The sequence below is a fragment of the Electrona antarctica genome, assembly GCF_951216825.1.
Source record: "Electrona antarctica genome assembly, chromosome: 2".
Classification (NCBI taxonomy): Eukaryota; Metazoa; Chordata; class Actinopteri; order Myctophiformes; family Myctophidae; genus Electrona; species Electrona antarctica.
Window position 1 is genome coordinate 51,028,521 of NC_136807.1, and position 60,948 is coordinate 51,089,468.

The 60,948-nt window shown below is 44.4% G+C and overlaps 3 protein-coding genes and 1 long non-coding RNA gene across 5 annotated transcripts in view; 3 read left to right on the forward strand and 1 right to left on the reverse strand.

Annotated features, from left to right (window-relative positions):
• LOC306933998 (uncharacterized protein) overlaps positions 1–721 on the forward strand; it is a gene marked incomplete at both ends in the record, with an annotated part of 38,983 nt that extends 38,262 nt beyond the window's left edge. The window contains 2 exons of the mRNA XM_079516389.1: positions 17–91; positions 161–721. Of these exons, the coding sequence (XP_079372515.1) occupies positions 17–91; positions 161–721 (636 nt within the window). The remainder of the gene's footprint in view (positions 1–16; positions 92–160) is intronic.
• Positions 722–17,360: 16,639 nt separating this feature from the next.
• Positions 17,361–18,306, forward strand: LOC306940745. Its single transcript, XR_013792046.1, has 3 exons — positions 17,361–17,659; positions 18,029–18,095; positions 18,195–18,306. It is a non-coding gene; the product is annotated as an uncharacterized lncRNA (long non-coding RNA).
• Positions 18,307–19,440: 1,134 nt separating this feature from the next.
• On the reverse strand, positions 19,441–60,272 carry uckl1a (uridine-cytidine kinase 1-like 1a). Of its 2 annotated transcripts, XM_079525607.1 has the most exons (15): positions 60,203–60,272; positions 54,048–54,244; positions 52,829–52,935; positions 50,331–50,501; positions 39,328–39,399; positions 36,686–36,875; positions 35,718–35,779; positions 33,830–33,846; positions 33,267–33,365; positions 25,628–25,721; positions 25,093–25,155; positions 24,238–24,360; positions 23,029–23,136; positions 21,200–21,356; positions 19,441–19,576 (listed from the first exon to the last, which is right to left on the reverse strand). In XM_079525607.1, the coding sequence occupies exons 1-15, from the start codon at positions 60,220–60,222 to the stop codon at positions 19,500–19,502; spliced, it is 1,557 nt and encodes a 518-aa protein (XP_079381733.1). In that variant the 5' UTR covers positions 60,223–60,272; the 3' UTR covers positions 19,441–19,499. The 2 variants fall into 2 exon arrangements, with proteins under 2 accessions (XP_079381733.1, XP_079381734.1); XM_079525608.1 differs by lacking the exon at positions 33,830–33,846 and having other exon boundaries at positions 25,628–25,714.
• On the forward strand, positions 26,552–32,846 carry LOC306940429 (E3 ubiquitin-protein ligase TRIM21-like). The gene is made up of 2 exons (XM_079525494.1): positions 26,552–26,685; positions 30,341–32,846. Exon 2 carries the CDS (start codon positions 30,350–30,352, stop codon positions 32,012–32,014), a length of 1,665 nt encoding a protein of 554 aa, XP_079381620.1. The 5' UTR covers positions 26,552–26,685; positions 30,341–30,349; the 3' UTR covers positions 32,015–32,846.
• Positions 60,273–60,948: the final 676 nt, after the last annotated feature.

A 60,948-nucleotide genomic window follows, 5' to 3' on the forward strand; every position in this document is an offset into this window, starting at 1 on the left:
TGTCCGCGCCCTACAGGTGGCAGAGATGTACTCCAAGGTCTGCAAAGCAGGGAAGAAGAAGCAGCGTGCCTCCGCCGGAGGAGGAGGGGGGGTAGGGGGGCCGCCGCCGCCGCCGCTGCTGCCGCCGGGGCCGGGCTCCCCGCCGGGCGCCAACCTGCAGGGCTTCCGGACGCTGGGCCGGCCCGACCACCGCGGGGACCACCGCGGCGACCGCGACGCGGGGGGCTTCAGCGTGGTGGTCAAGCCCCAGACCTGGGCCAACCCCCAGGAGGGCGGCGGTGGTCGCCCCCTGGACGAGCACTGCTACGAGTCCATCGGGACCAGCGTGGGAGTGGGAGTGGGCGTGGGAGGCGATGAGTTCGGAGGCTTCGGCCTCGGCCTCTGCGACCCGGCCTACGAGAACGTGGACGCCGGGCCATGGAAGCGGGAGCGGCCGCCCAACTCCTGCGCCACGCTGCGGCCGCGCCGCAAGAAGTCCCAGCAGCCCTTGCAGCAGCAGCAGCCCCCTCCGCCGCCCCCCTGCGTCGCCGCCGCCGCCGCCGCCACCGGGCAGCAGCAGCAGCACCTACAGCTGCTGCCCAAGGCGCTGCAGCTGCTGCCCGGGGACAACCTGTACGAGAGCATCGGAGACCTGAAGGCGGGCCAGCACAGCTCCACCTCCAGCACCACCACTATCTTTACGTTCAACGACGGCATGGAGATGTACGTGACGGGACTCTGAGCGATAAAGGGACGAATAACGCTTACGCCGCACTGTGACCCCGCCCCCTCTCTCTCCCCCCGTCTCTCCTCCCCGACCGCCCAGCAGCGCTAAAGGAGCTAAGCTAACGCCTATGTTTTACTTAAAAGAGCACTTTGCCCCGTTTTCAACGTTAGCTTCATATGATTGGTCCTTAATTAATGCTCGTTAGAGGATGGCATCATTTCTGTCTACTCGCTCTGTCTCAGAGGAGGGCTGTGGACAGTTCAGAAATGTCTACTCTCTCTGTCTCAGAGGAGGGCTGTGGACAGTCCAGAAACCTGTCTACTCGCTCTGTCTCAGAGGAGGGCTGTGGACAGTCCAGAAACCAGTCTACTCGCTCTGTGTCTCAGAGGAGGGCTGTGGACAGTCCAGAAACCTGTCTACTCGCTCTCTGTCTCAGAGGAGGGTCGTGGACAGTTCAGAAACCTGTCTACTCGCTCTCTGTCTCAGAGGAGGGTCGTGGACAGTTCAGAAACCTGTCTATTCACTCTGTGTCTCAGAGGAGGGCCGTGGACAGTTCAGAAACCTGTCTACTTCAGAAACCTGTCTATTCACTCTGTGTCTCAGAGGAGGGGATGTGGACAGAATGCTACCAGTGACATCCAGGGTAGGGCAGGTTTGGCCATTTAAAACGGGATTTCTAAACGATTTATTTTTTATTAAAGGCTAATCTATTTCAGCATGGCTAACCTTCCAGGAAATGAAAGGCTGTAGTTGTCTCTATTAGCTTGGGGGATCCCCATCGACGATGTCACTGGTTAGGCGGGCTTCGGAACTGTCCACAGCCCACCAATGAGACACGAGATGGGTAGACAGAAATGGCGGCATCTTATGACGAGCATTAACCTGGACCAATCATACGAAGATCAGGTTGAAAATGGGCGAAGCGCTATACTTAAACTGCGCGCGTGACATCCGCGCACGCAAACTACGTATAAAATCAGGCGTAACGCCACAAGGGACGCCGACTGAGCCCCGCACCCTCCCCCCCCCCCCCCCCCATGCTCACTCACACATACTGTTTACATTCAAATCACGACATGGCGCCTCTCCTCTCCCGAGGCCACGAGAGGCCTTTTTGGGGGGAGGGGGAGGCGCCACTAACGTTGATGGTCAACGAAAGGGGCTATAACAACCGCCGGGTCCGACATGAAAAGGAAGTTCCAATCTCTATATATACCTTCTAAGGAAATCCAAAGGTAGTGAATGACAAAATGAGCACAAAGAAACCGTCGCAGAGCGATTCTTCTGCGGGCGACATATATAGTAGCACTTGTATTTTATTGATAAACTAAAAAAATGCGTCAAAGCACAAGTCAAGTTGAAAAGCCTAAATTCTTCCTCAAATTTTTGTGCGGGTAAAAACAATAGAACAGTTCTACTGTTGAGGGGGGGGGTCCGAGCAGGACCCCTTGGAGGGGAACCGGCCAGTGGTGGAACAAGTACTCAAGAGCTTTTACTTAAGTAAAAGTAGCACTCTATGCCTATACCACAATGACAGAGATACTCTGAAACAAGGAAAACGTACTGCACTCAACCTCCTTACTTAGTAACTTAAGAGAGGATATTTTAGTACTTGTACTTGTAATGTACCAAAATAGTGGCATCAAATGCACCGAAGTAAAAGTTATCCTATAGTTATGAACGGCCCATTTCGCAGTTTGCCATACATTTTTCTTTTAAAAAAACCTTTTAGAAAAGGTCGGCGCGTGTTGAGCTTGTAGATCGGCTGTTTTTTTTTAATAGTTAAAAATATGGGGTGACGATGGCCTAGCGGTTAAGGCATATAAACCACATAAAGGCTCTACTGCAGCTTGACACCCAGCCCGACGGCCTTCACTCCAAAATTAACGTTTTTTTTTGCAGTCGAAGCTTAGCTTAGATGTTGATTAGCTGTTTTTTTTAAACGTCTATATATAGACTGTCTATATATATATCTGTTGAAACGATGTTGTTTCAACGTCTAATCTAAGCCAAAAGCTACAAAAACGAAAAAATCTTTTTTAGACCATTCATAACAATTTTTAGACGTATTTTAGACTAATTTAGCCTAATAGTCTGAAGAATGCTCGTCGTTGAACGTAAAGATTGTGGTGGTGCTGGAGGTGGAGCTGCATTCTTGCAGAAAAAGACCCCAAAATATCAAAATAATAATAATAAACATAAAATAGGGCTTAATTGGTTAATGTATGTTTTGTTGTAATAATCACAAATTGGCAAAGTAACTTGTAACTGATGTTTTCAAACAATCGTAGAACGTAGTCGCCTCTGAGATGTAGTGGAATAGAAGTATGAAATATCGAGAATCCTTTAAAATGAAGTAAATGAAAGAAAATACCTCAAAATTGCACTTAAGTACAACTACTTGAGTAAATGTACTTAGTTACTTCCTCACCACTGGCTATAAATCCTTTAGTAGCACTTCTATAGGTCTGCGGTGGACAGACAGGCCTCCTCTGATTGGTCAGGATGAGGTGGACAGGCCTCCTCTGATAGGTCAGGATGAGGTGGACAGGCCTCCTCTGATTGGCCAGGATGAGGTGGACAGGAGATCCAGGAGGGAATTGAAACGATATAAAAAGGAATGAATTAATAATCAAAAAAAATACTTGAAAGCTCAGGGACCAAGAGTAAAAGAATACAAAAATTATGAGAGTATTATAATGAAAGTTGCACACATTTTTCATTCCTCCTCCTCCACTGAAAAAGAAAAAAAAAACGACTTCAAATTAATTTTGACCATAATCACGTTTTAAAAACGAGCCAGATTATATATATATATATATGTTTTCACTCCCTCCTTCACGTTTTGTTCCATATCCCCACGGACTTGAAAACTGTCTCCACTGCCGTCTGTGTAAAATTCAATGTTTTACTTTGTCGATCCTGTTTCTGCACTTTGCCTGCTACGAGTTGCATGCTTATAAAAGAAAAAAAAACAACAAGAAAAAAAAAAAAAAAAATCAAAGCACTGTCATGTGGTACCTATACCTATATGAATGGTTTATTTTTTAGATTTGTTTCGTTTCGTTTGTTTTTCTATACTGTTGTTGGTTGTTGAGTTATTATTATTATCATTATTTTATTTTTTTGGTGCGTTGCTTTATTTTCCCTCTGGAGCACAGTGTCAGTGTTTAGATCGAGGAGGGGGACTGTTTCGTATCGAGGAGGGCAGGGACGTGCACACATAGACATCAAAGGGGGCTTCAGCCCCTGCCCTTTTACCCGTCTGTAAAAAAACTAAAAACAAAAGCCTTTTCCAGACCGCAAAAGAAATGCACTCCTTTCCTTTCCATGTCATACTGGAATGGCAGCATTCAGGAGAATTGCTTTTTTTTTCTCCACAAAGTCTCCTGAACTTGGAAACGCAGCATTTTGCGTTGAACAAATTTGTTTAGGAATCCAATGTCGTTACACCGCATCTCCAGTAGATAAAGAGTGGGTTTGCGCCCCTGAAAATAGCTGATCTACAAGCTCACAACGCGTCACAACACGTGGCAGCGCGACGCTTTGTGAACTTGTATATCTGCTATTTTCGCTATTTCTTTTGTCCAAAAGTGACCTCTTACGGGATTTCAGCCCCTGCCTCTCTAACACTCTCTGCAGGTCCCAGGAGGAGGGGGACTGTGTGGTATTGAGGAGGGGGACTGTGTGGTATTGAGGAGGGGGACTGTGTCGTATTGAGGAGGGGGACTGTGTCGTATTGAGGAGGGGGACTGTGTCGTATTGAGGAGGGGGACTGTGTCGTATTGAGGAGGGGGACTGTGTCGTATTGAGGAGGGGGACTGTTTGGTATTGAGGAGGGGGACTGTGTCGTATTGAGGAGGGGGACTGTGTCGTATTGAGGAGGGGGACTGTGTCGTATTGAGGAGGGGGACTGTGTCGTATTGAGGAGGGGGACTGTGTCGTATTGAGGAGGGGGACTGTGTCGTATTGAGGAGGGGGACTGTGTCGTATAAGGAGGGGGACTGTGTCGTATAAGGAGGGGGACTGATTGGTATTGAGGAGGGGGACTGTGTCGTATTGAGGAGGGGGACTGTGTCGTATTGAGGAGGGGGACTGTGTCGTATTGAGGAGGGGGACTGTGTCGTATTGAGGAGGGGGACTGTGTCGTATTGAGGAGGGGGACTGTGTCGTATTGAGGAGGGGGACTGTGTCGTATTGAGGAGGGGGACTGTGTCGTATTGAGGAGGGGGACTGTGTCGTATAAGGAGGGGGACTGTGTCGTATAAGGAGGGGGACTGATTGGTATTGAGGAGGGGGACTGTGTCGTATAAGGAGGGGGACTGTGTCGTATTGAGGAGGGGGACTGTGTCGTATTGAGGAGGGGGACTGTGTCGTATTGAGGAGGGGGACTGTGTCGTATTGAGGAGGGGGACTGTGTCGTATTGAGGAGGGGGACTGTGTCGTATAAGGAGGGGGACTGTGTCGTATAAGGAGGGGGACTGATTGGTATTGAGGAGGGGGACTGTGTCGTATAAGGAGGGGGACTGTGTCGTATTGAGGAGGGGGACTGTGTCGTATTGAGGAGGGGGACTGTGTCGTATTGAGGAGGGGGACTGTGTCGTATTGAGGAGGGGGACTGTGTCGTATTGAGGAGGGGGACTGTGTCGTATTGAGGAGGGGGACTGTGTCGTATTGAGGAGGGGGACTGTGTCGTATTGAGGAGGGGGACTGTGTCGTATTGAGGAGGGGGACTGTGTCGTATAAGGAGGGGGACTGTGTCGTATTGAGGAGGGGGACTGTGTCGTATTGAGGAGGGGGACTGTGTCGTATTGAGGAGGGGGACTGTCGTATTGAGGAGGGGGACTGTGTCGTATTGAGGAGGGGGACTGTGTCGTATTGAGGAGGGGGACTGTGTCGTATTGAGGAGGGGGACTGTGTCGTATAAGGAGGGGGACTGATTGGTATTGAGGAGGGGGACTGTGTCGTATTGAGGAGGGGGACTGTGTCGTATTGAGGAGGGGGACTGTGTCGTATTGAGGAGGGGGACTGATTGGTATTGAGGAGGGGGACTGTTTGGTATTGAGGAGGGGGACTGTGTCGTATTGAGGAGGGGGACTGTGTCGTATTGAGGAGGGGGACTGTGTCGTATTGAGGAGGGGGACTGTGTCGTATTGAGGAGGGGGACTGTGTCGTATTGAGGAGGGGGACTGTGTCGTATAAGGAGGGGGACTGATTGGTATTGAGGAGGGGGACTGTGTCGTATTGAGGAGGGGGACTGTGTCGTATTGAGGAGGGGGACTGTGTCGTATTGAGGAGGGGGACTGATTGGTATTGAGGAGGGGGACTGTTTGGTATTGAGGAGGGGGACTGTGTCGTATTGAGGAGGGGGACTGTGTCGTATTGAGGAGGGGGACTGTGTCGTATTGAGGAGGGGGACTGTGTCGTATAAGGAGGGGGACTGTTTGGTATTGAGGAGGGGGACTGTGTCGTATTGAGGAGGGGGACTGTGTCGTATTGAGGAGGGGGACTGTGTCGTATTGAGGAGGGGGACTGTGTCGTATTGAGGAGGGGGACTGTGTCGTATTGAGGAGGGGGACTGTGTCGTATTGAGGAGGGGGACTGTGTCGTATAAGGAGGGGGACTGTGTCGTATTGAGGAGGGGGACTGTGTCGTATTGAGGAGGGGGACTGTGTCGTATAAGGAGGGGGACTGATTGGTATTGAGGAGGGGGACTGTGTCGTATTGAGGAGGGGGACTGTGTCGTATTGAGGAGGGGGACTGTGTCGTATTGAGGAGGGGGACTGTGTCGTATTGAGGAGGGGGACGGTTTCGTAGAGGATGAGGGGAGATATAGTTGAATAGTCAGTCTATGTACGCCAGTGGTTTTCAACCATTTCCATATCAAGGTCCATTATATATTCTGTATATTTGAGCCACGTCGGACCACCATTTGATTTAGATTTAGCCTCTCAGAACCAAAACCTATACCGTAGAATTTGGATAAGATTTCATCCACAATTGACCTATAGCTAAGCCCCTCCCCAAACTGCTATGGTCCAATCACAGCTAAGCATAACATGGGTGAGACAAACCTCTCCACCGATAGTTTGATAAAACATTGTTTTAAAAAATAAATGCCACGCACATATTTTTCCAGTGCATATGGCAGGCCTCGTTGTTGGATTTGGAAGAGTTTTTGAAGGTCTGGTTCCAAAAAAAGAACCAGTATTTAATGTGTAAAATCCACGATATTTACATTGGAACGAATGAGCCCGGCTGGAAAGTGTCCAAGTGGGAGTGTCTAAGTGGGAGAGGGCGGGTCTTAAGCTAAAGGTGAATTCCATGCTGTATTGATGTTGGTATACAGGCTGACGTTGATCAAAATAACAATTCTTCTACATTCTCTATTTGTGTAGACTTCTTGTATAACTGAAGTAATGCAGATGTTTAACAATAATTCAACTCTTGAGAGACACGGACGGGTCCGTTTGATTTCATTTTAATCTCTCAAGAGTTAAAGATCTAGAAGGGTCCATTTGGTTAACCAGCTCTCCCATCATTTTAGCTGGGGGGGGGGGGGGAGACCACCTGGAACCCCCCCCCCCTCAAGGACCACTGATTGAGAACCACTGGTATAGACACAAGGCTGTTTTTAGCGGGTTGGGTTGAGAATATAGCTGGACCGTCTGGTTCAGGATATACACAATATGAAGACGACTGCTCGGGTCGTATAGACGGTTTCACACTGACCACAACAGCAACGGCAGAATCACAATAAAGCAAAGCAAGACTATAGTCTTTAGGACAGGGGTTTTCAACCCTTTTCATGTCAAGGCCCATTATTTGTTGGGTATTTGAGCCACGGAACCGACCGTTTGATGACATTTAGCCTCTCAGATCCAACACTAACAAATATGTTGTGGACAAAGATTTTGTCCACAATTCCATTCTGTATCGATGTTGGTACCATTTAGGAGAGATAACAGGCAAACGTTGAATTGTGTAGACTTCCTGTAAATTAAGCAATGCAGATGTGTAACAATAATTTTAAGTTAAAGATCTTTAAGGGCCCATTTGGTTAAGCAACTCACACTCATTTAGCATGGGGACCACCTGGAACCCCCTCAAGGCCCACTGGTGGTCCCCCCGGACCACTGGTTGAAAACCACTGCTATAGGAAAACAAGACAGGTCTATATGCAGAAAAGGCAGGTCTACAGGTCCCCGGTCCCCCCCCCCCCCCCCCCCCCCCCCCTGCTTGCAAAACGGTCCCGGGGGGGCACCAAATTGGGTCATAGCGTTAATCCGCCCCTGGGCGTGGCCTATAGACTAGATCACACTATTCAGTTCAGAACGAGAACCAATCGTAACGTGAGGTGACTTATATACACATCTACGCCTGGTGCTTTGAATAACCAATCATATCACTGTCCCAGTATGAAGGACCGCCCTAAAAGTCTTGGGATTGGCCCTGCGGTGCTGCTTTGCTTTTTAAACTTGACGACCATTCAGTGGTCGCCAAGGTGGGGTCCAGGGACCCCCCGGGGGTCCTTATAGGTTCATAGGGTTTGTAGGTTCAGGTATTGCAGTGTTATAAGTAATACCACTGGCCCGCGGCGCAGTCCAAAGAAACACAACAGAAGGAGACAAGACTAGACTACAGAACAAGATGAACTCAGTCACACTGTCAGGCAGTCACAAGAGGGGGTTCCAGCGGGTCCCCCGCAAAACATCTTAATGCAGCATCAAAAATAAGTTTTATCACTTTGACCCTATATATATATATAAATCGGCTATTTTCACAATATCTTGAATATGTTAGAAACGTTTGGAATATTTTTTAAACATTTGAACGACACAAATCTGGTATTGTGGCGTGCCTGGCACAACATATTTTCAGATACGGCACGGCCAAATCCATATTCACTTGGGGGTGGGGAGGAGGGGGGTCCTTGACATGAAGAAGTATGAGAAGAACATGGTTTAGATAGATAGATAGATAGATAGATAGATAGATAGATAGATAGAGGTACAGAATTAAGAGTAAGGGAAGAAAGTCTAGTGTCGTATCTACAGCAATACATGGCAATTAGTATAACTGTCCTGCACTGTGCAGGGAAAAACAAACACCGTACTGCGATGTGACGAGACCACCACCATTTTCTTCTTTTTTACTATTTTGAAAAAGATTTTTGAATAGTTCAAAAAGCTCAAAACATGTCGATTAAAATGTTTCTCAAAATAATAATAATAATAAAAAAATGTGGGGATAAGGGCCATATACTTATTCTGGAGACTTGACATTCAGTAAGTGGGTGTTGTGAAAAAACAACAAAAATAAAAACACCTATTTGTCCGTGAACGGACATGTTGGTGGTGACCCCTGGTCACGGGGGCGCTAATAGGCCTACGTTTGGGAACCACTGGACGAGATCTGACGTTGTTGAGTCTAGGTTGAAACCGTCTATAGGTGGAGGTAGTATAGCCCACACACATCACCACCACCACCATATATTCACCACTATCACTGTGTCATCAACATAGTGTCATCAGCATATATAGTCGCTGCCTTCACCACGACTCACCAAGCTAGTAGAACTGATGTGTGTGTTAATTATCCCAGTCCCCACTTCCATCCAACTGACATTTTCTTTCTTTCTTTCTTTCTTTCTCTCTCTCGCTCTCTCTGTTTATCAGTGTTAAAAATGTTAAAGCAAAGCGGTTCGGAAAAAAAAACCATGACAATGTGAAAGCGAAGAAAAAGAGTTGCTAATAAAGGATCAAGAGTTATCATATACACAAAATGACGACGCATTAAACAATCCTGGACGATAACAAAACAAAACAAAAAGAAAAAGACGATATTATCTGACCAAAATATTCCCCCCCGAGGAAACAAAATGTGATTCTTGACTGTATGTTGATGCAAAATGTGTGTTATGTACAAATACAAAAGAGAAAGAACAATAAATATATCATCGGTGTCAAGAAATCTATCTTTTACTATTTATGTTTTAATTGTGTATTTTGGAATGACTTTAAAAAAAGAAAAGAAAAAAATGATGACACAATTTGCAAAGCAGCTTCCAATGTAAATTTAATTGTACCGTTTTTTGTTTTTGTTTGTTGGTTTATATTTTTGGAGCCATGAAGCCACGGTGCATATAGAGAAATCCCCCAGTGTCGATTTAGACATCGGTAACTCTTGAGAGTGTTACAGACGGAACCAAATGCACCGTTACGGCTTCAATTTGGTTCCATTTGTAACCGTCTCACAGTTAAAGAAGGGTGCTTCGAGTGATATTTTTTGGGTGAAAACAAAACGTTTAAGAAGGGTGCTTCGAGTGATATTTTTGGGTGAAAACAACAACGTCTATTGTTAAAAGATTAACGCTCTCTATTCTGTTGTTCGGTAACAATGGTCTCCCATAATGTCTCCCCGGCGGCTCTCTTTAGTTGACAGAAAATACATTTTCAGGTGGGTTGCCAATTTCCTCCAGTCAGGAGAGGAGCTTTTCAGCTTCAATGTTTAATAGTGTCATCGGGAGAGAGAGAGAGATCCCGAGGACGATAATGAATCGGCTTGTTTCCCCACTTTTTATCACGTTCAGTTTCACTTGCTCATCCTGTATTAGTATCCTTTCTCTGTATTGAGTTCAACTCTCCTGATTGGATAAAAGTGGTATATCCCCGGGCGGGAATTCTATTTTCTGTTTTTACTAAAAAGAGCGGGAGAGACCGGGAGACCCCTGTTAGCGCACAAACACGTCGTCTATAGCAATGATTACTGAATATAGAGCCGTTGAACTCTTATTTTAAGCAAAGAACTAAACAAGAAAATCACTCAGTGTACCGTTTACCATTTCGTAACTCTTGAGAGTGTCAAGAATGGAACCAAATGGACCCGTACGCATACGGGACCATTTGGGTTCCATTTCGTAACACTCTTCAGAGTCAAATTAACACTTTTTGGCTGTGGGTGGGTCGGTGTGTTCATTCTTTTTTGAAAAGCCCAGCTAAGTTTAATGTGGCAGCTAATGTTGTGTGTTTGTTGCTATATTTCAGACTTTACCTACAGGGTCTTGTACTCCAACAGCGTGTAATTAAGTGCTAAAGTGCAAAAGATTGTAATGTTTTATATCGAGATTACTATTCATGAAAATGTCAGTCAAGTTTATACTTTTGTAATAAAGTGGCACTTTAAAAAAAGAGACCTTTTATGTCATACATAGAGAAGCGATATTTCCCCTCGAGTACGTTGTCATATTATTATATATAGCCTTATGCTTTAACCCATTTATGCCTGACGTAAAAAAATAAAAAATAAAACGTTCGCTCTGAAAGAATATATATTCAAAGATCTGTGCCGCATTTTTACGATTTTTCAAAAAAAGCAGACCTACAAGCTCGTAGCGCGCCACTCGGTGGCGCGCTACGAGCTTGTAGATCTGCTATTTTTCAATAGCTAAAGTATAACATAATGCTTATAGTTAAAACACCAAAAGGGGTTCCCGGCCGCGCAATTAAAACATGATTAAACTGAATTGAACAGCGCCATTTGGAAGAGTTTGCTCTGCCATCTAATACTAAATAAATGATCAAAGTGTTTATTACCGTATTGCCCCGAATATAAGACGGCCCCCATTTTTCCAAGACTCGTTTGCGGAATTGCGGAAAAATAACATTGGATGTCTAATAGTCTAGTCCACGTTTTTTAGGATATTTCCATTGAAAAAAAAAAGTCTTATATACAGGCCAATAGGGGTAATCATTTAATCTAAGCATAAAATATGATTCTAAATATCTATACGTCTGACCTCAAAGCTTGCCTGTAGATTCATGTCTTGATGAATAAATAGCCTACATACGATTTATATTAATTTATTAAGATTATCGAAAGCCCAAATGAGCAATATTCCATGTTATTTATACAGACCATTAATGTTTTCATTTATTTGCTCATCTTGTGTACCCAATATTATGTAAAAAAATATATCTTCCATGTTCAATCATGTCTTGTGTGTACAATCTCACAACCTCATTGCAATGCACATGGTCTTTCTCTCTCTCTCTGTGTGTGTGTGTGTGTGTGTGTGTGTGTGAGAGAGTAGCCTATCCATATTGTTTCATCTGCATGAATGTATTGTCTGTGTGTGTGTGTGTGTGTGTGTGTGTGTGTGTGTGTGTGTGTGTGTGTGTGTGTGTGTGTGTGTGTGTGTGTGGCTGTGTGTGTGCGCGCGCTTATGTTCACATGAGTGCTCAATAAAGGGGTGTGTGTGTGTGTGTGTAGCTGTAGAAAAAAATAAAATAGGTCACCCCTTAAAACAAAAAGCTTGCAGTCAACGTGGCAACCGTCTGCTGAATTCTCATTGGCTGTGGTCAACGTGGCAACCGTCTGCTGAATTGTCATTGGTGGCCAAGTCTCCATAGCAACAGGTTAACCTTGAGGCAGCAGTCACATGGGCCAGCGTCTTGAAGGAGACAGCGTATATGGTCACATGACCTGGTCACCTGACCTGCCGTGCCACACACACTGGTTCTCAAAGTGGGGTCCGGTGACCCCCCAGGGGTCGTCCTGGAGGGAGGTTCCAGGGTCCCCCTTAAGCGCAACCAGGATCTGTTTAACCACGTTAAGCCTATTTTATACATCAGCTTTTTGAAAATAGCCGATCTACAAGATCACAACATGATCGCCACGTTGTGATCTTGTAGATCGGCTATTTTCAAACATTAATTTGTGAAAAATCTTGGGGAAAAAAAACTGTGAAAAAATGTTGGGAGATTTCTTTTTTTTTTTTACACAAAATGTTGTGTGTCCCCATGGCGCTAAATCATTTTCAGATAGAGGCCAAATGTATATCAATTTGGGGGTCCTTGTGGTGAAAGTGTTTCAGAACCACTAAACCCAAAACACGCTTAATTTCAATTTGCTTCATAATAATTAATAAAAAATAATAATTCTGTTCCGTCTGTTTGTGTATTTAATCTATTATTACGAGAGCGGTGCCCATTGGGAACGATGCAAGTTGGAAATGAATGCCCCACACCCAGTTATTACTAGCGCGAGCAGAGCGTGCGCAAACACGTACTGTTTCCGGCTGCGTATGCCGGTGACACCCCTCGGGCCAATCAGGGCGCTGCATGCGTACGTCGGCGCGTCGCTCGGCCAATCAGAGCGCGAGTTGGCAGCTTGCTGCTCGTATACGTCGGTGGTCCCTTTGACCCTTCGGATCGCCTCCTTGTGTTGGTGGCTTTGCTCAGGGATTGGCTGATGACGTAACTACGTGTGTTTATGTAAAAACATGTTTAAAAGACGTATGTGGATGACGTAATCAATTTAAGTTTATTAACTATATATGTCAGATGTGTCAATAACTTGATTGGGGTCTGCTTATAGCGCAGTAGTTGACGGTGGAGAGCCGGGGGAGCCAAACAGAATGTAAGTATAGGCAAGAGTCAGAGATACGTTGTGCGCTCTGCTCGCGCACAAGTATGGCCAACTTGTGTGCAAAGCCAAGTTGGCACAATTAAGTTGGCAGCTCGACAGAGTGGAACGCGTTGTCAGGCATGCCCAAATATGGAGTCTATATGCAGATGTCAGAACAACATTGTGATGTCAGAACAGGCCAGCTCCATTATATGGACATAATGAATGGCATTTTTATGTCATTCATCTTAAAGGGATAGTTCAGATTTTTTTAACTTAAGTTGTATGAAATACTTGCCATTAATATAGTGGTTGCAACTGTATTAATTGATTGCACGAGTCCTGTGGTGGGAGTTCTGCTCTGGTTTTGGTGAAATATCAAGTAGTTCCGGTCATTTTGTGGGGGGCACTGGGGGCCACGCAGTAAAAGTAAATTAATCCACAAAACTAACGTCATTTGTATTGTTGACCTATTTCTAAAATATTAGTGCAACTTCCGTTCTTTTTTTACCCCTCTATCACACAGAACTATGTTTTTTGTGTCCATATCACTACGCCCAAAAAATAGTTCCATGTGATAGAGGGGTCAAAGTTGAACGAAAGTCGCGCTAATATTTTAGAAATAGGTCAACAATACAAATTACGTTAGTTTTGTGGATTCATTTACTTTTACTGCGTGGCCCCCAGTGCCCCCCACAAAATGACCGGAACTACTTAATATTGACCAAAACCAGAGCAGAACTCCCACCATGGGACTCGGGCAATCAATTAATACAGTTGCAACCACTATATTAATGGCAAGTATTTCATACAACTTAAGTTAAAAAAATCTGAACTATCCCTTTAAGGGTCAACACATTCTATCAGGTGTGATCAGTCCAGTCAGAGCCTGCAGGGAAGAGAGGCTTTTGTGCTACGGACTCACACCGGACTCACACCGGACACACACCGGACAGTCGGACACTGCACTGTGTGGTGGTGTGGAAGTTGGGACGCGTGTCACATTTGACACGGTGAGGCGAACGGTTTTCGAGTCGTACACACAGAGACATGGTGCATTTATAGATAGATGAAGATGGTGCTGAGTCTGACTGGCGTTTCACAGCATGCAACAAGTGTAAAATGACTTATACTGGATCTCTTGTCCACTAGTCCCTTCCTAACATTTTAGTCTAGTTTTTATTTGTTGACAAAATTGTCAGTATATTTAGTCTCGGTTTTAGTCATCATAGCTTAGTTTTCACTTAGTTTCATACGCATATTATTCTGAAGAAAACCTGGAAACTGGACATTCATTCAATGGATTTTATGATCAAAATAAGAACATTATTATATGTAAAAAAAAAAAAAGAAAATCTAAAATTTGCCACAGACAAGACCAAGTCTGTGTCACGGAAACATTGGTTAATGTTCTATGACTAGAGCTTTATGTATGTGCTTTCTACAATGGCTCTTCTGATGACATTATTATAATTGTTATAATGATAAGAACAATTCATCTTATTATTATCATTTACTACAGCATTTCATTTCAACATACATTTCAGTGTTGGTGTGATGTGTCTGACATACATAATAGACACAGTGGAAGAAGCATTTAAATGCGTGCTATACTGACCCCTTCAGGCCACGTGGTGTATAACCGAGGTTGTGAGCCACAGAGCCCCATTTGAACAGATTTGTTGCCAGGTGCCTCACTCAAGGAAAATATCTTAGTTGTTGGATTAAATGATTTAAAAAAAAAATCACGTTGTGAGCTTGTAGATCTATACTCTTTTTGGTGAATGTTCCCCCCCAGAATAGGTTTAAGTGCCGCTCGTTAATATGCCACAAGGTGCAATGTAATTCAGGTGGTGTCGTGGATAGAAAAGTTTATTTACAGGCTGTTTTTACAGACGGTGTTTTTGGCAGCAACGTTAGATTTTAGTTTTAGTCATTAGTCTCTTGAATAGTTTTCATTTAGTTTCAGTCACATTTTAGTCACCTGGGATGTTTTAGTATTAGTCTAGTTTTAGTCGACTAAATATCATAAGATTTTAGTCGACTAAATCTACAGGTGATTTAGTCGACTAAAATGTGTTTTGGCGGGCCTTGATGCCGTCGTAATGACTGATTTTACACTTGCTGAAAATAGCCGATCTACAAGCTCGCAACGCGGTGCACTGTGAGCTTGTAGATCTGCTATTTTCAGCATGCAACTAAGTGTAAAACAACTTATACTGGATCTCTGGTCCACTAGTCCATTCCTAACATTTTAGTCTAGTTTTAATTTGTTGACGAAATTGTCCGTATATTTACTCTTAGTTTTAGTCATCATAGCTTGGTTTCCGTTTAGTTTTCGTCAGTGGAAAAGGGTAGTCGACGAACAATTATCGTCTTAGTTTTAGTCGACAAAAAAAACACTGGTTGGAGAACCTCTGCTAGAGGTAGTCGAGGACTTCAAAGGTATCTCTATCTGGGAATGGAATGCTTCCACGGATCGGAACAGGAGCTGAAGGGTCCGGAGGGCACTTGCCTTAGAATTCCCTTCATGGGACGAGGAGGAGAGTGTGGAAATCTGATATGGGAGAAGAACGCAGGAGGCTGCCGGCTGTTCATGGCTACAGAGGAGTCAGTACTGCTGTATATGGACCCTCACAGTGGAGTCAGTACTGCTGTCTGGACCCTCACAGTGGAGTCAGTACTGCTGTGTGGACCCTTACAGTGGAGTCAGTACTGCTGTATGGACCCTCACAGTGGAGTCAGTACTGCTGTATGTATGGACTCTCACAGTGGAGTCAGTACTGCTGTATGGACCCTCACAGTGGAGTCAGTACTGCTGTATGTATGGACCCTCACAGTGGAGTCAGTACTGCTGTATGGACCCTCACAGTGGAGTCAGTACTGCTGTATGTATGGACCCTCACAGTGGAGTCAGTACGTTTGTATGGACCCTCACAGAGGAGTCAGTACTGCTGTATGGACCCTCACAGAGGAGTCAGTACTGCTGTATGGACCCTCACAGTGGAGTCAGTACTGCTGTATGTATGGACCCTCACAGTGGAGTCAGTACTGCTGTATGGACCCTCACAGTGGAGTCAGTACTGCTGTATGGACCCTCACAGTGGAGTCAGTACTGCTGTATGGACCCTCACAGTGGAGTCAGTACTGCTGTATGGACCCTCACAGTGGAGTCAGTACTGCAGAACGTGGAACTGTACAGGGACAAGTCCTACAGGGTCAGAGAGAGGGAAGGATGAGGCTGGCAAGGCACCGCGGTGCGGCGGGCACCCAGAGGCACTGACACTATGGGAGCCAAGGCAGGGCACCACGGTGCGGCGGGCACCCTGAGGCACTGACACTATGGGAGCCAAGCCAGCCAGGGCACCGCGGGCACCCTGAGGCACTGACACTATGGGAGCCAAGCCAGGGCACCGCGGTGCGGCGGGCACCCTGAGGCACTGACACTATAGGAGCCAAGGCAGGGCACTGCGGTGCGGCGGGCACCCTGAGGCACTGACACTATAGGAGCCAAGCCAGGGCACCACGGTGCGGCGGGCACCCTGAGGCACTGACACTATGGGAGCCAAGCCAGGGCACCGCGGTGCGGCGGGCACCCTGAGGCACTGACACTATAGGAGCCAAGGCAGGGCACTGCGGTGCGGCAGGCACCCTGCGGCACAGACACTATGGGAGCCAAGGCAGGGCACCGCGGTGCGGCGGGCACCCTGAGGCACAGACACTATGGAAGCCAAGGCAGGGCACCGCGGTGCGGCGGGCACCCTGAGGCACTGACACTATGGGAGCCAAGGCAAGGCACCGCTGTGCGGCGGGCACCCTGAGGCACAGACACTATGGGAGCCAAGGCAGGGCACCGCGGTGCGGCGGGCACCCTGAGGCACTGACACTATGGGAGCCAAGCCAGGGCACCGCGGTGTGGCGGGCAACCTGAGGCACTGACACTATGGGAGCCAAGGCAGGGCACAGCCAGTAAAGGATGAACTAGTTTGAAGTCGGGAGGCTTTTTAAACAATGCAACGTCAGGACTCTGCAGGGGAGAAACCTTTGTGCGAAGTTTGATGTTTGTGTCTTCAACAGTGTGACACTGGCCTACAGTAAAACACACAACAGAATGTTTTGTACGCATAATTTTTTATTTTATTGGTGCTTACTGTATGTCATTTATAATAATACAGATGACTAGTCCATACATATACTGTACTGTACCAGTACAACTCATTATGTTAAAACTTATTCTCTGGTTTATTTCAAATGTACGAGCATCACATTTCTTCAGAATAACATCTGTTTAATAATAAATAATAATAATAATACAACATTAATTCATGTAAAAACAGTTCCATCTATTCTACCTGAGTCGGTGATTATGCATACATTTAAATTAGAGCAGCATTATGGAATGATAGACCGACACTGAATCGGCACCGTTCAATACCCAATTCTGATTGGTCGAGCAAGGTATCCTGCTGTCCGTTAGTTCCGTTTCAAGGGCCCCCGGCTTAATAAATATATGTATTATCTCTACTTAAAAGCCAAAAGGTCAATGTCACTGTTTTAGTGAACCTGTGGATATAAAAAACATCACAGCAACGTTCAGATCAAAGATCAAAGAACTCGGCCAGTTGAAAAAAACCTGCGACAGACTCCCAAACCTTATGGTTTAAACAGGGTTCCCCAATAGCGGCCCGTGGAGCGCCCCCTTGTGGCCCCTGGAAGATTTTTTTTTCAAACTGGGCATCCTTTTCAGGATGCCCAGTTTCAGGGCAAGACCTCGACCTCGCGCGTGCGGACTCGGCCCCCAGCCTGGTACCCTAGTCAAAATATGGCCCTTGAGTTCATAGCAACAGCTTACTTCTTTGTCATCGTCATCATCAGCCAACCATGATTTTGTATACAGCTATACAGTACAATGAGTACATCTATACGGGATATATTCCATTTTATTTATATTACGTTCTATTAATTCGCCAAATGTCTGTCTGTCTGTCTGTCTGTCTGTCTGTCTGTCTGTCTGTCTGTCTGTCTGTCTGTCTGTCTGTCTGTCTGCCTGCCTGCCTGCCTGCCTGTCACTCTTTGGCAGGTGTAACTCGTAAACCGTCTCCAACCTTAGCGTGTGAGTCTCATAGACCCCCTTAGGGGTCCTTGAGGGAGTTCCAGGGGGTCCCCAGCTGTCAATTCGGGCGTCCTTGACACAAAACAGTTTTGGGAACCACTGTCATAGACCCCAAAGGTGTCCCGTCCGTCAGTGGCATGCACAGATAGACACTAGGGGGTGCTAGAGCACCCCCTGCCCTTTTGGCAATGTGCCCTTTTGAAAAAAAATGAAAAAAAAACTTTTTTTCTTCTTTTTTTTTGATTTTTCAAAAATAGCAGACCTACAAGTTCATAGCGCGCCACTCGGTGGCGCGCTATGAGCTTGTAGATCTGCTATTTTTCAATAGCTAAAGCATAACATAATGCTAACACCAAAAGGGGTTCCCGCCCAAAATGGATTAAGGCAACCGGCCGGTTCCACGCGCTGCACAAGGTGCCCTTTTTTAACTTGAGCACCTGCCCCTCTAAATGTCTGTGCACGCCACTGCCGTCCGTGGAATGGCAATCCGAACAGACCCACGGTTTGGATCGGCTTCCCTGATTTGCCAACCCAAACCGTCGGCCTCACGGATTGGACCAAGCGTCACGTCACGGTTGGCGCCGCTTAGCCCTGCATGATTCCCTGATAATTCCCTGATTGGCCTAAAACCTTTACATACCACGTCCGGCCCCCCGTCGGCCGAACTTGGCGTTAATGCTTGTGCTGCGTAGCCAAGTGACAGCGGGTTGGCATGGAACAGGAGGTGGACAAACGCCATAAAATGGAGGAATGTGGTAGAAGAATAGCAGTATGTTGGGACGGGGAGAACATTCAAACATGTGTGACCCTAGTCTACAACCTTCTAAAACAGTTTAATCTCACAGAAAGTCTTTGATCTGAACGGTGCTTAATGAGCAGTCACAAAATAAATAAGCTACAGCATATAAATATGATAAAAAAATATCTCATTTATATGTCTCAATTGGCGATTACCTGTAGCATATGTTAAACAACCCAACACAAATGAGCAACATTTGCACGGTGGACGGAAGAATTATACAATGTATACAAAGATAAAAGTACTGTAAGTGATATTCTTTTTAAATTTAAAACAAAAAGCTTTCTTAAAAGGTGAAAGCTCTAGAATCAGTGCTAGAATAGAGTGTTTATTCAAGCAGAGGTCTCCCCATCTCTCCAGCTCTTTAATGAAGACAGATTTACCCTTTTTGCCAGAATCATAAACTCGAGATATTTAAGACTTTTAATACCCAAATATCACTTAGACTACCTTTAACTGTGGGTTGCTACTTGCTAACATGACGGCTCTTCCTCCATGTCACGCCAGTTGTCAGATCCGTCCGTCCCAAAGTACCGGTCCCCAAAGTCCCCTGGAATCACATAAACATGACATATGAATACACACACAAAGTACCGGTCCCCAAAGTTCATTAGTACCATTAAAACTGACTCTGTCTGACCAGAATGGAGCAGAGCCTTCATTAGTATCATTGTCTCCACCAGGCCGAAGGCATGGGGAGAGAGTATGTTTTGCACTCCGTCCGTGTGTGTGTGTGTCCGTCCGTGTGTCCGTGTGTCCGTGTGTCCTTCCGTCCGTCCGTTACCAGCTAATCTCTGGCACCGTTAACCCGGTCGATGCCAAACTTTGCACACACACTCCCTGGATGCCAACGATGAACCTCTGCCCCACATTTTCCAGAACGGCCTGTTATAGCGCCACCATGAGGCAGCTTTTCACATGTTTTACCTAAAACTGCACCGATCTGCGTGAAACGTTGCATGCACACTCCCTAGAGGCCAAGGACAAACCTTTGACCTGCATTTTCCGCATCTGCCTTTTATAGCGCCACCAGGAGGCCGACTTTTGTAAAACACATTTTTGGATATTACTCCTCCAGATTCTGTCCAAAAATCTCACAAATCGTTACAGAATATCTCTATGGTCATGTGCTCAAGTCGGATCTGTCCCATATTTCATATTCCATCCTAATTGGCTATAATTGGCTTTCACAGTTTGCAAGATTGCCCCGTTTTGAACAAAAGCCTCAAATCATGAACGCAGCATGCAATTTACGTGAAATCTTTCACACATTTTCCTACTAGGCTGAGGAATATATCCCACCCTTTTCACATTGGCCTGTTATAGCGCCACCAACAGGTTGATTTTTGCAAAACACATTTTTGGAACAAAATGCCTCAAATCATCCAATTGCCATCAAAGGCAAACATGTTTATATTACTCCTAAACATGTTGCCAAACATCTCACACAGTCCTATCCTCCTGGTGGAGACCTGTGCCCAGAAGGGCACTTTTTCTAGTTAACACTGAGTCTGTTTGACCAGAATGGAACAGAGCCTTCATTAGTATCATTAACACTGAGTCTGTTTGACCAGAATGGAACAGAGCCTTCATTAGTATCATTAACACTGAGTCTGTTTGACCAGAATGGAACAGAGCCTTCATTAGTATCATTAACACTGAGTCTGTTTGACCAGAATGGAACAGAGCCTTCATTAGTAGATCAGCGGTAACACCTGTGAAGGAAGTAGGGACGGGACCTTGAGTTCTTTCCAAAATGGCATGTGTGCATAGAGCCCATTGAGAACCACTGCGACACACAGTCGTACGTATATCAATGCCAGGGACGATATGGACACTACCACACAGACATATCGATGCCAGGGACGATATGGACACTACCACACAGACATATCGATGCCAGGGACGATATGGACACTATACGACACAGACATATCAATGCCAGGGACGATATGGATACTACCACACAGACATATCGATGCCAGGGATGATACGGACACTATACCACACAGACATATCGATGCCAGGGGCGATACGGACACTACCACACAGACATATCGATGCCAGGGACGATATGGACACTACCACACAGACACATCGATGCCAGGGACGATACGGACACTACCACACAGACATATCGATGCCAGGGATGATATGACCACCACGTACGCACCGATGCCGGGGACGAGGTGCAGCCAGTCGTCCAGACTCTTGTCCACGGCCGTGGTGATGATCTTGATGTGAGGGAAGGCGTACGCCACCGAGTGGACGCCCAGCTCTGCCATGAGCAGAGAGACCAGCACGATCCTGTCCTCCTGGACATCATGGTCCTACGGGGGACAGACAGAGGACATTAACACTGTCCTCATGGACATCATGGTCCTACGGAGACAGACAGAGGACATTAACACTGTCCTCCTGGACATCATGGTCCTACGGGGGGACAAAGGACATTAACACTGTCCTCATGGACATCATGGTCCTACGGGGGACAGCTAGAGGACATTAACACTGTCCTCATGGACATCATGGTCCTACAGAGACAGACAGAGGACATTAGCACTGTCCTCATGGACATCATGGTCCTACAGAGACAGACAGAGGACATTAGCACTGTCCTCATGGACATCATGGTCCTACAGAGACAGACAGAGGACATTAACGCTGTCCTCATGGACATCATGGTCCTACAGAGACAGACAGAGGACATTAGCACTGTCCTCATTGACATCATGGTCCTACAGAGACAGACAGAGGACATTAACACTGTCCTCATGGACATCATGGTCCTACGGGGGGACAGAGGACATTAACACTGTCCTCATGGACATCATGGTCCTACGGGGGACAGACAGAGGACATTAACACTGTCCTCATGGACATCATGGTCCTACGGGGAGACAGAGGACATTAACACTGTCCTCATGGACATCATGGTCCTACGGGGAGACAGAGGACATTAGCACTGTCCTCCTGGACATCATGGTCCTACGGGGGGACAGAGGACATTAACACTGTCCTCATGGACATCATGGTCCTACGGGGAGACAGAGGACATTAACACTGTCCTCATGGACATCATGGTCCTACAGAGACAGCCAGAGGACATTAGCACTGTCCTCATGGACATCATGGTCCTACGGGGGGACAGAGGACATTAACACTGTCCTCATGGACATCATGGTCCTACGGGGAGACAGAGGACATTAGCACTGTCCTCATGGACATCATGGTCCTACGGGGGGGACAGAGGACATTAACACTGTCCTCATGGACATCATGGTCCTACGGGGGGACAGAGGACATTAACACTGTCCTCATGGACATCATGGTCCTACGGGGGGACAGAGGACATTAACACTGTCCTCATGGACATCATGGTCCTACGGGGAGACAGAGGATATTAACACTGTCCTCATGGACATCATGGTCCTACGGGGGGACAGAGGACATTAACACTGTCCTCATGGACATCATGGTCCTACGGGGGGACAGAGGACATTAACACTGTCCTCATGGACATCATGGTCCTACGGGGGGACAGAGGACATTAACACTGTCCTCATGGACATCATGGTCCTACGGGGAGACAGAGGACATTAACACTGTCCTCATGGACATCATGGTCCTACGGGGGGACAGAGGACATTAACACTGTCCTCATGGACATCATGGTCCTACGGGGAGACAGAGGACATTAACACTGTCCTCATGGACATCATGGTCCTACGGGGGGACAAAGGACATTAACACTGTCCTCATGGACATCATGGTCCTACGGGGGGACAGAGGACATTAACAGACTGTCATGGTGTATACAGTATATATCTACGTACCAGCAAGCCCTCTCACAGCCATCATGGAGGTGTACAGTCTATAGTACAGTACGTACCAGCAGAACTCTCACAGCCATCATGGAGGTGTACAGTCTATAGTACAGTACGTACCAGCAGAACTCTCACAGCCATCATGGAGGTGTACAGTCTATAGTACAGTACGTACCAGCAGAACTCTCACAGCCATCATGGCGGCGGCTCCCGTGGACACAGTGCTGTCCATCAGGATGACGTGGTCGTCACTGATGTCTTTGGGCAGACGCAGGTAGTGAAGCTGATGGAGACACACGGGTTACCATGGAGACGGAGGGAGGGAGGGAGGGAGGGAGGGAGGGAGGGAGGGAGGAAGGAAGGAAGGAAGAAAGAAAGAGAGAAAGAAAGAAAGTCACACATCTTTGCAACAAACAGTGCAGCAGCAGCATCAAACAGCAAAAAAAATTTGTTTTAAAGAGAGTGCAAAAAAAGAGCAAACAAAGAATAAAATAGTACAGTATCATCATATTTTTTGTGCATATGTTTTCCCTGTAGTAGCAAAGTTAGGTGAACTTTGTTTAAACCACTTCGTAGACTATGTTCCATCCAACAGATTAAGGAAGGTGAACGAACAACTTCACAGTAGACTATGTTCCATACAACAGCTTTCATTATGACATGAAAAAGCGAAAATTCAAAAGAAATTCAATGGCAGTCAAATTTAGTCACAGATTAAGGAAGGGGCAATGCGAGCATAATAGTGCAAGAAGAGGATGGAGGTGTGAGGGAATGGGGGGGGGTGTTAGAGTTTTCCTTGACCCTGTTTCGCTTTCGTTCTCATCAGTTCATTCATGTATCACTATCTCTGCAGTTCTTCTGTAGATCTGACCTCGGGCTCTCCAGAGGATGAGGATCTATAGATCTAACCTCAGGTTGGTCTGGATGAGGATCTATAGATCTGACCTCGGGTTGGTCTGGATGAGGATCTATAGATCTAACCTCAGGTTGGTCTGGATGAGGATCTATAGATCTAACCTCAGGTTGGTCTGGATGAGGATCTATAGATCTAACCTCAGGTTGGTCTGGATGAGGATCTATAGATCTGACCTCGGGCTCTCCAGAGGATGAGGATCTATAGATCTAACCTCAGGTTGGTCTGGATGAGGATCTATAGATCTAACCTCAGGTTGGTCTGGATGAGGATCTATAGATCTAACCTCAGGCTCTCCAGAGTATGAGGATCTGGAGATCTAACCTCAGGTTGGTCTGGATGAGGATCTAGAGATCTAACCTCAGGTTGGTCTGGATGAGGATCTATAGATCTAACCTCAGGCTCTCCAGAGTATGAGGATCTAGAGATCTAACCTCAGGTTGGTCTGAATGAGGATCTATTAGATCTAACCTCAGGCTCTCCAGAGTCCATGTTGGTCTGGATGAGGATCTTTCCGATGCGAACGTCCTTACAGACCGCCCTGAGAGCAGGCTCCATGGTCTCCCCCGCCCGGAGAACGGACACACCGGTGATCTGCACACACGCACACGCACACGCACACACACACACACACACACACACACACACACACACACACACACACACACACACACACACACACACACACACAACATGAACACAACAGGCACGCCTGTGGTCTGCACATACAACACAACATGGCCAGACTGCACCGATGCGCAACTATAGTCACAACTCCTTGCAACAAAACAGTTGGACGGGAACCCCTTTTGGTGTTTTAAAGATGGAGTGCCGTGATCCACCCTAAAACATGATCATCAGGTCTTATTGTTATATAAGGAGGAAGAATTTTTTCAAAAAAGTGTAGGCCTACACTACAGTATTTGTTAAAATGTTGTTTTTATGTGGGCACGCCCACCAGTTCATTAACAAGCTCATAGCGCGGCACTCACGAGCTTGTAGATCTGCAATTTTACATATTTAACATGTGGCGCATGTTGCAGGGAGAAGGAGTTGCATGTTGCAAGGAGTTGCACTTGTGCGGACTGGCCTTAAAACGTTTTTTTTTTGTGTGAACATAACAGACACGTGTCATCTTCTACACACGTATGTTCAACATAACAGGAGACACACACGTTATCTTACACACGCATGGTTCTCAAACATTTTACATTTCAATGACCTCCCAGAACTCTGACAGACAGTGTACAAATGGAACCAAATGGACCTGCAAGGGTCCGTTCCAGCACCATGTGGAGTCAGAACGACATCACAACGGTCACTCACCCCTTTCCCGTTGTTGGTACGACCTTCGTAGCCTTGACCTTGTGGAGTCTGAACGGTGCACGGCTGTTACAAACAAACCAAACAAACCCAACTTAGTGAATTGAACACACAGGACCACAATGGATACAAGCCCCCTGCAGGGCTTTTTGTGTCGTGCTATTAACAATCATTGAAAAACATGCCTCTGACAATCTGCAAACTGGTATTCAATCAATACCACAACAACAACCAAAAAACGGACACGCGCACACCGCCACACGCACACACACAAAGTGACTTTCTGGGTGCCGCCTAGCACCACAATGCGACATGTTGTGAGCTTGTAGAGCAGCTATTTGTTTGGCTCGTGACACCGTTGTACTACAGAGTATATATAAACAATTTAGGCATTTAGCAGACGCTCTTAATCCCAGAGCGAATTACAGTAAGCAAGAACAACACATGGCAATACATCAAATACATAAAAATAGCCATCAAGAATCATAAGTAACAGAGTAATATCTATATAATGAAACCATGTGTTCTTTAAACTCACCTGAGACGGTAGGAAGGTGAGAGCGTGTTCTATCAGGAGCCTCATCAGTCTCTTGGAGTAGAAGATGAACTCATCTCGGCTGGTCTCCTTGTTCCTTCAAACAAACATTACATTATATGTAATTTGGTTGGATTTACAATAAATGTTCATGAGGAGATTATCCAGTGTGCAGACAGTTCTTTTATTATTTATTATACTGTTGTTCAGAAACCTTGTGTCTCACAGACTGACACAGTGTATTCCTAGAACTTGAAATGTCCTTCCTTGTAACACTTGGGTCATTAAACCATCTAAACTAAAATGTGGAACAGCCGTTAAGAGATGTGAATCCCTAGACTCCTTCAAGACCGCTTTCAAAGAGCACCTATGGGTTGCTGCAATTTGAAACTGGCCCCTGTACAAATAAGTTAACCCCCCCCCCCTACATACTGTACACTGCACCGTACATCATTATCAGTCTTAATTGTATCCTTGAACTTCTTGTTTAAGCCCCAACATGACTGGATATGCAGGTTTTGTAGCAGTTGTAGAAATATTAGACCTTAATTGTCTAATGTTAAAGCATGTTCTTCTAATCATGCAAAGTATACTTTTCTTAAATACAAACTTTTTATATATTTTGGGGAAAAATAGCCAATTTAACACAGAGGTGCCCACTCTTCCTTGGTGCCCAGTCTGCCCACCTATCCTGTTACCGTACTGTAACTAAACTGTGCCCATGATATGAATAACTAAATATGCGAGTAGTTTTTCCCACCACTGTAGATTGGATAATGTTCCCTGGCTGGAATTTTAGATGCTGGGGTTCTCAAATGGTTGTGTACACATTCTGAGTTGTTGTCCAGCAGGTGGCAGTAAAGGGTTAACAGCTACAGTTGCTCAATGAGGAAGTGAAATGAAATGAAATCTGGAGAAACGAAAGTTTGGTGGCAGCGACACTCTCTCTAGTCTAGAGTCTCTATCTCTCTACAAAACCTTTCAACAAGACGTTGTACACACAAAGTCTACAGAACCTTTCAACAAGACGTTTTACACAAATACTGACAACTTAAACATTGGTAAGTAGGCTACTGCATTTAGTTAATGATTTATCCTAAACAAGGAAACCTGCCTATGTCAGTCAGTCTGTCTATTAAAGTCTAATCCTGATTTTTCCTCACGTATGACCATCATAAGCCCGTTTCTCACTTTTAAGTTTAATTAATATTAGTCAGTTTTTATGATTTCATTTTTTTCATTGTGTGTGTGTGTGTGTCCGGGGCGGGTTTTAGCACTACGCAAACTACGCAGCTGCGTAGAGCCAAGAGGCCCCGAGAGTTCTCCCTGAACTCGGCCGTCGCAGCCCCCCCCGACGGCCGCGCGTCGCTTCCTCCTCCCAAACGGAGTCACTTCTTTATCCTCCCGGACAAGCGACGCCCGGCCGTCCCGTCGTGGGGCCCCCTGTTGTCCCCCTCTGGGGCTGAACCTGCTGCCTGGCCGCATCATCAGCGGCGCGCATCGCATGTAGTATGAATCCACCCGTGCCGTGCACTGCAGAATTAGAGCAGATCTACAAGCTCACAACGCGTCGCAGCGCGACGCGTTGTGAGCTTGTAGATCTTGCGTTGCGCCGCCGCGCAACGCAGTCGAATTATACATACAATGGAAACCGAACATAAACAAACTGAACACATGTAGGTTAGTTGAGTGCACAACCGCTCACCTCACAAACAAAACGACTTGTCACTCGAGTGAAGTGAAAAAGGTAGGCTGTGTCATGTCATGTATATGACTGTGGACAAAAAAAAGGTTTAATTTCAAATAATTTATCACGCTGCACGCATGGACCGACGACCAAATGAGAGGGACCTCTCTCTCTCTCTCTCTGTCTCTCTGACTGTCAGTCCAGTCAATGTCATGATTTCACAATTTTCTAATTAAATTTTGACAAACTGTCTGCAGGCAATCAAGCAAATGTGATACTTAATAATTATAACAAATAACCAAATAACCAGAAAACCAGTAATTTGAGCTGCACTGCAGGGCAGACTGGTTTCTTTAACAGGGACAATACAAAAAACAATGTATAAAGTTGTAAAAACATGAAATTGGGTACAGTAGTTGTCTTCTCTATATCACAGTCTATGGACTTTGCTTGTTAGTCCATAGATTTTGCTGTTCCCTAAAGTGCTCTGTTTGTTTAGTTCACTAAAAGCAGTGAGGCAGCCACAGTGGGCACATGTTTTAAGTTAAAGCAATTTATTCCCGAATCCACATATTGTTCCTGATGAACAAACTAAACATTTTCTCATACTTTATCTAAAGCTTCTGTGTTGCTTTAAATAATTATATTATCAGTATTACATGAATGTGAATCAGTGAATGTATTTGTTTTGCACTGGCATAGTAATGGCATCTACTTAATTAGCCTATTTGTTTTCTATGATCTCATCAGGGAATTGAAGTTATTAATATATCTTGCTCAATAATATAGCTTTGTACTGATTGATAAAATCATAAAACAAAATCTGAGATGCTTATTTACTCAATGTTCATATCTTGCTCAATACTGAGTGTAGATTTGTACTGATTGACTCAAGTATAGTTAGTATAACCTTGTATCCCCATCCCCCGCAAAATGTGTCTAGCACCCCTAAAGTGCCCTTTTCAAATTTTGGCCCCTGCCCCAAATCCCTGTGCACGTCCCTGAGCTAATGGCACAGTTTTTTCAGTACATGCATTGTACAGTTGGGGCGTGGGGGAGCTCACACTGTACTTTGTCTGCTATGCCGTTTTGCCTGGTAGTCTGCTATGCCGTTTTGCCTGGTAGTCTGCTATGCCGTTTTGCCTGGTAGTCTGCTATTTCGTTTTGCCTGGTAGTCTGCTATGCCGTTTTGCCTGGTAGTCTGCTATGCCGTTTTGCCTGGTAGTCTGCTATGCCGTTTTGCCTGGTAGTCTGCTATGCCGTTTTGCCTGGTAGTCTGCTATGCCGTTTTGCGCGCACGCGCAAAGCACACACGGCCAATCTTCCGCGCGCGCGCGACGCAAGGGCCCCCTGACAATCCTTTGCTTAGAGCCCCCTGAATGGTAAATCCGGCCCTGTGTGTGTGTGTGTGTGTATGCTGCGTGTCTGCGATTGATTACTTTGCATGGACAAGCACAGGGATCAAAGTCTGCTAAGAAAGCCTCTTTTATTGGCTTGTTTCGTGTGTGTCTGTCTGTCTGTCTGTCTGTCTGTCTGTCTGTCTGTCTGTCTGTCTGTCTGTCTGTCTGTCTGTCTGTCTGTCTGTCTGTCTGTCTGTCTGCATTGTATGTACTTACTCAAATAACATATTCCTCCAGTTTTAACATATTTACACTGACTCCCGGTAACCTTTTAGGATTAAAAAATACCTTAATTGTTTTTGAGGCACTTAAATTGTGTAGCACCTTTGACCTTCCTACGTTTCTGATTGCCTGACAAAATATGTTCCAACCTTTCAGCATGATCACAGGTTTAAACAGACAGGGGTGCCATTAAAAACTCTGAATTATTTTTCTGATTACACTAACAGTTCTTATCTAAAATGCAAGAATCCAATAATGTAAAAAGCAAATCTAAAATCCACTATCATTTAAGAGTCTGCACATCCCGCACAACCAGTCTCCTTAGGTCATCTAAGTGCTGCTGGCCTCCTCGAGGTGCCAACAATGAATTATAAAAAACATGTGGAAGCACCTTTCTGCTTTTATAGACCAATGGCCTGGAACAAGCTCCCATTAGGCTATAAGACAGCTGGGCAACGACAACATATAGCTTTAAAAGCAAAGCCCCAGACCCACTCTAGCTTTACCTGTAAATGTACATTAGTATATTATCATTCAATAGGTAGAGTCTGTGGTTCCTTAATGAAGTGTGTATCTAAACAGGTGACAGGTAGTCTGTGTGGTTAAATATGAAAGTGAATGAACAGGTGTGAGATCTGTGAGAGTCTGTAATCCTTCTAAATGTCATGTAGGGATGTTTTGCTGCTATTTTCTTGTATTGTTTTAATGTTGATCTTGCCTCCTTATTATTATTTATTCTGGATCATGTTTTTTGATCTTATTGTATTTAATCTGGTTTAATATTATTAATGTTTTCTTTTTTTTGAGGGGCCCCTCCTATATACAGGTTTAAAGTTGTTTTTTCCTTAAACAAACATTAAAAACGCCATTGAAATAGACAGAGTTTAATGTTTGTATTGTCCATGTTTGTTTTGTCTGATAATGACATCATAAAAGATGTATACACATTGGTAGGGATTGTGGGATTGTGTTGGTAGATTTGTGTTGGAAGATGATAACGGCGCCCCTCACTTCACATGGGTGTGATTTGTTTTAATGTAAAGCACTTTGGACTGCATTTGATGTCATCATAGGCCAAATCTTTGGCCTATTGGTATTGGGTATATGTTTGCATGATCACCTGTCTAAGGGAAGTGATCATTTCCTCTACCTTGGTCCTACAGGCCTGTTTAAAAAGATGCCAGTGATCTGCATATTCTTAGGGAGGGGGTCAGGGCATTCCACATCTGGGTGGCAGTGCTGTAGAAGGAGAATTTACCCATGTTTGTTTTATAAGTGGTTGGTACCAGATCGTTGTTCTAGCTCACTCTAGTATTGAGGCTGTGGGTGTTGCTCACTTTTTTGAGGTACAGTACATACCTGTGCGAAGTAGCATCCAACTAAAATTGTTTCACTTTTTATTTTCAGTGTGTAGAAATGGCGTCTGCCAGCAGTCTCCTGTCTGAAGAGCAGTTCCTGTGTTCTATCTGTCTGGACGTGTTCACTGATCCAATCAGCACTTCATGTGGACACAACTACTGCAACACCTGTATCACACATTACTGGAACAGCAGTGATGTGTGTCAGTGTCCTCTATGTAAAGAAACCTTCAATATGAGACCAAAATTGTCTGTTAATAAAGTCCTCTCTGAGATGGCTGATCAGTTCAGGAAGTCAAAGCAGCAGAGACAAACTTCCAGCACAAACCCAGAACCTGCTGAACCAGATGAAGTCTCCTGTGACGTCTGTACTGAGACCAAACCCAAAGCCCTGAAGTCCTGCCTGGTGTGTCTGACCTCCTACTGTGACATTCACCTGGAGCCTCACCTGAGACTCGCAGGGTTAAAACGACACAAACTAATCGACCCTGTGAAAAACCTGGAAGAGTTCATGTGTAAGAAACACGACAGACCTCTGGAGCTGTTCTGTCAGACTGACTGCGTGTGTGTTTGTCAGTTCTGCACTGAGTTAGACCACAAGTTACATAGAATTGTATCCCTGAAAGTGGCATATGAAGGAAAGAAGGCAGAGCTGGGAAAGACAGAGGCAGAAGTTCAGCAGATCATTCAGGAGAGACAAGTGAAGATTCAGGAGGTCAGACGCTCGGTGGAGCTCAGCAGGAAAGCTGCAGACAGAGAGACAGCAGACAGTGTGCAGGTCTTCACTGCTCTGATCAGCTGCATTGAGAGAAGCCAGGCTGAGCTCATTGATGTGATCGAAGATAAGCAGAAAACAACAGAGAAACAGGCTGAAGGCTTCATCAAAGAGCTGCAACAAGAAATCACAGAGTTAGAGAAGAGAAGCTCTGAGCTGAAGCAGCTCTCACACACTGAAGACCACCTCCACCTCCTCCAGAACTTCACGTCCATCAACACCCCTCCACCCACCAAGGACTGGACAAAGGTCAATGTCCCTCAGTCTTCATATGCAGGGACTGTGAGGAGAGCTGTGGGGACTGTGAAGACAGCTGTGGCTCAGCTGGAGAAGACACTCAGTCAGGAGATGGAGAAGAACCTGCATGATGCTGAGCTGAGGAGGATCCAGCAATATGAGGTGGATGTAACTCTGGATGCTGATACAGCACACCCCTACCTCATCCTGACTGAGGATGGAAAACAAGTGAGTTGTGGAAAAATAAAGAAGAATCTCCCAGACAACCCAGAGAGATTCTCTCAATTAGCCGGCCTCTTAGGAAAACAAAGTTTCTCCTCAGGAAGGTTTTACTATGAGGTTCAGGTTGGAGGGAAGACTGACTGGGATGTAGGAGTGGCCAGAGAGTCCATCAACAGGAAGGGAGGCTTCATACCGAGTCGCAACCATGGTTACTGGGATGTACGGTTGAGGAATGGAAATAAGTACACGGCTGCTGCTGACCCTGATGTCCTCCTCCCTGTAAGAGAGGAGCTCCAGAAAGTGGGAGTGTTTGTGGATTATGAGGAGGCTCTGGTCTCCTTTTATGATGTGGAGACCAGAGTTAATCTCTACTCTTACACTGGCTGCACCTTCACTGAGAGACTATATCCATACTTCAGTCCATGTTTTAATAACACTGGTAAAAACACTGCTCCTCTGATCATATCTCCTGTCAATCACACAGATTAGACTAATCCGCACCAAAAGGTTGTTTTTCATTTAAAACAAATGTGTGTATAGAAGGGTTCATACAGGTTTGTCAGTCAAATATATCCATTGTTGTTCGTAACAGATCTATCAACACAATCACTTAATTGTACATGTCTGAGGTTTAGCCAAATCATTTCTTTCTTTTTTTAGCTTAAAATATATTCCTGACTGTTTAGAATCTTTCTTTCTCGGTAAAAGGACTATATATTATATTTTTTATTTTATGGCATTCAAGCGGAAATAGTTGATCTATACAAGCTTACGACATGTCACAACGTGTTGTAAGCTTGTAGATCTGCTATTTTTCAACATGGAAACGTTTGACGACTATGTGTTGTGTGAGCTTGTAGATCTGCTATTTTTGGTGAAGAGATTTTGTGTAGAGGGGGTAAAATAGAGCATACCAAGTACAGTGCCAACTTTTTAGGCCCGATATGTTGTCTGATTCCGATTATGCTATACCGATTTATATCGGGCATCCCTAGTTTGATTGTATTGCTTTGTTGTATTGTTTCTTGACCTGTACAGCCCTTTGGGTTTTTTTGAGCGTGCTATAAAGTTTGATTTGTTGCTGTATGTACTTTATGGCAGTGGTTCCCAAAGTGGGGTCCGGGGACCCCCAGGGGTCCTTGAGGAAGTTCCACGGGGTCCCCCAAAGGATAGTTTGAACTGTGGTGTAATGTCATTACCTGGGTGAACAGTACACATGAATGGTGACGTCATATTCAGGTGCCCGGATGTTCATTATGCAAACAAGCTGTAGCTACTTGTGAACACGTTATATATTGACCTACAAACAATTGCTCAGTAAACTATATTAACCCAAGCTCTCGTAGTTCTCCTTGCCTCTAAATAATAACACAACAGGAACCAAATAGACTCTTGTGGGTCTGAAATTCTGAGAGTGTACAAATGGAACCAAACGGTCCGTTTGGTTCCATTTGTACACTCTCAGAGTTAAATTAACATTGATTATTACAATATAAATTGGGGTCCCAGAGATAGAAATGCCATTAAATGGAGGGTCCGTAGACTAATATGCATGTCAAACTGGGGGTCCTTGAAATTAAACGGGTTGAGAATCACTGTTAGAGCCGTAAGAATCTTCTCTTATGGGAGGTCCCTGGCATATCTTTTCAAATGGGGGGTCCGCGGGGCTAATTATTGTCAATTTGGGGGTCGGTCCTTGACATGAAGACGTTTGAGAACCACTGCTTTACACGGTACGTACCGGATGATGGTGTGCAGGCCTCGAACCTGCGGCGTGCTCTCCAACACGCTGAGTGTCTGGGGGAGGGGCTGAGTCTGCTGCCCGGACGCCAACACCGCCCTGCGTGGGGGAGGAGGTGGATGAGTCAATATGGTCATGTGACTTCTAACCATTTCATCAAGCCATTTCATAGATATTTAACCCATTTTGAGCGGGAACCCCTTTTGGTGGTTACATACATTATGTTATAATGTAGCTATTGAAAAATAGCAGATCTACAAGCTCATAGCGCGCTATGAACTTGTAGGTCTGCTATTTTTGAAAAATCGTTAAAATGTGCCTCAAATCTTTCCTGTAGAGCTTTGTCGCTCTACACTGTATAAAGTGTCTTGAGACAACTTGTTGTGATTTGACACTTTCATAAAATTGAATTGAATTGAAGGTACGGTTCATTTGGGGGTCTTTGACATGAAGATGTGTGAGAACCACTGGTCTGCAGCAATGATAAAAAACAACAAAAAGGTGGCTTGATGATTATTATTATTATTAATATATTATTATTCCACATGTCAGCAGCATCCTACCTGACACTGAGCTCTCGCTGCATGTAGGGAGTATAGGGTGAGAGAGAATACAAACCATTTATAACAAACATTTGACATGTAGGGAGTAGGGTAAGAATACAAACCATTTATAACAAACATTTGACATGTAGGGAGTATAGGGTGAGAGAGAATACAAACCATTTATAACAAACATTTGACATGTAGGGAGTAGGGTAAGAATACAACCATTCATGACAAATTAGCATTTTACAAAGCTGAAAGTAGCAAAATGGCATGTTCAGATGTCAATCTAAAACGCCTTCTAAATCCTTATCCATCTATCCATCCATCCATCTACTTCGTCATACAAGAGTGTTACTATTTTCACTAGAGATGTCCCGATACTATATCAGCATCGGAAAAGTATCGGTATCGGCCCTTATTGGTCATATCGGTATCGGTGAATATGCCAGTCTAACCTCCGATCCGACACAGGGGTAAGGGGTTGACACTAGGCATGTCCCGATACCGATACTTGTATCGGAATGCCCTCCGATATGCCCTTATTTGGTCATATCGGAATCGGCAAGTACGCCCCGCACCAATCCGATACCACATTTTATTTAATCACGTAATGCGCGCAGCACGGTGAGACGGGGCCGCCGGTATTGAAATCTCCAGCCGTAGGTGTGAACGCCTTTGCCGACGTGCGAATGGGGGACAATTTAAAACAAAGGCGGCTTGCTGTAGTTTGCGACTAACATAAATTTGCATGCACAAGGGCTGCCATGCAAGTAGACTATCTTTTGTTGTTTTTCTTTCTCCCCCTCTCTTCGAAGTTAGACTGGACAAATAAACTCTAAACTGACTGGGCCACGGTGGTCTGACGCTCATGGTAACTTGCGCCGTGGGTGGAAAAGTTTGGTTACATTTGAATGCATCTGTCAATAATGCATTGTATTAAACCCAAATGCGATACCTTTGCATCATGTCTGCACCGAGTCGAAACAACACGGGAGCCGTCAGCTGTTAGCCTGGCGCGGCCAGACTCATAGCGAGGATTCACTGACGCTTCCTCCCCGCATATGATATATATTTGCGGGGAGGAAGCTTAGTTATAATATCTCCCGCAGATCGATTGAATAGTCTCACATAATATGCGACGTATTCAATGTGCATGCAACTTATCAATCTATCGTTGCTGAAAAGGCAGAGCTACAAGCTCACAACGCAGTGCAACCAGACGCGATGTGAGCTTGTAGACTGGTTATTTTTGGTGCGTGACACCAACGTACGATGATGTATACATTACGCATTTAAAGTGACGGTACACAATTAACAGTTCCCTCTGTCTGTTAGAAAGGTACTGTATAAAAGGCCCTAGTAAAATGTAGTGCAAAGGGATGTCTTGGTTGGTTAAAATAAAGAGAAGATTATTAAAATATAATAAGCATATATATAATGTGTGTGTGTGTGTGTGTGTGTGTGTGTGTGTGTGTGTGTGTGTGCGCTTGCATGCAAAGTGGAACATCACCAGGGCTAAACTTCACGTTATTCTATGTGATAACGCAACCAACATGAGTACATGTACTTTACACTTAAAAAAAAAAAGCATCGGTATCGGTATCGGCTAACACATAAATTGTTGGATCGGAATCGGATCGGAAACGAAAAAAGGGTATCGGGACATCCCTAGTTGACACTATGGCAGGTAAATACAATGTTGGGGCATGTGGTGTTTGCTTTAGAGTTGCCCGAGTCAGCCACACGGTGGCGCTGTGGAACCAGCAACTCACCTCCTCTACTATAACTATAGTGTCACCATAACATTCAGCCACACGGTGGCGCTGTGGAACCAGCAACTCACCTCCTCTACTATAACTATAGTGTCACCATAACATTCGGCGCTGTGGAACCAGCAACTCACCTCCTCCAACTGACTGTGGACATGTTGCACTATCAGGTCAATGGCTACCATGTTACCACCTCCTGAGAGAGAGACATAGAGAGAGAGAGAGAGAGAGAGACATAGAGAGAGAAAGAGAGAGACGCACGCCATTGCGCGCACGCACACACACAGCCAATTAAGATAATGAAAATAAGTACTATAATTTACAGTAACTTCATACCTCCTTTCTCTGTAATATATTTCTAAACATATTTCAAACATTTTGGGAAAAGAAAAATGTATGTTTCTATACTATCAGAGGTGATCATACTTTTCCATTTCAAATACCCCCACTGAATTATTATGCCACCGACCCCCATCTCAAAATATTTTGTTCCAGGGACCTCCCATGAAGCAAAGACTTTAGTAAAAAAAAGAAAACTGTTACAGTACAAGTGAGAGAAACGGGGCAAGGAGCGCCCGGTTTCGGGTCGTGTCCCGGGGCCATTGGGGGGCCCCGGGCTATTGGGGCCTTTTGTCTCCCTTACGGGAGCACGATCTCCCGCGCCCTCACTTTTTATCCTCAATATGTACAGATTTTGCTCAGCCAATCAAATCAGCGCTATAGTATTGGGTGATCAGCCAATCAAATCACTGCTAAAATTCACACGCACACAGACAAAGCTGGGCATAGGAGGGGCTAGCGCCTCCTCAAAAATATAAAAGGCTCAAATTGGTCCAGAAAGTGTCGTTCTGAGAAGCAACATGTGCCGATAATGATCTTACTTATTTATTTTTGTATGTTTTTTTGTGTGGCTTTCGCCTATATTTTTTATGGAGGGACAGACAGTAGGCTGACAGGAAATGGGGAGAGAGATGGGGGGAAGACATGCAGTAAAGGCCGTCGGGATCGGGAGTCGAACCCGCGGCACACTGCCAGACTGGATTACCAGCCAAGGTGCCTGGACCACTGAGCCATGGCCCAGGCCATAATGATCTTACTTTACCTCTTGGCACCACGATGTCCGCCAGCCTCATGGTGGGCTCGATGTACTGCTCAAAGGCCGGCTTCACGAACTGGTTGTACTGTTTGATGACGCCCTCCATGTCCCGGCCGCGCTCCGTGATGTCCCTGCGCAGGCGGCGCACCAGGCGGATGTCCGAGTCCGTGTCCACGAAGATCTTCATGTCGAGGAGCTGCAGTGACACCACAGCGCGGATAATCACCGCCATTATATTATTATAACCCATTCAGGCCTGACGTCGAAATACAAAAAAAAAGTTCTCTCTGAAAGAATATATATTCAATTCAATTCATATTCAAGATTTGTGCCGCATTTTTACGATTTAAAAAAAATAGGAGACCTACAAGCTCGTAGCGCGCCACTCGGTGGCGCGCTATGAGCTTGTAGATCTGCTATTTTTCAATAGCTAAAGTATAATATAATGCTAGTTAAAACACCAAAAGGGGTTCCCGTCCAGAATCCCATTCAGGACGGGAACACCCTTGGTGTTTTTTTTTAACCATTTAGACCTGAGGACGATTCTACAAATGTCTTCTAAATCCTGATAGTTTTCTGAAAAACCCCTATGTTTCTATGTCAGTCGTTCTCAAACATTTTCATGTCAAGGACCTGAAAATGTTTGAATTACATATTCAAAGATTTCAATAGCTAAAGTACAACATACTTTAGCTATTGAAAAATAGCAGATCTACGAGCTTGTAGATCTGCCATTTAAAAAAAAATCACACCCGTGTGAACTGAGTGGTGTAAGGTCTGTCTGACGTAATGAAATCATGTCTGACGTAATGAAATCACACCCGGGTGTGATTTCATTACCTGGCTTTGTTTGTGCAGAAAAAATTTGCATTGGTTGCTATGTTCACCCTGTTCACCCGGGTGTGATTTCATTACGTCATTACAACAGGGTGAACATAGCAACCATGCTCATTTTTTCTGCACAAAAAAGCCAGTTGTAGGAGTGGTTTACACCACTCAAAAATCTTGAACACACATCTTTCTAGCGCAACAGAGCTAGCTGATGAGTTTCAGACCGTTTCACTTTGCAATGCAGCGCGAGACCACCTAAATGGGTTAATCCATTGAGACCTGGAACGCATCCATGTCACGTTAGCGTTTAACCACATTAACCATTAACCCATTTTGGGTGGGAACCCCTTTTGGTGTTTTAAACATTATGTTATAATTTAGCTATTGAAAAATAGCAGATCTACAAGCTCATAGCGCGCCACCGAGTGGCGCGCTATGAACTTGTAGGTCTGCTATTTTTGAAAAATCGTTAAAATGTGCCTCAAATCTTTCCGAAAATTGTCATGATTTAGAAAACTTTTTTTTTTTAATTTCGACGTCAGGCCTGAATGGGTTAACAGTCATGGATTCACCATAATTAACTCAACACTGTCACTGTTGATTTTCACAGGAACTCTTGATTTCGTTTGAGTCTTTTGAAGACAATTTCATTAGTCATCTGAAATGGTTTAGTGTTTTTTTCATTGGCACGTTTGACTGTCAAGGTTTCGATCAGCCTCTAGGAAAAAACCCTAAATACAAAGGGAAGACATCATTGCACATAACAACCACACCAAGGGGTCTAATGAAGTACTGTCAGTACCTCTTAAACACATGAAACATGAAAAATCACAGCACTCCATCTTCAAACAAAGCATACAAGGCCAACATGAATTTTCTATCAACGTTCCAACGTTCAATCCCCAAAACGCAATTAAATCATTAAACACCATAATTTGTTTTGACAATTAATCAACAAAGACAAACTGTCGTTTCACGCAGGACGAACAAGTCAACGGGTGACTGTTTCATGTAATCAATACCCAACAGATCTCCAAACCTGTTGTTTTGGGGAGAGCTGGTTTCAATTAATTCAACTTCTCTTGTGAGTTGGCTAGTGAGATGCACCCTTAGGAGACAGTTATACTTCATTGCGCAACAGTATTGCACAGAGAGAACAGCTGATATACAAGCTCACATCGCATTGCGGGAGCCACTGTTGTGAGGATAGAGGTCTGCGTCTGCGACACCATCACGGGACGAAGCATAAATTATACATGATGGACTGCAGGTGCGCGTGCAGCCATGGACAAACAGGCTCTGCTGCCGTGATCATGAGCGCACCTCCCGTTCTTACGACAGCGACTGGAGGTGTGGTTTTTAGGACAACTGCTTTGAATTGCTATTATTGTTCACACACAACATGCATTATATATATTTCAAGAGTGAGAGATCACAATAAAAATCCTAATCATTCTTCCTCCACACTGGGAGAAAGTCTACTAAGCAATGCTTAGTTTGTATTTATTAGTCCTTATTGGTCGCGTTACTAAACGTTCCTGTTCTCCCTTTGAGCTTCTTGGTAGTGGGTACTGTATTTATGAGCATTGTATGTCTGTTCTGTTTTTTGTTGTGTATTTTTTTTTGTTACTGGCAGAGCTGTGTCACTTATTTTGCCTCTTGTCTTGGCCAGTTCACACTTGTAAAAGAGACTTCAGTCTCAATGTGGTTTTTACTGGTTAAATAAAGGTTAAATAAAAAAAGAAAAGCATCCGAAAGTTTGATGGGGCATTCTTTACACGTGAGTGCAGCTAGAAGTGTCACACAGACTTACTTACCTGAAGCAGTTCTTTATCGGCGAAAGACATAATTCCTTCAAATATGACAACACTGGCTCCGTACACCGTTTTCTGTGCAGAGGGAAGGAAAGGACGCCGTTTATTCTCCAAGCAGACTAAAAGAAAATCACAGTGAAACAGTTTGGTACAGTTAATTAACCCACTTAGGACTGAGGCGATTCTAAAAAAGAAATTGGCTTCTGAATCCTGTTTCTATGTCAGTGGTGCTCAACAATTTTCATGTCAAGGACCCCCGGAATCATCTGTATTTGTCCACGGACCCCCCCCCCCCCCCCTCCCCCATCTGAAAATATGTAAGCAACTGCTGCAACCACACTTTTTTTTTCAAAATTGCGACTTTTCTAGTTTTCAGTTGTTGTTGGTATAGTCATGGCTGTCAGTTCCCACCTGACGTTGTGTGGGAGCTCAGACTGCTCCAGACCGTGCTGGATAACCGCTAGCTTACATAACGTCTTCAGACTAGGACTCAGGTCTAAGATGTACAGGTCTTCGGGCGCATATGCTCCTCGGAGGAAAACGACGCGATCTCCCACCGTGCAACAGTGCATAATAGACATCCTCGACTCATGCTGGCCTTTGCCCTTGGCTTCGACCTCCTTCCAGGTGAACATCTCTGTATTGAATTTCCACAGGTCATTGAAGTTCTGGTTATAGTTTCGTCCGCCACCATATATGTACAGCTCTCCTTTGTAGACGAAGGATGAATGACTGGTGCGTCCTTGTGGAAGAGGCAGTGCAGAAGGTGTGTCCAGCCAGACGTTGGTCTCCGTGTCAAACACTCTGATGGCGTTGCAGTGCTGACCCCCAAACACAAACATCTTTGTCCCGACAACGGTGGCCGAGTCACCCGTTGAAAGAGGGGGAATGCCTCTGGCGTCAACCAAAGAACAGACCATCGTGGTGGTGTCCAACTTGTAGATGTCATTAGTCCATCCATATGCAGGCGTGTAGCCTCCATATATATCACTCATTCTTGAGATAAGGGACAAAACCTTTTTCAAATCAGATTTTTTTTATTTTTAAGAACCATTAAAATTAAATGGATGTATTTGTAGACACAGGTCTCAACTACCAATCTTGAGAAGAAACAGGTTTTTCGCATAACATTTCTTTCTAAAATGGGACATTTATGCACTTTATAACTGATTTATGTCAACTCCGTCAGACACACTAAAATCCCTTTTATTTTAATTTGATAATTTCAACAATACTATAAAGTCCTCAGTTATCTTATAATGGCTTTTAGTAGTCAAGTTAAGTAATACAATTAATTTAATATTGTTTTATTCCAATATCACACTATTATGAAATATCCCATTTCTCAAATCCTTCATTTTCAACCTTTACTTTCAATATTATAACATAAAAACCATGTTAAAAAAAATAAAAAGCATCATTACGTAGTATTTCAGTTGGTGTTTCAATACATAAGCACAAAATATTTGACATTGAATCATCTATTTCTTTGGAAATTAACAAAAACATCATGTGACCAACGTCTGACGGAGTTGACAAACATCTGACGGAGTTGACAAGTTGAACTGATTTAGGTTCTAGACCACCTAGGATCTTGATTCTGGTAACTAATCCCACATTTTCAAGGATGAGGAATACAGTGGTACTATTTAGATTTGCCCTGTGACCATGGGAGCCATTTTTCAAAATGGCCGCCACCTGCTGTTACTTTACAATAACTCAAGTTCTACACCACCTAGGATCTTGATTCTGGTGACTAATCATACATTTTCAAGGATGTGGGATACATTGGTACTATTTAGATTTGGCCTGTGACCATGGTAGACATTTTTCAAAATGGCCGCCAACTTTCTGTTATTTCCCAATAACTCAAGTTCTACACCACCTAGGACAGGGGTCGGCAACAGGCGGCCCGCGGGCCAAAATTGGCCCCCCAGAAATAATATCTGGCCCGTGAGATAATTTTGAGAATTTTTTTTTTAAGTCCCACGTTAGCGACCATATTTACAATATGAAAACTGTCACTTAGACAATGTAGGTTACACACCGCTGGAATTAAACATGGAACCTGCAGGCAGCATTAGGTGAGTAATTCATTGTATATGTGTTGGACGTTCGTGGTTGTGCTAATGATAAACGGACAGGTGCTGCCAGTGGGATCCTCCTGCTGCTTAACGACGACACTGTTCTGTGACTAGGTGTACTAGTGTAGCTTTGCATCTGCCCGTGTGAAAGCAGCATAACGTCGTGTCAGCACCATATTTTTCCAGCAAAAAAAAAAAAAGAAAAAAGTTGATTTATATTGGTCAAATAGACCCGAATTAGACCCGAATTAGACCGAATTAGACCCGAATTAGACCCGAAATTTTTCGCGCATGCGCGCCTTCACGGGCACGCACCAGACGGCCGGCCCGCGATGGAATGTCTGGGAATAATATTGGCCCGAGGACAATCTCAGTTGCCGACCCCTGACCTAGGATCTTGATTCTGGTGACTAATACTACATTGTCAAGGATGAGGAATACAGTAGTACTATTTAGATTTATCCTGTGACAATGGCAGCCATTTTCAAAAATGGCGGACCTTCTATTATTTTACCAATTAGTCAGGGAATATTATCAGAATAATGTCAAATCTGGGAATACATTTCTTACCAAGAATGTTCTTGTTTGTAAAGGTGTCTACTAACATATCCCACATTGGTTTCTATTGAACCACCCTAGGGGAATTTTTGACAGCTGCTGATAGTTGGGTACCATCAACAACCAATATAAGGCTAAATGTTCTACATTTCATTATGCTTTAAGTAGCATGTGGCATGTCAAACGAGGGGGTTTTCATGATTCTGAATCCATTCCAAGCATTAGTTTTGCACGAAAAACACTCCTTGAGCTAAAAACGGCCATAGCCATCATCACAGATGTGATGAGGTCAGCACATTTGGGCATATTTGGGCAAGTGGCTATGGCCAAATTAGGGGGTCTATGGCCAAACTAGGGGTCAAACTCCTTGGGCTAAATTAATATCCCCATACTAAATAACTCATGTTCTAGACCACCTATAGACCCGACTTCACCAACAGAGACCCGGGTGACACCTAAATAACAAGTTTGGACAGCCCCACCAATTAGTGTTACGGAAAATAGCAAGTGTCTTGGAGGCAGCCGACATCTATCGAGGCGATGGGGTGGCCTTTGAGAAGTTTGCGCTTCAAGTACAGTCGCTGGTAGGCATGCTAACAACCCTAGGCCTAGAGGGAGACACAGAACTTAGATGCGGCTCACAAGTTGCACGACTCCTCAACAAGCTGCCACCAGAGATAAGAGTTGAAGTCCGCCGCACAATGCTCTGCGGCCCAGGAGCAACCAACACCCTGTTGGAGTTCTCGGAGTGGTTGAAGCACGAATCCTAGCCATATCGCCTGTGCAAAGGCAAACACCTTGAAGTCCTGCTTGAGGTGAACAGTGAGCGAAAGACTCTGCCTCAACGGAAAACCTGAAGATCTGCATTCAGAACTACCAGGCAGGATGTGCAGACACTGAAGGCATCAGTGTCGTTCTCTGTGTCCCCAGCATGTCAACCAAAGCAATGTTACCAAATCAAAGGAGCCTTCACCTCAAGTCACCTGGGGCTGGCCTGGGCCATGGCTCAGTGGTCCAGGCACCTTGGCTGGTAATCCAGTCTGGCAGTGTGCCACGGGTTCGACTCCCGATCCCGACGGCCTTTACTGCATGTCTTCCCCCCATCTCCTGTCAGCCTACTGTCTGTCCCTCCATGAAAAAAATAAAATAAAGGCGAAAGCCACAAAAAAAAAACATTAGAGAAGTCACCTGGGGCTGGGTGAGCAATCGTATCCTGTATCTAGCCTCACAACTAAATACAGACACTTGGCCAGACAACCGCTACAACGGTTTGAAAGGGTCAAACCCCTCATCCTGATTGGGGAAGACCACCCCACCTAATCACACCAACCGAACAAGTGAGGTTGGGGCCTCCAGGTGGGCCAGCAGCCATCTGCACAAGACTGGGCTGGACCCTGCAGGAAAGCAATCTCCAGCCAAGACAATGTAAGAGCCCCAGAACACAGAGCTCATGAGGACGGAGAAACACTGGCATGAGGCCACCAAGATACAACGCCCAAGAGACCCAGAGTGTGCCACCGCTCGCAGTAAGGAGATCAACTGCTGCAGCAACGATGTCATGAAAGGCAAGTCTCTACCAAAAAACCCCTGAACCTAATCGGGGTGTCAAGAGACCAAAGTTTCTCCCCCACACTTCCCAGCAGTGGCCAGTGAAGTCAAACTGTGCGTCTGTGCCTGAAAGGGACAAGTCAAAGGCCATAAAGCCCACCTCCTGTAATGTCCTGTCAGTAGCAACTCAACCTGCACCTGAAATAAGCCCTGACCCCTCCCAGAGAAAGTTCATCCTTGAACATGTAATGATTAGTCGCCAGATCCAAGATCCTTGGTGGTTGAGTTATTGGTAAAATAACAGCAGGTTGGTGGCCATTTTGAAAAACAATGGCTGCCATGGTCACAGGACAAATCTAAATAGTACCACTGTATTCCTCATCTTTTAAAATGTATGATTACATTGATTAGTCACCAGAATCAAGATCCTAGGTGGTCTATAACTTGAATTATTGGTAAAATAACAGCAGGTTGGTGGCCATTTTGAAAAACAATGGCTGCCATGGTCACAGGACCAATCTAAATAGTACCACTGTATTCCTCATCTTTTAAAATGTATGATTAGTCACCAGAATCAAGATCCTAGGTGGTCTAAAACTTGAGTTATTGTAAAATAACCGCAGGTGGCGGCCATTTTGAAAAATGGCTGCTATGGTCACAGGGAAAATCTAAATTGTACCACTGTATCCCTCATCCTTGAAAATGTAATATTAGTCACCAGAATCAAGATCCTAGGTGGTGTAGAACTTGAGTTATTGTAAAATAACATCAGGTGGCGGCCATTTTGGAAAATGGCTGCCATGGTCACCACGAGACAAATCTGGCCCTATAGCCAAAAATGTTCCTTAAGGCATGCTCTAACTGTCTGCCAAATTAGAATACTTCCCATTATTCAAAAACTATCATTTTATTGTTTTGGGAACACTTTTGTCAACTCCGTCAGATACATGTCAACTCCGTCAGACACAAAACCTGACGGGGTTGACGTCTGACGGAGTTGACAAAAGTTTGTTTTCATCTTAACCCTCTGTAGTACAATTTAGTCATTTAGTTTTTTCTTCAGTTGTTAGCTAAACCTAACCCTAAACTAAAATACTAAACATTATTTTGGAATTCTTAACAAAGATCATAATAATGGCCTGACGGAGTTGACATGTAAAAGCTGTGACCACATTGATATCAACATTGTTTGTTTAAAATATCAAACAATTGAATGCTTGTCAGACCAGGTGCTCCACTGTTGCAACAAATATAAACAGGACTTGGAAAAGGAGTATTCAGGCTAAATCTGTCGACAATATTTTCTGATTAATTTAAGACTTTTAAAAAACCTGACGGAGTTGACGGAGACGTGGGACACACATTTGATATGAGATATTTAATTTAAAATATAAATTAAAATTAACTGTGTATATTGTTTGCTATGTTGTTGACAATCTACTTTCATTTAGTATGTATATTTATGTGATTGTGACAGTATTAGACACTTTTTTGGCAGTTTGAAATTGTGACAACTTGCTGGGGACAGGCTAAATACAGGCCTTTTTGGGTACAGTGCCTGCCTTTAACTAATTCAGATGGCATATGAAAAAAATATATAATGACATGAATGGCATAAGAATACACAACTGTATTACATTTAACTTTGCAAGTGCTTTTATTTTGATGAATTAATTTATTTTTAACATAAATAAGGCTCTTATGTGTGGGACATGTTTTTTCCACTTTTGTCCCTCATCTCAAGAATGAGTGATGTACATGTCCGTCCTCAAGACCCCCACCGAGTAGTGGCCATACCTCTCCCCTGGAACAGTGCCAGACATCCTGTGTTTGAACCATCTGTGGGCGTCCACGTCAAACGCATAAAGCACATTGCAGTGAGGAAAAGGAAACAGGAAGCAGATGTAGATGGTGCGTTCCACCAGCACGGCCTTGTGGCCCGAGCCTTTGTGGTTCACGGCCATCACTAGAGGCAACTTCCTCCAGCGCAAGGACACTGTGCTGAAGACGCGCACCCTGATCCGGCCGCCGTCGTCGACGTCCCGGCGGCACCGTCCCGAGCACAGCCAGTACACCTCGTCGGAGCCGACCACCATCAAAGTGTGGACCTTGTGGTCCCGCTCGCAATGTGGTCCTGCTGTGTGTGCCGTCCAGTGAAACATGATTTAACTTCATTGGGATACAAGTTCCTATATATAATATTATACAGTATATGCAATATATAGGACAATTACATTAGTGATGATGATGATGATGATGACGATGTTGTCGTGATGTCATTGTGCGATGACGTCATTATATTGGTAATTCTATGCACGACAGCCATATTGGAAATTAACTTGGCCTCTTTCTTACTTCCTTCACAGGTCTGGCCAATTATACTATTTATTTAAGGCTCTGTTTGTTCCATTTAGTGTAGCAGAATGGTTCTCAAACGTTTTCATTCCAAAGACCCTCATAACTCTGAATGCACAAATGGACACCTATGGGTCTATTTGGTTCTATTTCTACACTCTCACAGTTACACACCTGTAAAGGGCCAACTGGAACTAGCCTGGCTAATAAGCCAGACTCAAATCACACTGTCGTGTGGTATTTGAGTCTGGAGATGCTGTGTATGGATCTTGTTTCCCGGTGGGCGGGTTCAAACATTTTCTCTTTGACGCAATTGGTCAGAGCTACTGTCGGTCAAAGGTCTCAAGCATTGAACGTCATTGAACGTCATTGCATACCGTGTCCCGATTGGCCACACCAGTTCTCTGGTGTAGGAAATGGGCGTACAATTGAGCCTCTCCAGACCGTAATCCGCCGGCAGGCAATTTTTTTTTGCCAACGGCTGATTCGGTCTGGCTTATTAGCCAGGCTAAACTGGAACCCCCTCGAGGAACCCACAAGGGTCCCTGGACCGCACTTTGAGACCCACTGCTGTAGCAGAGTGTTTGGTATTCAGACAGCCAGCAATGGGTAGAACACTCCCAAAAAAAAGTAGTCTCTGTGACACATCTAGGGGCCGCAATCTGCATTCAACGATGTTCCTAGAAGCTTTGTCATTGGTCGAAAAAAACCCGGTGGCAATGACTAACCAATCAGCAAGCAGACAGGCAAATCGACCAATGACAAAGCTTCTAGGAAAATCTTTGAATGCAGATTGCGGCCCCTAGATGTGTCACAGAGACTACATTTTTTTGGGAGCGTTCTACCCATTGATGGCTGTCTGAATACCACAAAAAAAGAAAAAAAAGGTCATTAAAATGTTGACATATTATTGCTTATAGCAGCTTTAATCAGTATAATTATTTGTTAACACCTGTGAAGGAAGGAAGTCAGGAAGGAAGGAAGAAAGGAAGGAAGGAAGGAAGGAAGGAAGGAAGGAAGAAAGGAAGGAAGGAAGGAAGGAAGGAAGGAAGGAAGAAAGGAAGGAAGAAAGGAAGGAAGGAAGGAAGGAAGGAAGGAAGGAAGGAAGGAAGGAAGAGGCCATCTCTCTCAGCAGGTAATGGCATTTTTATAGCGCTTTTCCAAGCATTCAGAGTGCTTTACAATGGTTCATTCATTCATACATTCATTGGGGGGTGAAGCGGCGAACAGTCGACACCAGCAGCGTCCTCACTTCCTCACACACGAATGGTGGCGAGCTCACACCCTCTGACTCATTGGAGGCAATGTGGGGGGGGGGGGGGGCAGTTTCTTGCCCAAGGACACTCTGCCTCCTGAGCCACAGCCGCCCCAAGGGGTAAGGGGTTCCTTGACCTTAGGACGTCGTCTCACCCAGTCTTTGTGTCGTCTGTCCGTCCGTCTCAGCCAGTTATTCTCCAAACAGACTCATGAATCACCGTGAAGCAGTTTGCTACACTTAAGGTGGCCTCACACACTAGCCGATAATCGGGCATTTTTGACGCTCGGGGGGTGCCCGACCTCTCAAAGCGCGACCGGGATCGGCCCGATCAACATCAAGAATGTTTGATATTTGCTCTGCCCCGCTCCGATTATCCTGTAGTGTGTGGTGCTATCAGATTATCCTGTAGTGTGTGGTGCTATCAGATTATCCTGTAGTGTGTGGTGCTATCAGATTATCCTGTAGTGTGTGGTGCTGTCAGATTATCCTGTAGTGTGTGGTGCTATCAGATTATCCTGTAGTGTGTGGTGCTATCAGATTATCCTGTAGTGTGTGGTGCTATCAGATTATCCTGTAGTGTGTGGTGCTATCAGATTATCCTGTAGCGTGTGGTGCTATCAGATTATCCTGTAGTGTGTGGTGCTGTCAGATTATCCTGTAGTGTGTGGTGCTATCAGATTATCCTGTAGTGTGTGGTGCTATCAGATTATCCTGTAGTGTGTGGTGCTATCAGATTATCCTGTAGTGTGTGGTGCTGTCAGATTATCCTGTAGTGTGTGGTGCTATCAGATTATCCTGTAGTGTGTGGTGCTATCAGATTATCCTGTAGTGTGTGGTGCTATCAGATTATCCTGTAGTGTGTGGTGCTGTCAGATTATCCTGTATGTGGTGCTGTCAGATTATCCTGTAGTGTGTGGTGCTGTCAGATTATCCTGTAGTGTGTGGTGCTATCAGATTATCCTGTAGTGTGTGGTGCTATCAGATTATCCTGTAGTGTGTGGTGCTATCAGATTATCCTGTAGTGTGTGGTGCTGTCAGATTATCCTGTAGTGTGTGGTGCTATCAGATTATCCTGTAGTGTGTGGTGCTATCAGATTATCCTGTAGTGTGTGGTGCTATCAGATTATCCTGTAGTGTGTGGTGCTGTCAGATTATCCTGTAGTGTGTGGTGCTATCAGATTATCCTGTAGTGTGTGGTGCTATCAGATTATCCTGTAGTGTGTGGTGCTATCAGATTATCCTGTAGTGTGTGGTGCTGTCAGATTATCCTGTAGTGTAGGGTGCTATCAGATTATCCTGTAGTGTGTGGTGCTATCAGATTATCCTGTAGTGTGTGGTGCTATCAGATTATCCTGTAGTGTGTGGTGCTGTCAGATTATCCTGTATGTGGTGCTGTCAGATTATCCTGTAGTGTGTGGTGCTGTCAGATTATCCTGTAGTGTGTGGTGCTATCAGATTATCCTGTAGTGTGTGGTGCTATCAGATTATCCTGTAGTGTGTGGTGCTATCAGATTATCCTGTAGTGTGTGGTGCTATCAGATTATCCTGTAGTGTGTGGTGCTATCAGATTATCCTGTATGTGGTGCTATCAGATTATCCTGTAGTGTGTGGTGCTATCAGATTATCCTGTAGTGTGTGGTGCTATCAGATTATCCTGTAGTGTGTGGTGCTATCAGATTATCCTGTAGTGTGTGGTGCTATCAGATTATCCTGTAGTGTGTGGTGCTATCAGATTATCCTGTAGTGTGTGGTGCTATCAGATTATCCTGTAGTGTGTGGTGCTATCAGATTATCCTGTAGTGTGTGGTGCTATCAGATGATCCTGTAGTGTGTGGTGCTATCAGATGATCCTGTAGTGTGTGGTGCTATCAGATTATCCTGTAGTGTGTGGTGCTATCAGATGATCCTGTAGTGTGTGGTGCTATCAGATGATCCTGTAGTGTGTGGTGCTATCAGATTATCCTGTAGTGTGTGGTGCTATCAGATTATCCTGTAGTGTGTGGTGCTATCAGATTATCCTGTAGTGTGTGGTGCTATCAGATTATCCTGTAGTGTGTGGTGCTATCAGATTATCCTGTAGTGTGTGGTGCTATCAGATTATCCTGTAGTGTGTGGTGCTATCAGATTATCCTGTAGTGTGTGGTGCTATCAGATTATCCTGTAGTGTGTGGTGCTATCAGATTATCCTGTAGTGTGTGGTGCTATCAGATTATCCTGTAGTGTGTGGTGCTATCAGATTATCCTGTAGTGTGTGGTGCTATCAGATTATCCTGTAGTGTGTGGTGCTATCAGATTTCAGATTGAAATAAATCGGCTAGTGTAAGGCCACCTTCAACCCATTTAGGACTGAGGCCGACAGTTTTCTGAAAAACCAATGTTCATGTCAAGGACCCCCAGAATTATCTGTATTTGTCCGCGGACCCCCATCTGAAAATATGGCGCAAAGATTTTGCGCCACATTTCCACGATTTTTCAAAGAAAATAGCAGATCTACAAGCTCGTAGCGCGGCACTCGGTGCCGCGCTATGAGCTTGTACATCTGCTATTTTTTCAATAGCTAAAGTATAATACTTAAAACACCCTGCACATCTATAGCGAGTACGAATACACTAAAGAAACGTCTGGGATTAAATGTTGTTGTTGTCGTCCGTGCGTGGTGAAGTGGTACACTGTGCCTCACCTATAGGTCTTTAAGCAACTAGTCGACTATTCAACTAGTCGACTAGTAAATCCACTAGTCGACCTTGTTGGTACTAGTTGACTAGTTTTTCTTTTATTTTTGTTTTTGTAGGCCTCAAGATCAATTAGAATGCTATAGTCACCAATGTATACAGTTTTTAAATATTATTAAAAAATCACACCTGTGTGAACTGAGTGGTGCAACTCCCCTCTCCCCCTGCCTCTCTCTCTCTCTCTCTCTCTCTCTCTCTCTCTCTCTCTGTAATTAGCACTAGGCAACAGTGCAACACTATCTCTCTCTCTCTGTTTCTGGCACAACAGCGCCACTTTTGCCCCTACTGGTACTCATAGCCACACACATAGGTTAACACATACTGTAGGTTAACACGGTCATTGCTGTGCACCACTCAAAAAGTTTTTTTTCCTTACATAATAGGTACTGTAGTTAAACAACTAGTCGACTAGTAGACTAGTAAACTAGGCAACTAGTAAAAAACTCACTAGAAGTGAAAGCCCACTCTCACCCAGTCCTTGTGTCGTCCGTGCGTGGTGAAGTCGTACACTGGGATCTTCACGCTCTTGCCCTGTTTGAGTTTCCTCAGCGTGGGGACCAGCAGCCCAAAGTCGAACGCTCCGGGGTGGTCAAAGTTGTAGTCGTTACTGGCCGCCAGCGCCTGCTCCTCCGCCGACAGCACCTGCAGTGACAAAATAATGGCCAATAATAAAATGGTAAAAAAAGAATATCCAAAAGGTGCTTTACACATAGATTGTGCATCACATTCACTCACACACACACACACACACACACACACACACACACACACACACACACACACACACACACACACACACACACACACACACACACACACACACACACACACACACACACACACACACACACACACACACACACACACACACACCTTTACACCTTTACACCTGGGGTGGGGAATGAAATGTGGGAGTTTTCAGAGTAAACTCTCCCTCATCTGCTTGGCACTCTAGCGCCTTTTATTCTGAAAAATCCCCCGGGCACCCAACACAATTCCCGCCAGCATTAATTAATCACTCGATAGCGTATTGCCGCGGTTTTATCGCTCGTAACACTTACTTTGAAGAGCCAAATATCCGTAATCGCATGTTACAATAACAAAATGCTGTGTGTGGTGTCAAGACCGGTCCGTGGTGGAAAAACCCGACCGCGAGTATCACAGCGCCTGCTATAGGCCGTTGGAAAAACCTTGTCTTCCACAGAAACGGCCCCTCAATGTCGTTTCTGAGATAGAGGGCTTTGAATGCTTCAGAATGGCCACTGGCCACTTGGTCTGTTGTGCTAACGGACGGTATAGCTAACGATTCGATCGGATAAAAATATGGATTAAAGAATATAAACCCTGCGAAAACAGAGGTTCCGGGTTTGGCAGGCTATAGGGTACTAATTTAACCCTACGGTTTCGCCGGGTTTGGGCGTATACACCGACACCAACTTTTGTCAACAGGGGCGTCAATATAGCTGGGGGGTGGAGCCGGGGGAAAGTTCAGAGTTCTCCCAACCGGAATAAACAGTGGAGTGTTGGGTTTTCAAACGCAGATGCTTTAAATACTACTAATTTAAAATTAGGCGTCATGGCTTGCCAGATCACAGGCACAGATCCTTGTTGCCACTCGACAAGGAACGCTACTTTAGAAAATGAAACAAGCTAGAGGCCGATTGGAATGTTTTCCTTGACTGCATGGACATGATCCAACACAACGGACTGATATATTCGCATGGTAAGAGACACTTTTCTATAGATATGATCACTGAAACTTATCATAATATATACATTTTAAAAAGCCATTAATTCATCAATGATGTTTATAGAACATGTTTTAGTGAATTCCAAGTAGGCTACCGACACCATTCGTTTCGACCGCACAACGATGGCTCCGTGCCAAGTTCCAACTGTCTCTAAACTACTTAGAATTCACTACAATGTGTTCTATAAACATTATTGATGACTTAATGGCTGTTGGCTTTTGATATTACGTTAAGTTTAAGTGATCATATCTATAGATTGTCTCTACCAGGCGAGTAAACACTGCGCCGCGTTAACACAATGTTTTGTAACATGGAGGGAGAGGGAGATTGATGTCCGATTTCAGTGGTGGTTATGCTTGTGCAACTTGACGCATGCAATAACGTATACAGAGATAAGGATACTCTGACTATAAACCACTTGAACCCCAGGTCCCCAGCATAAACCAAAAATCTACAAACTCACAACGCGTCGCAACGCGCTGTGAGCTCATGGTTGGCCAGGACTGAAGTGTTTTACGCACATTCTCCATTTACAGTCCATACGGCGGCTTACGCCTTCACAAATGTTCAGATTACAAATATAAAGTGCTCACCCCAGGGCCATGGATGTTACAATTCTGCTAGGGCGAGAATAAGTACCGGTATCTTCCGTATTGTTCAATAAAAAGCAATGTTTAATCCGTTTTTGGCCATGCGCTTTCAACTATGCGCCCCTATCGGTTGGTGCATTATAACTCTGATAAAATGGCCACCGATCGGATTAAAACGCTTTTTATTGAACAATGCGGAAGATACAGGTACTTTTACCCACCCGAGGAGGATTGTAAAATCCGTGGCTCTGGGCCGAGCACTTTATATTTGAAATCTGAACATGTATGTAGACGTTAACGTTCTAAATGGGAAAAGTGCATAAAACAGGTTGAAGTTCCGCCATGACAGACGAGCGCCATGTGAACTATGGCTAAATCGTCTCGTATACGTAATAATAAGTCAACTTTCCGAGGGCGAGTGTTCCAGATGTCCTTCTGATGGATTTTTCTTGGCTGTCAATATTTCTATCATCCAACAAATTGCTCTGAAAGTGATCCAAAGGATCGTACGCTATTATAACTCTATGGGGAAGACCATTTTGTTTACCCCGGGCTAAAACCGGATGTGACATTTGTGGGCGTTCCTGTCTAGCTTGGTGTCAGTGTATACTCCGTGTTAATATCTCACCTTGTAGAAGGAGTCCATAGACAGCAGGACGACCCACGGCACGCCCAAAGCCTCGATGATCTTATTGGCTACGGTGGTTTTCCCTGAAGCGCTGCCTCCACACAGTCCTGTATAGAGAATATATACAGATCTATATATCATCATATATATATATGTCCCGCCAGGATAAATCATTGAATTCACCTCATATTGCCAGGATTTTCCCCCGTTCAACCCTTATTTTGAAAAAGCGTTGAGCCGAACGCGAACGACTATATAACAGCCTGGGTAACGAGGCTATAAGCGTGGTACTGTGGCCTACAACAGTGGTTCCCAAACTTTTTCACGTCAAGGACCCCTAAATTGACAGTAATTGGCCCGTGGACCCCCCCCCCCCACCATTTGAAAAGACATGCCATGGAGGGACCCCCATAAGAGAACATCTTTACGGCTCTAGCAGAGATTATCAAACAGTTTAATTTCAAGGACCCCCAGTTTGACATGCATTTAGGCTACGGGCCCCTCATTTAATGGCATTTCTATCTCTGGGGCTTTATATTGTAAAATCAATGTTAATTTAACTCTGAGAGTGTACAAATGGAACCAAATGGACCCTTTAGCCATTTGTACACTCTCAGAGTTACAGACCCATAAGGGTCCATTTGGTTCCATTCGTACACTCTCAGAGTTACAGACCCATAAGGGTCCATTTGGTTCCATTTGTACACTCTCAGAGTTACAGACCCATAAGGGTCCATTTGGTTCCATTTGTACACTCTCAGAGTTACAGACCCATAAGGGTCCATTTGGTTCCTAATCATCATTTAGCTGGGGACCCCCTAAAGGTGTGTTGAGACCTGGATGGTTAGAGTGGTGCGATTACATACAAAGTCAATGCAAAGACGAGAATAGCGCGAGAACGGGCGCGGCGCGACCTGGCGTAGCACAAACAGGACGAACCGTGGCTCCACAATGAGGAGCAGTGCACCAAAGTATTATGGGAATTGTAGTGCAGGAAGTAAGTGAGCCCATTGTCCATGACATCCGAGACACACTGCTAAAATCTAAAATATCTAAAACCACATAATACACACATAAAGACCCCCAGGAAAGTGTTCTAAAGCTTCTAAACGTCATTAACATATATCTTTTTGCAAAAAGGGTGAAGTGTCCCTTTAACTCTCTCAAGGACCCCCCCCGGCCGGACCCCACTTTTGGGAACCCACTGCTGTACACCCACCGATGACGAAGGCGTCCTTGGAGTGCGCCCCGGTCTCGTTGTACCAGGGCGGGCGGCCCGCCGTGTAGATGGTGCGTGTTCCCGTGCGGAGGAGGGGCGGCTCCGACGCACTCATGGAGGCGGAGCTCTTCCTGCGCGGCGGGGCCCCGCCCACCGGGGGGAGGAGCCGGTCCAACGAGTCGTCACCCCCGCTGCCGCTACACGAGAGAGACAGGCAGACAGATAGACAGGAGGCAGATAGACAGGAGGCAGGCAGACAGGCAGACAGGCAGGCAGGCAGGCAGGCAGGCAGGCAGGCAGGCAGGCAGACAGACAGACAGACAGACAGACAGACAGACAGACAGACAGGTTCCCAAGCTTTTCAGGTCGAGACCCAAGCCAGAGATTATTAAGACGTTTGCCCCGGGACCCCGAAATAGTGAAAATAGCAGATCTACAAGCTCACAACGCGTCGCTTCGTGCCACGTTGTGAGCTTGTAGATCGGCTATTTTCACTACTTCTAAATCTTCTTTTTTGTATCTAATTTCATAGATTTGTTTTAATGTTAGTCTAGTTTTAGTCGACTAAATATCATAAGACTAAATCTACAGTTGATTTAGTCGACTAAAATGTATTTCGGCGGGCTTTGAATTGATGCCGTCGTAATGGCACTCACAATGGCACTTGTGAGCTTGTAGATCTTCTATTTTCAGCATGCAACCAAGTGTAAAATGACGTGTACTGGATCTCTTAGTCCCTTCCTAACATTTTAGTCTAGTTTCAATTTGTTGACGAAATTGTCAATATATTTAATCTTAGTTTTAGTCATCATAGCTTACCTCAATATATTTAGTCTTAGTTTTAGTCATCATAGCTTACCGTAGTTTTCATTTAGTTTCCATTTAGTTTTCATCAGTGGAAAAAGGTAGTCGACGAACATTTTTCGTCTTAGTTTTAGTCGACGAAATCAACACAGCCATGTTAGGACAACGATGAGTGGTCCACATGCATTTTCAGAGCAAGCTTACGTTTATTATAACGATCAATCAATGTATTGTGTTCCGTATAGTGATCGTTGTGATACCCATTGGTATCACAATGAAAAGTCATTTTCCACAGTACTGCCATTGGCAGCAGCAGTGTTACGTTTGACGGCAAATTTTGATTTAGTTGATAGTCATAATAGTCTTTTGAATAAAATCCAATTTAGTTTTAGTCTGCCATATCTTAGTCATCCGAAATGTTAGTCTAGTTTTATATGCCTAAGGTAAATATCATGAGATTATAGTTGACTCTGAAGCTCTAATGTAGATTGGCTATTTTCACCGGTGCTTCCATATCGTCTTTTATAGAATCCACATGACTTTAATCAGCGGTGGCAACTGAGAACTTTTAAGGGACTTAAAAAAAGTTTTTTTGTAATTTTTTCTTATTTTTTTTATTTTCTGGCTCAAACAAGTGCCCTGATTTTCCTGTGGACTGTGATGTAAGTGAGTCCACAAATCCCATATACGACAATGGGATTTGACCAGCAGATGTCACTGTTTGAGGGATGTTTGCCTGTTTTAATTGCAGCTCAAAAGGCTTCAGAACACACAGAGAAAACCCCAGACCACAGAAAATCCACTGGATGTTCAAAGTTCAGGTTGTGTGCGTGGGTGTAATTGAGGTCATAAAAACTAAAAGAAAAAACGAAAAATAAAAATAAATGAATGTCATGAAACCCTTAACACACGAAAAATTAGGATCTAATTCACGCCAGCATTTTTTTAATTTGAGCTCTTATTTTGAAAAGCCGCCATTTCCGGTCCATGAGCAGCAGTCATAACCTAGGAAGCTACACGGAGTGGACAGGCCTTGTTTACCATCTGAAGCCAGACCGGAGCTCTGGAGAGCTCTACATCGTCCGATCTGTGCCGTCAAAGAAATCAAAATGCCATCTGGGACAAGGAATAGGAGATACAGGCGATTGAAAGAAATGGATAGAATGGATTCTTATGGCGACGACGATCTAAGATGGGCGATCCAGTGCTGTGCTAACAACACAGCTAGCTAACCGGCTAACGTGAGTAGCATTTTGGCTCAAGCAATCGAACGCGCTATAAAAGCTCAATTGCCGAAGGCCGTCGGCAATGGCGTTAAGCATCAGTATCAAAATTAGGCTTCAATTGACTTTAATCGTCGGCAATGGCGCGCTAAGTGTTAATAGTCCGGCAGTCGAGGTGGACGACTGGGACATTTGGTATATAGTCTTTTTTTTGGCCTAACATATTGTCTATATACTGTACATACATTCATGAATCCACTTGCAGACCGGCTGTAAGTATTGGGCACATTTTCTTCTCATTAACATCCTATGGCAGGCAAAATTGTCAAAAATGTCAAACTTTCCTTTTGCTTTAAAACCAATTTTGACCTGAGATCAGATTCTAAAAATGTCTTCTACATCCAGACAGTTTTCTGAAAAAGCTATGTTTCTATGTCAGTGGTTCTTCGATTTTTCAAAAATAGCAGACCTACAAGCTCGTAGCGCGCCACTCGGTGGCGCGCTATGAGCTTGTAGATCTGCTATTGTTCAATAGCTAAAGCATAACATGCTAACACCAAAAGGGGTTCCCGCCCAAAATGGGTTAAGTAGCATGTGACATGTCAAACTACGGGGTTTTCATGATTCACATGCTACTTAAAAGCAAAAGGAACGTTTGACATTTCTGACAATTTTGCCTGGATGTTGTCGTAGAAATGTAGACGTAAACATTTAATAATACCCCTTTATAAAAGAGTATCTCCTCTAAATTGCAGTCTGAGATTATCTCATCTGTCACACCCCTGTGGTGCTGTTTGTTTTACTCTGTTACTGTCCCATTTGGTGAAGTGATAGGCTCAAGTCTTGAGGCTATGTTGAAATGAAATGAAATGATTACTATATTTACTAAGCTCAAGAACTTGTTTCCAGCCAGACCCTGCTCATAGAACATTTCATCGTAGTGGTTCAATGCCTTGTTCAAGGGCACTTCAGCGGTGGTAATTTTAACGTGTCGGACCGCTGATTCGAACTGGCGACCTTCCGGTATCAAGACCGCTCCGCAATCCGTTCGGCCACCGCTGCCACTTTGGCTGTTGTGGGAGTGAAAGCTATAAAGGCTGTGATCCCATGTTACTCTGGGAGTCAGACTGGGGTTTCCATGCATGAATAGGTCATGTAAGTATTGGCTCCTTACTCGAGTAAAATCCTCATACTTCCAAACTCTGAATTCTTGTGTTGCCTCACTATTATATGTATTGTCTTTCTGAGCATGTGTCCTACAGACTGCCTTAACAATAAATGGTAAATGGTGCATTTATATAGCGCCTTTATCCAAGGCGCTTTACATAGATTATGCATTACATTCACCCATTCACACACACATTCATACACTGATGGCAGCGGAAACCATGCAAGGTACCAACCAGCACATCAGGAGCAATTAGGGGTTCAGTGTCTTGCTCAAGGACACTTCGACACTAACTCTGGGGGAGCCCGGGTTCGAACTGGCGACCTTGCGGTTACCATCCGGAAACTCTACCCCTGAGCCACAATGTTAATGAGAAAAAAAAATTCCCAATACTTACAGCCGGTCAGCAAGTGGATTCATGAATGTATGTATAATAAACAATATTTTAGGCCAATAAAAAAAAGACTATATACCAAATGTCCCCACTTTAAACAAAAGAAGCCTGTCGGCTGCCAGACTATAAGTTCTTACCTGCGTCCAGGCAGCAGGGACCAGCGGCCAGAGATTCTGGCTCCGCCGAGCAGACTCATGTCTGCCCCTGAGAAGGAGTGACGGCCTGACAGCTCCAGAATGACACCGTTAACTATAGAACTACCAAACTACCACTCCCTGAATGAACACTGGATCCACACCATGGCAGCAGGGCAACCTATACTAAACTACCTAACTAACTACAGGACAGGAGAGGAGAGGAGACAGGCCTGCTTTACAATCCTGGCTATGACACAAAACTAGATGCAGGTTCAATCTGTATTCTGCTTTGACTCAATTAAACAAATCGAAGTCGTCGTTATCGAGGCCAGAATGCACACTGATATCTCTCTCTTCTTCATCATTCATTCTCTCTCTGTGTCTCTCTCTCTCTCTCTCTCTCTCTCTCTGACCACTTCGGTGTGTATTTAGAGCAAGGATTACAGGATCACATGTACAGTTAACGGACAGTAAATTGCTCTTTTAGCGCGGTATTAATAGACACCTGTCTGTGTTGTCTGCACAACATCCTGCTTCCCAAGTTCATCGCTCCGACACGAACCACAACATACCCTACTGTCTGTACCTAGTGCCTCTCAAGGTGGGCCCGCAGGGCCCCCCAGGGACCCCTTGAAGCCAAGCCCCCCCCCCCCCCCCCCCCCCCCCCATCACGCAAAAAGGGAGAACAGTTCAACCACTCAAAGGGGTTTCAAACATTACTACTCTGGTTGTTTGTGTGCGTGCACGTGCACATGCACCACCACCTCAGACAGTTTTTTTTTTAACCCATTTAGGCCTGACGTCAAAATAAATAAAAAGTCTTCTGAAAGAATATACTGTATATTCAAAGATTTGTGCCACATTTTCACGATTTAAAAAAAAATAGCAGACCTACAAGCTTGTAGCGCGCCACTCGGTGGCGCGCTATGAGCTTGTAGATCTGCTATTTTTCAATAGCTAAAGTATAACATAATGCTTAGTTAAAACACCAAAACAGGTTCCTGTCCAGAATGGGTTGCTTGTCATCATTTATATAATTTGATATTATCCAACTATTCCAATTCCAATTTCCAATATCCAGTTATTCAAACTCCCATTTTAACAATGTTAGAGTCATTGAAGACAGACATACCTGCTTCTGGTGACTTCTAATGTGTGAGGGAGGGGTCGTTTGTTTTTGTATTCACTTTTTTATGTTAATCCAATTATACTTGTTTTCATTTATTTTATTTTTATTATATTTTATTTTTGGCTATTCGAAAAAAATTAATAGCTAATCTACAAGCTCAACAACGACTAAATCTGCTTGTTTTGGGTGACTTCAGACACTCAACAGTCCTGCATAGTGCATACAACCTATTTGTAATGCAGGAGGTTTACGTTAATGAAAGTGAGTGCTTCCAAACTCCAACACTTTTATCACCTGCACAGAGTTTCTTGACAGAAAGTAGCTCATATAACAACATGTCTACTCTAGGTGGACATGTTGGACAAGAGGATAATTCAACCTCACCTTAAAACAGCAGCAATGTTGGTGAGTTTAATGTCGTTTAATACAATCAGATATAGGACTTTTCTCTTTGGATGAATGGGCGGTCAATGGCTATGGTGTTACTTGCAACATAATCAATAGATAACAAATCCAGTGTTGCAAATTGCGGCTATATATAATATAGTGGCTATTTGCAATCTATCTAGGTCTATAGCCTGGCTCCAGCCCTGAATCGCTACCATTAAAAAAGATGTCCTGGCGATTTGAATAAAGAAGTGAAACGAAATGAAAATTCAGACAGGCCATAGTGGCAGCCTGGCAGGCTATGGTTTATGCCTCTGAGCATGCATGTATTCATTTCATGATTCTAATCTCGGAAACATCTATAGGCTACCTAGCCCTGGTCCAGTGCGTACAGCGAGTCTCTCTCTGAGACTCGCTGTAAGCACTGGACCAGGGCTATATAGGCTACCATATCTCCATTCTCCAGTGAATAAATCGATTCCATATCGATCAATGGCACTATAAAATCGTGTGTTTGTTTTCAGAAGATTAACGAGATGCTGCACTGTGTATTATTGTTATTGCTCTGATCGTGTTGGTGCATGTGCACCTCATCTCCCTTTTACGCGCAAGACGCACACGGCCGTGTCATAATGTGTTGTTCCACCTGATCCTTGACTAATATGTCATCATGAACAGGTTTGATTTATAATTTATAATGAATGAAGTTAAGTTTAATTCCATTCCATCACCGAGTCAGACAAGCACAGCAACATTCTGTCTGAGTGAGAGAGGAGGAGTCAGTCCACTATACATTAATCCCTCCCTCCACGTAAACACTGTAAACACGGCCATTCAAACCCTGCATTGTTATTGTGTTTATTATAAATTATGTTATATATTGTGTTAAATAGTTGAACATAAACTCGTGTACCTGTCCGAGAGGGAATGCATTTGTTCCCCCCGTGCGCCGTTTCCATGGGGATCCGAATTCGATCCTGACACTTCCTATCGTGTGGGTAAAAAAACATAGGGGCACCTACGTAAAAAGCTGCAGTGGCATTATGGGTAATGTAGTTCTTTTTGTGTTTGTTTTTTAGCCCATGCAGTGTGAGTCAGTGACTTTCAAGAGGACTCCACGTGACCACGTTTGATATGCATTCGTCAACACAGACAAATAGATAGATAGATAGATAGATAGATAGATAGATAGATAGATAGATAGATAGATAGATAGATAGATAGATAGATATGTATTTATTTCTGGCCTTCATAATAACAGAATATGGCTCATGTACATCGCTGAAGTTTAAACGTTATTTGCAAAAATAATAATAAAAAAATAAAAGTAGAAGCAACACATTTAGTTTTTTATTCACAGTTTAATATCTGTGTAAAATATAAAAAACGTATACAGTGACAGAGCTGGGAGTGGATGGGGGGGATGGGGGCAGTCATAGAGTCAGTTTATTCTCCACAATTCATCATAGAATGTCAGTTTAATCTCCATAATTCATCATAGAATGTCAGTTTATTCACCTTAATCTTATTGAATCTTTTTTGTAGGACAAAAATAGCTGATTTGCTCGTCCACATTATGACGTAAATTCTCCATTCATTGTCAATGGGAGTTTGTGTAAGACGAAAATCTACACTATGGCTGAATATAGGGGGTATATA

Coding starts and splice junctions, on each gene's coding strand:
- LOC306940429 (XM_079525494.1), top strand. CDS start 30,350: ATGGCGTCTGCCAGCAGTCTCCTGTCTGAAGAGCAGTTCCTGTGTTCT.
- uckl1a (XM_079525607.1), bottom strand. CDS start 60,222: ATGCATTCCCTCTCGGACAG. Junction 39,400..50,330: donor ACGGACGACACAAGGACTGG/GTGAGAGTGGGC, acceptor CCCTCTGCACAG/AAAACGGTGTACGGAGCCAG. Junction 36,876..39,327: donor CCGATAAAGAACTGCTTCAG/GTAAGTAAGTCT, acceptor GTGTCACTGCAG/CTCCTCGACATGAAGATCTT.